The 54,743-nt window shown below is 43.6% G+C and overlaps 1 protein-coding gene across 5 annotated transcripts; it reads left to right on the top strand.

Annotated features, from left to right (window-relative positions):
• Positions 1–18,213: 18,213 nt before the first annotated feature.
• Positions 18,214–45,249, top strand: PARP11 (poly(ADP-ribose) polymerase family member 11). Of its 5 annotated transcripts, none has more exons than XR_013346916.1 (10): positions 18,214–18,321; positions 25,905–26,033; positions 26,132–26,252; positions 27,640–27,715; positions 28,047–28,119; positions 28,204–28,334; positions 35,585–35,736; positions 36,249–36,727; positions 37,570–37,675; positions 42,518–45,249. XR_013346916.1 is itself a non-coding variant. In XM_077825050.1 (8 exons), exons 1-8 carry the CDS (start codon positions 18,301–18,303, stop codon positions 36,560–36,562), a joined length of 1,017 nt encoding a protein of 338 aa, XP_077681176.1. In that variant the 5' UTR covers positions 18,214–18,300; the 3' UTR covers positions 36,563–45,249. The 5 variants fall into 5 exon arrangements, 1 of the variants encoding a protein (XP_077681176.1); XR_013346915.1 differs by having other exon boundaries at positions 42,515–45,249; XR_013346919.1 differs by adding an exon at positions 23,108–23,211 and having other exon boundaries at positions 18,226–18,321; positions 37,570–45,249.
• Positions 45,250–54,743: the final 9,494 nt, after the last annotated feature.

Here is a 54,743-nt window from a genome sequence, read left to right as displayed (position 1 = left end):
AATGTCCAAAGGCACATTCTACCACCATTGTGCACTTGCTCAGCCTATAGTTGAACTGCTCCTTACTACTATCCAGTCTGCCTGTGTATGGCTTCATGAGCCATGGGAGCAAGGGGTAGGCTGGGTCTCCAAGGATAACTCCTGGCATTTCACAAAAAGAAAAGAAGGATTTGTGGCACCTTAGAGACTAACAAATTTATATGAGCATAAGCTTTCGTGAGCTACAGCTCACTTCATCGGATGCATTCAGTGGAAAATACAGTGGGGAGATTTATATACACAGAGAACATGAAACAATGGGTGTTACCATACACACTGTAACGACAGTGATCAGATAAGGTGAGCTATTACCAGCAGGAGAGCGGGGGTTGGGGGGGGACTTTTATAGTGATAATCAAGGTGGGCCATTTCCAGCAGTTGACAAGAACGTCTGAGGAACAGCGGGGGGGGGAGGAGGAATAAACATGGGGAAATAGTTTTACTTTGTGTAATGACACATCCGCTCCCAGTCTATTCAAGCCTAAATCAATTGTATCCAGTTTTCAAATTAATTCTAATTCAGCAGTCTCTCATTGGAGTCTGTTTTTGAAGTTTTTTTGTTGAAAAATTGCCACTTTTAGGACTGTAATCGAGTGACCAGAGAGATTGAAGTGTTCTCCGACTGGTTTTTGAATGTTATAATTCTTGACATCTGATTTGTGTCCATTTATTCTTTTACGTAACAGTAATTTTCTGGTCTGGGAAGTGAGTCTTGCAGCTGCTCAAATAGCCCGGAGTTCCTAAAGATGCGAGTGTCATGCACCTTTCCCGGCCATCCCACGTTGATGTTGGTGAAACGTCCCATTGAGAAGTACCCCTTGCGGTTGATGTACTGGTTGGCAAGGTGGTCTGGTGCCAAGATAGGGATATGCGTTTCATCTATCACCCCACCACAGTTAGGGAAACCCATTGCAGCAAAGCCATCCACTATGACCTGCACATTTCCCAGAGTCACTACCCTTGATAGCAGAATGTCAGTGATTGCATTGGCTACTTGGATCACAGCAGTCCACACAGTAGATTTGCCCACTCCAAATTGATTCCTGACTGACCGGTAGCGGTCAGGCATTGCAAGCTTCCACAGGGCTATCGCCGCTCGCTTCTCAACTGTGAGGGCAGCTCTCATCTTGGTATTCCTGCGCTTCAGGGCGGGGGAAGGCAACTCACAGAGTTCCAGGAAACTGGCCTTATGCATGAGAAAGTTTCGCAGCCACTGGGAATCATCCCATACCTGCAAAACTATGTGGTCCCACCAGTCTGTGCTTGTTTGCCAGGCCCAGAATCGGTGTTCCACTGTATCAACCAGCCCCACGGCTGCCATGATGTCCCAATTGCCACATCCCATGCTTTCAGGAATGTCTCTGTCCATGTCCTCCTCACAATCGTCCTCATGTTGCTGTCTCTTAGTCAGGTTCTGCACATACTACAGTATAATGCGTGAGGTGTTTACAATGCTCGCAACAGCAGAAGTGAGCTGAGCAGGTTCCATGCTTGTCGTGCTATGGCGTCTGCATGGGTAACCCAGGTCAAAAGGCACTAAACAATTGTCTGCCGTTGCTTTCACAGAGGGAGGAGAGACTGATGACATGTACCCAAAATCACCCACGACAATGTTTTTGCCCCATCAGGCATTGGGAGCTTAACCCAGAATTCCAATGGGCAGTGGAGACTGTGGGAACTGTGGAATAGCTTCCCATAGTGCACCGCTCCATGAGTCGATGCTAGCCATGGTAGTGAGGATGCACTCCACTGACTTAATGCGCTTAGTGGGGACATACACAATCAACTGTATAAAATCCATTTCTAAAAATCGACTTCTATAAAATTGACCTAATTTCGTAGTATAGACATAGTAATTTTCAGCTCTTTGCAGGCTAGGCAGAAACACTGCCCCATCTCATGTGATTTAATCGCTCAGTGATTTTCAGCTCTTAGTAAGTAGGGCAAGAAACACAGTCCTACCACAACTGATTTCAGCTCTGACTGGGCATTCTAAAATAACAAAGCCAGTCCTAATGAAGCCTATTTAGCTCTTACTTTGAACAGTGCAGGGGAGGGGAGGAAGAAGGGGAGGGAGAGAGAAAGACAGGTTAAACCAGGTCAGGGTGGGGTGGGCGAGGGCAGATCCACATCTCCTGGCTGGAACACCTGTTCTCCCCTCCTTCACAGGGCTCTGGCATTTGAGCCACTGGCTTAACGAGGTCCTTTCAGCTGAGGCTGACCCCCTCATTTGGGACAGGTTAAGTACAGTTCTGCTCCCCTTTATTCACAATATTGCCAACATTGGTAACAGCATTTCACTACCTCTGCATTCAGTACTTTTGTGATTTGTAACCCAACACTAGCCAAAGTTGATCACTTTGAGCAGCACACTGCTCTATCTGCTGGATATCTAAACAGAGTAGGTGCGTTCATGTAAATACAGTTTGCTCTTGAGTCTCTCCCCCTCCCAGCTAGCTCTCAGGGAAGAATTCAGCAGACCCTGCGTACACAGCTCATGAGGGGCTGTGAGAGCCTTCATGTAACTTCACTGAGTATGCCTCTGCATGCTGATGACTGGGTGAACAGAGCCTGGTTGGGGTTTGCCGTTCACTGGCATAGCAGTATAGGAGACAGCCTAGGCAGGATAGTTAAAGGGGCACATGGGTTCCATAATCCCGATTGTACCCTGGGTGATGTCACAACTCCACCCTCTTCCCAGAGCTGGGAAGAGAACCCAGAGGGCCTGGTTCCTAGCCCTGCTTTTCTAACTGCCAGACCACACTCCCTTTCCAGAGCTGAGGATAGAACTCAGGAGTCTAGCCCCCCTGCCCTAACCCATTAGACCCACTCCCTTCCCTAAAGCTGGGGACAGAACACAAAAGTCCTAAAAATTTTCGTGATTTCCAAACTTTTCCTGATTCGCATCAGGATGACCCCAAACCCTGTCAAAGTTGGAACAGGAAGAAGGACAGAGGAACTCAGACACCGACCCCATCACCCCAGCATGACCCACAGCCAGTCACAACTGGGACTTCGTGCGGGATGTGGGAGTCACAGGGTCAAATCCCTGTTATCCTCGAGTCAGCCGGGGGACATGGCCGTGGGTTTTCCTCTTACTGGCTTTAGCCACAAATTCCATCCTGATCTGAGAATCAGGTGTCATCGAAAGTGTCACGTTCCCTGAGCAAATTCCCACCCACTCCAGTGCCCGGATCCCTGTGCCCGGAAACGGACAGAACTCACCTGTGGCCAGGAGACCGGACAGCAGGCAGAGGGGCAGGGGCACCCACATGGCGCCTGGGTGTTTGCTGCCATGAACAGAGCAGTGATGAAGGAGCCGGCTCTAGGTACAGCAGGCAGGTTGGCAAATACCTGCCCCAGGGGAGTCAGCTGGGGTTGTCCCATGACATCCTGGAGGGCCCGGAGATGGGAGATTTCACAGCCTAGAAAGCTGCAAAATCAGCCAAGAGGGACATTTCTACTCTCCAGTGCGTTCCTGCCTGCCTACACAGCTGGGTGTAGCGGATAGAGCAGGGGGCTGGGAGCCAGAACTCCTGTGTTCTCTCCACAGCTCTGGGAGAAGAAGGGAGGGACGGGGAGGAGGAGTCTAGTGGTTAGAGCAAGAGGTTGGGAGCCAGGCCTCCCGTGTTCTCTTCGCAGCTCTGGGAGAGGACGGGAGGAGGAGTCTACCGGTTAGAGCAGGGGGCTGGGAGCCAGGACTCCTGGGTTTTCTCCATGCAGCTGTGGCCACAGCTGGGAGTCTAGGTTTGCAGCAGACACACACCTGGGATGGCCCCCGGCATCACAGCCATCAATGTCACAACAGGCGACGTTCACCCACACGGTGATATTGCGCCAGAAGGTCAGCATGACAGGGCTGGGCTCACAGGTCTCGGGTGCCAGGCTCAACTTAGCCGTGTAGATGGAGGAGTTTGTCTCTGTGGGAGGGAAACAGAGAATTACCTCTTAGCTCCCCAGTGCTCCCCACAACTGCTCCATTCACCCCCTTTGTATCCATCCACCTCGCCCGCATCTAATCTCATCTCCCCCCCACCGATAGAATCCTCTTTTCTATCCTATCCAGTCCCCCCAGCCACCCACTGTAATTCCCCTTGCTCATTCCATCCCCCATCTATTACATTATCTTCCCAGATTGATTAGACCCAGCTCCAGGGGGGGAGTGAGGTCTAGTGGCTGGAGTAGGGGGGGCTGGGAACCAGGACTCCAGGGTTCTGTCTCTGCTTTCGGGAGGGCAATTGCATCTACACTTAATAGGGATCTTATTTCACTCACCCAGGTTGAACCCTGCCATCACGATGATTCAGGTCCCTCCTGAGTGGGCGCAGGGCTGCAGGGGTCCAGAGCACAATTCCTTTTTGGACTCACACACCTCTCATAACAGAGTGCTCCCTGGAAGCTGGAAAAATCCCTTCTCAATGCAAACCCTGGCTCCTCACCCATCCCCAGGTAGTGCCCATGGGATAAATACCACCAGGAACCAAGTGGCGGCGATGTGGAAATTCTTACCGCCAATGTCATCTCACTGAATGTGTGGGCAGGTAGATCTTGGAGAAATTCTATGTGCTTTTGCAGCTGTTCTGTCCAATTCTATTCAACTCAACGTATGGGGAAAGGCATCTTGCTAGCTGGTTGTTTGTATCTTCTTCAAAGCCATAGACAAGTCTGTTTGCTGCCTGTGTCTGTGGCTACAGTGACTGTTGAGCTGCAGAGTGGGCGATCCGGGGTATAACTAGTGTGTGCAAACAAACACCTCCAGCCGGCATGCGACGATATCCAGGCTGGGTGCAGTGAGCCCATGATCGTTAACTCTTTCCTGTTCAGACTTTGGGAGAATTTAAGTTCATTACGTTAAGACATTTTTTTTGAAAGAACTAAGGAAAGAACAAAAGAATTAATTGGTTCACTTTGGTGTTTTCAGAGGTTTCATCTGGAAACATTTAAACCACAGATAGCTGTCTCCCCACCCCTGCCCTGGCCTTAGATGGTAGAAAAGTAATATTATCCCCTTGTAATAAATAGGGAAACTGAGGCGCAAAAAGGACATGTGAGATTCAGAACCAAGAAGACAGCCAAGGAGTCCCAAGTTTCGGACTGCTAACCCACTCTAATTCACTAGACCTGCCCCCCACTCCTGCAGAGCCAGGGACAGAACCCAGGAGTCCTGGCTCCACCCCCTCCCCTCCAACCAGTAGACCCCACTCCCCTCCAGGGGAATATTTTGAAGCAGGATTAAAAGTGGAGGGGTAGGAAAAAGTGGAGCAGACACTCACCTTGGATGGCCCCAGGGTTGCAGCTGTTTGTGTAACAAGAGGTGATGTTTACGAGCATGGTGATATTGTGCAGGTAGGTCAGCGTGATGTTGCTGAGCTGTCAGCTCTCAGATGCCAGGCACGACTTAGCCATGTAGTAAAAGGAGTTTGTCTCAGTGGAAGAGAAATACAGAATCAGCTCTTAGCTCCTCAGTACACCCGAGCTGCTCCAACTGCTCCTCAATCTAATCTCATCTTCCACCCCTGATAGATTCCTCTCTTCTGTCTGATCCAGTCCCCCCGACCACCCACTGCAATTCCCCCAGCTCATCCCATCCCCCATCTCGGGCTAAACCAGTGGTTTTCAACCTTTTTTCATTTGCTGACCCTGTGAGGAAATGGGATTCGTTCAGAATATTTTGCATGAACATTCTGTGAGCCTCAGTTTCCCCTATGTGCTGGATGATCAACTGGGGGAGGGGAAAAGGTGTTTTCTTTGCAGAACAATCCAGAGAGCCAAGTGGGGCCTGGGCCCAGACAATTGCCTGGCGATTTGGTACCTCGCAGCTGCCGACCCTGGCCCAGTGCAGGAAACCAGCCAGTTTTGGCCAGCCAGAGGACAAAGACCTGAGAAGGAGGCCAAGTGACCCTGGTTGCCCAGGAAGAAAAACAAAGAACTGGGGAGGGGCCTGGCCAGCCGAAAGTCCCTCCTGAGTAAGTGGGGCGTGCCTAGATTCCTTTGGGTGTACGTCTCCCTCTGGTGTCCAACCAGGGGGACCAGCTGAGGGGCTCATGGTGAGACCTAGGGGTGCTGAAGGCTCCGAAGTTCAGTCCCAGGAGGCAGAGAAGCCAAGGGGCTCGCCCCAGAGAGAGAGTGTGACCTGAAGGGGATTGACACACTGAGGGGGTCCTCCCAGGGGCTGTGCCAGAGCTGGTGAAGAGCACCTGGACCTGGGGATGGGTGATGGACCCATAAACAATTCTGAAGGGAGGCGTGGACTACTTTGAAAATCTTAGACAGAGTTTGTGGACCCCTAGGGGTCTGCGGAGCACAGATTGAAACCCACTGGTCTAAACTAAGCAGCCCCGAACCCTAAGTCAGGGGGTGGGGGAGGAAAGGTTTACTAAGCAGTCCCAGCTCCAGGAGAGAAGTGGGATCTAGTGGGTCAGAGAAGGGGGTCTGGGAGCCAATGTTCCTCAGTTCTATCCCAGCTCTGGGAGGGAGGTCCAGAGGTTAGAATGGGAAGAGAGGGGATGGGGAGCCAGGACTCCTGGGTTCATACCCTGGCTCCGGGAGGAAAATGGCATCTACATTTGGTAGGAATCTTGTTTCACTCACCCAGGTTGAATGCAGCTGTGATTACGAGGCAGGTCCCTTCCGAGGGGGTGCAGGGCTGTACAAGGCTGGAGTACGATTCCTCTTTTGATTCACACACCTCGCATAGCAGAGCGCTCCCTCGTGGTTGGAAAAATCTCTTCTCAGTGCAAAACCCAGCTCCTCACGCCTCCCCAGGCAGTGGCAATAGGATAAATACCATCAAGAATGAAGAGGTGGTGCTGTGGTAGTTCTTACCGCCAATGCCATCTCACTGAGCATGTGGGCAGGTAGATCTTGGAGAAATTCCATGTGACTTTGTCCCAACTCTGACCAGTTCCATTCAACTCAACGTATGGGGAAAGGCATCTTGCTAGCTGGTTATTTGTATCTTCTTCTTCAAAGCCATAGACAAGTCTGTTTGCGACATGAGTGTCTGTGACTAGAGTATTCCAACACAATATCACCATGTGGGTGAACATCGCCTACTGTGACACTGATGGCTGCAACGCCGGGGCAATCCCAGGTGTGTGTCTGCTGCAAACCTAGACCCCCTACTCCAGCCACACCTGCATGGAGAGAACTCAGGAATCCTGGCTCCTAGTCCCTGCCCCCACTCTAACTATTAGACCCCATTCCCCTCCCAGAGCCAGTGGTAGAACCCAGGAGTCCTGGCTCCCAGCCCTCCCACTCTAACCACTAGACCCCACTCCCAGCGCTGGGATCGAGTCCAGCGTGTGGTGACTCCCCACGCTGGGTGACTGTGTGTGTCTGACTGTTCTCAGTGCCAACCGTGAGCCTCATTCCCAACGGCTGGCAGTGCCCATCATGCTACGTCGTGGGGGCAGATCGCTGTGAGGACATGGAGCCCTTACCCTGCACTGGCACCGAGGATCATTGTGTTGAGATCACGGGGACATTAACAATGGGTAATTCCACCAGATCTGGGAGGGGAGCACAGAGCCTCAAGCAGGTAGATACCCAGCCTCCTGGCTCCCAGCCCCACCCTCCTCTGACCCACTAGACCCTCCCTGAGCCAGGAGCAGAACCCAGGAATATTGGCCCCTAACCACTGGACCCCACTTCCCTCCCAGAGCAAGGAATAGAACCCAGAATTACTGGCTCTCAGCACCCCTCACTCTATTCACTAAACCCCATGCCCCTCCATTCTGGGGCATCAATAAAACCCAGGAACCGGGGGCCCAGTCCCTCTGCTTTAACCACTAGACTGCTTTAACCTCCCAGAGCTGCGTGCAGTCCTGCTGGGAGGGGAGTGTGTGACAAACATCATGGAGGTTGGGGGAGGATGTGGGAGCGCCCAATCACACCTCTCTCCCCCCCATTCAGGTGACATCACTGTGACGAAAGCTGCGGCTGGGAGCAGCTCCCCTGAAGCCAGCACCCTGAGAGTGGGAATAAAGAAGTATGCCCAGGGTGTGGTGGAAATGCTAACCCAGGCCAAGTGCTACCCAGCTCCTAAGGCCGGTAGAGTCATCAGGGAGCCCTGAACCATGGCCCAGCGTCCTCCCCTTCTCCTGCTCATATGGGCAGCAGTGAGCCTCCCCCTGGGGGCAACTGGCTGCTGCTTCTCTCTCTTTTTGGGGGGAGTGGGGGGTGGGGGGAGATTGCAGTTTCCTTTTGTTCATTGGCTGAATAAAACATGTGATGAGCCAAAGAGGTGGCCTCTGTTCTGTGCACAAGAGATACTGGCAGGAAGAGAACCCAGGAGTCCTGAAACCCAGCCCTCCATGCTCTAATCCACCTGATCCCACTCCTGTCCTAGAGCTGGGGATAGAACCCAGGAGTCTTGGCTCCCAGCCTCCCATGCTCTAACCCACTAAACCTCAACCCCCTCCCAGGGCTGCCTCTACCTCCTCCCCAAAGGCAAGGCCCAGGTGGCTGGGGAAAGGCACGGGCTGGCTCAGCTGCCTCTGGGGAAGGAGGGCTGTGGGCACTGGAGGCCGCAGCTTACCCAGCCATGCCGGCGGGCGGAAACATGCCAGAGGAGAGAAATGTGGTTCCGGATTAATTTCACAATGCTTAGGGCTGTGAAATCTCCCATTTCCATCATGGGCAGCCTCAGGTGACCTCTTCAGGGCAGGTATTTGCCAAAGTGCCTGACTTACTCACAGCCAGCTGCTTCATCGCTGCTCTGTTCATGGCAGCAAATGCCTGGGCACCATGTGGGCACCCCTGCCCTTCTGCCTGCTACCCGCTTGGCTGGCCACAGCTGAGTCCATCCATCCCTGGGCACAGGGAGCCAGGCCCTGGAGTTTAGGATTGACAGGCATCCGGTTTTCATCCAGAACATGTGGTCAAAAAGGGACCCTGGTGGCTCCAGTCAGTACTGCTGACCAGGCCATTAAAAGTCCAGTTGGCGGCACAGCGGGGCTAAGGCAGTCTCCCAACCTGCCCTGGCTCCGCTCAGCTCCCAGAAGCAGCCGGCATATCCAGCCCCTAGGTGCAAGGGCAATCAGGGAAGTGCCAGGTGCTGCCCCTTCCCCCAGCACTGCCGTGGGTGCAGCTGTGTGTGCGGCACCTGCAGACACAGAGCCACCTGACCACCCCTGTGCCTAGGAGCCAGGCATGCTGGCCACTTCTGGGAGTCGTGCGGAGTCAGGGCAGGCAGGGATCCTGCTTTACTCCACTGTGCCACCAACCGGGAGCTGCCTGAGGTAAGCACCAACAGGCTAGAGCCTGCACCCCAAACCCTAACTCCCTCCCAGACCTTGCACCCCAACCTGCACCCCAAACCCCTGCCCCAGGTCGGATCCTCCTCCCACACCCTAACTCCCCAGGGCCAGCAGGAAGCTGTGAGCCCCGGCCTGGTATCCTCCCCTTGTGCTGCTCGGTGCGGGAGGGAGGGCTGCAGTTCATCTCCTGTGGGCAGCCGCTGGGTGTTGCTTCTCTTTGGGGAGGGGAGTGTTGTGGTTTCCTTTTGTGCATTGCATGACTGAATAAAGCATGTAGTGGGGCAAAAAAACCAGCTTTTTTTATGTTCACAAGAGATTACTCCTGAGGTAATTCTGTGCCAAAAAATTAAAAACTCTGCACACAATATTTTAAAATGGCAAAATTCTGCTAATTTTGTCCATAAATAAATGTGGAGGCTCCAGTGTGGCAGTGGGGAGTACAGGTCACTGGCTGCATGGAGGTGGGAGATCACCCTGCAGCCCTCTTCCCCCCCAGGACAGGGATTCAGCGGTGAGGTTGCACCCGACCTGACACAGTACAAGGGCCGGGCCTGCCCCAGAAGCACCCCCAGAAAAACCAGATGTGGCAGGCAGGCTCAGCCCAGCAAGATCCAACTGTGAGGGGGCTCAATGTGGTGTGATCCAGGTGTGGGGTGAGAGGGTTCTCTGTGGGGCAATCTGGGTGTGGGCAGCTTAAAGGGAGGTCTGGGTGTGGGTGGGGAATCTGTAGGCACAGGGGCTCATTGAGGGGTTCTGGGTGCAGGGGCAATGGACTCTGCAGGGGGGTGCAGGTGAATGTGGTTAGGGCTCAGCAGGGAGTCTGAGTGTGGTGGTGTTGTACCAATAAAATAAAAACCAGCAGGATCTTATTAAAGGGAAAAAGGCAAAATACCACATTTATTGTGAATACAGAAAGAATCATAGTAAGCAGTTAGTTATAGTTATAACATTCCATTCAATCTCAAATTTATTCTCACATTCATTCATACAAACATACACACACACACACACACACACAGAGAAAGAAAACATTTTGGTGGAGAATTGCGAAAGGGGGAATATTGGTAAAAAAACCTCAGTTATTGTAAATATTGGTGTGCACACCGCCAGCTCTAGTGAGCTAGGCATTTCTATTAGGTTAAACCAGACCTGCTGGCCTCCGAGAAGGTAGCAGGGGACCTGCTGGCCTCCAAGAAGGTAGCAGGAAAAACAGATTAAACCAGACCTGCTGGCCTCCGAGAAGGTAGCAGGAAAAACAGATTAAACCAGACCTGCTGGCCTCCGAGAAGGTAGCAGAGGACCTGCTGGCCTCCGAGAAGGTAGCAGGGAAAACAGATTAAACTAGACCTGCTGGCCTCCGAGAAGGTAGCAGGGGACCTGCTGGCCTCCGAGAAGGTAGCAGGGAAAACAGATTAAACTAGACCTGCTGGCCTCCGGGAAGGTAGCAGGGGACCTGCTGGCCTCCGAGAAGGTAGCAGGGAAGAACAGGTTAACCGGACCTGCTGGCCTCCGAGAAGGTAGCAGGAAAGAACAGGTTAACCGGACCTGCTGGCCTCCGAGAAGGTAGCAGGGAGAAATAGGTTAACCAGACCTGCTGGCCTCCGAGAAGGTAGCAGGGAGAAATAGGTTAACCAGACCTGCTGGCCTCCGAGAAGGTAGCAGGGAGAAATAGGTTAACCAGACCTGCTGGCCTCCGAGAAGGTAGCAGGGAGAAATAGGTTAACTGGACCTGCTGGCCTCCGAGAAGGTAGCAGGGAGAAATAGGTTAACCGGACCTGCTGGCCTCCGAGAAGGTAGCAGGGAGAAATAGGTTAACTGGACCTGCTGGCCTCCGAGAAGGTAGCAGGGAGAAATAGGTTAACCGGACCTGCTGGCCTCCGAGAAGGTAGCAGGGAGAAATAGGTTAACTGGACCTGCTGGCCTCCGAGAAGGTAGCAGGGGACCTGCTGGCCTCCGGGAAGGTAGCAGGGGAAAAACGCATACATTAAGCTATGATTTCAGAATCTAGGCTGTGTCACTTGCTAAGTAATACCAGCAGTGACAAAGAGATTGAAATATCCATGTTAAGATGTTTAAAAGAAAACAGGGTAAGCCAGTACCAGAGGGAAGAATGGAGTCAGAAGGAACTCCAATCTCACCTTTTGTTAAAGAAATTACACCTTTTAAACAAATCCTTCAAAAATTTGGGCACAGTCCTTGGACTAAACAAGCCCTAGCTGATGTCTGCACTATTTCGGACCTAGAGGATAGATTGGCTCAGTATATCCTCATATACAAACCTTCTAGTGCTGCCAAAAGAGATGCAGCAGCAATTTGGTTGTTGTGGGAGGCATGTAAGGATTCTTCCCTCCGCTTGTCCTCATGTAAAGAGGAAAAGGCACAAACGGAAAAGGGAGCAGACAATTGGAAGGTGCTGGTTACAAATACCCAAAGCCAGCTGAAAATAGTGAAAGAGGCACTCCAGGAATACAAAAAGAGTGAAAAAGTTAACTCTGCACAGGCTGGAGGGAATTAAGCAGTTAAACGTGTATGTATCTGTCTGTGTGTGTGTAAATATGTAAAGTTCTAAGGACCAGTTAGTTTTGTTTTTGTTTTAAATAATGCCACTAAAAATCCATTTGACTCTTTAATTCAAAGTTGCAAAACTGACAGACCTTTTTGCTATACACAGGTAATTAGTGTTGTTTGGCTTTGGGATTTGGCATTTAACCCTTAAAAGGTAACTCAATGCTTTACAAAATTTAAAATGTTTTTAAGTTGTGGCTGCAGCAGGGCAGTCAAAATCAGGAGAATATAAAAAAAAAATTTTGGATTCTTTTTGTTTGTTTGTTTTTTGTTTGTTTGTTTGTTTTTGTAACAAAATAGCAGATGAGAGTTGTAGTAAAAAAAAAAAAATTTAAAAAAGACAGTGCCTCTCTGAAGCAACAGCAGTGGTGAGGTGCACAAAACAAAAAGAAGCAATGTTAGAAACACTGAGTAATCAGACTGTCACTTTTTGATAAAGGTACATGAAAACTCTGTAAGCAAAAAAAGAAATAGTGACACCTTATGTAAAAATGGATCTGGATAATGTTATAGAAGTTAAATTATGGAAGGAATGTGCATTTGCCCCAGAACATGTGCGGGGTATATTGTAGAAGGGCAAAAGAAATACAAACATACCATGCTACTTCATTAAAATGCTATTAGGGCTCTAAAGGGAGCCACAATAGGTTGGGTTTTCTTTTTCAGATTGCTGTGTGTTTTGGAAGCAGAAGTTAAAAGTAATCAAAACTCTGGTGAAAGTTGATTGTGTCCCTTTTAAGATAGAGTCTCTGAGCTGCTGATGGCTTTAAATCCAAAAGCAGGAAGTTTCTGTGAAAATGCAAATGACCTAAATGATAAAGGAAGGAAAGAACTAGCAGCACAAAGGAGCTGCAGATAAAGGACACACCTGGTCAGCAAACAAATTGTCTAAATAAAAGGCATGGGATAACAAGATAATTTTAATAAATTTAATGATAATAAGTATCCCTGTAACAACGTATAGTGTGTATGATTTTTGGAAAAATCCTTTAAGGTCGTATGGTAATGATGCTTCTCAGTTATTACCTGTAAATAAAACTTAAAGCTTAACACAGCAGGAAAAACATTATAAACTTGGTCTGCTGTATAAGAAGGAAAACTCAGGGATTTAATGACTAAACAGTGGGATAATTTCCCCATAACCCTTAAAAGATAAAAGCCATTGAAACCTGGCCTGCCTATAGAACAAAAACAGGAAAATATGGGGGCAATTTCTCTGTTTTGCCTGCAATCAGCAAGGGTATTTGTAAAAGAAAGATTTTAAGCAATAATCTGCCACCCCAAAAGGGGTAGAAACATGTTCTTTTTGTCTTTCAGAAAATCAGGAAAAGCTGATGCCAGCTGAAAAGCAACCCAATACCATGAATCTACTGTCACAATAGAAATTGTGTTCTGTGTTCTATGTTTTGTCTTGTGTTTTGTCTTGTTGCTAGCACTGTTGTGTGTTTAAAAAAAAAATACTGAAGACCTGCAGGAACTTAAAAATAAATTAAGCTTTCTGTCCCAGCTACAGGACAGCCTGATACAAAAACAAGTACATGCCAATGTAGACTTGGTCCAAATTGGTCTGGGTAACCTAAAAGGCCGATGGAATCTTTAGTAATGGCTTAATACTACCACATGGCTTATCCATAAGAAAAAAAAAATATTAGAAATAGGAAACTACACAGCCATAGCTATGGGATGCACTGAAATGCAGATACTTGCACTAGCTACTTTGGAACACAAAATGTTCTGGGTCATATTGGGAAATATTAAGGGTTTGATGCATTTGTTAAAAAAGAAAGAGATCATTGTTTGACACTTATCAATATGAATGGATGCAATATGTTTCCAGTATTGTAAACCCGACTTGTTAATGGGAGAAATTGTTGTCAAAATTGCACACCAACAGTCCCTGGAGGCAAAGGTATTGAAGGTTAACCCACTCCCAATATTACACATGGGATCCTTTTGGCTACCCTGGACCTTGAGCCAGTGGGCTGGGGAGGGAGGGAAGCTATTGGATACTAGAGGTTGTACCGAATGGACTCCTCAAAAGTGGATGTGCCTCACCTTGACTGTTGCCCCAGAACCTTGTAGTAAAGATACATCACTAGGATCATGTATGTGGCATGAATTGGAATCACAAACTCAAATTGCCTCACAGTACTTTCTCTTGAATAGGCTACATAGAAAGTGACACTGACGATTATAAATCTTAGTGTCAAAAGGGGGATTATGTTGGATCATATTAAAGAAGTTCTGTATTAAAATCACAAATGAGTTTGATTCCCCAGAGTTTAAATTCCAGGGTATTACTAATTAAGAGGTCTCTTGGTTTTTGGTACTGTTTCTCTCCCTCTATGTGTGAAACTTGCAAGCTGCTAATTGCGTTAGTACATTCTAAGACAGAGTCTATTCTCAAAGCAATTCACAGAGAGAGAGACTCAAAGCAATACTCTAACAACAGAAACAGCACCCAGAGACTCCCCACCCTTTTGTTGTATTAACAATTGTGATTAAAATAGAGATAGAGGATGTATGTGGATGGATGCTTGGTGTGGATAATAACTGAATGATCAGGGAGGTGCCAGCCTAAGAATCCAGTGTCCATCGGCTGAAGAAGGCGTCAAGTGGAAATAACCAGAGGACCCCCCGGAGGGCAGACTGGAATCCACCCAACAGCCTCAAGAATGGGAGAACCAAAGAACAAGATAACATCTTGGAGCCGTCAGGAATGTGCTATCTGCTGATTGATTCAGCAACAGCATGAAGCAGCAATTCCCATAGACTGGCATAGGAAGAAATTCCTATAAAAATAGACTCTAAAAAATGAGAACTTTGCGGGGGGGGGTCTGATTCTGCAAACCAACTTCCAGGAGCATCAGATGAGCATCTGACAAGGCCCTGCTCCCTCCTCATGTCCAGGCCACCTGGCCAGTGGCTTGGCATGAGCAACTCTAAGGCTGGTAACTATGATAACAACCTTGCAGAACCTGTGTGTGTGTGTGTGTGTGTATGTTTGTATGAATGAATGTGAGAATAAATTTGAGATTGAATGGAATGTTATAACTATAACTAACTGCTTACTATGATTCTTTCTGTATTCACAATAAATGTGGTATTTTGCCTTTTTCCCTTTAATAAGATCCTGCTGGTTTTTATTTTATTGGTACAACAGTGGGCTCAGCTGGGGGGTCTGGGTGCTGGGGGAGTGGGGCTTGGTGGGGTGACAGTCCAGGGGCAGCTGGTTGGGGCTCAGCAGGGTGGGGGTCCGGGTGGTTCATCAGGCTGCTCCAGGGTTATTTTAGCATATTCTGAAGTTCCACCCTTCTCTCTCATACCTCCCACCCCTCCCCCACCCACAGCAGCCCAGTTGAGACTAGTAGCTGAGCCTGGCACAGGCTAGGAGCCACCGGCCAGTGCATTCAAGCCCCCTCCACCCCGGAGTGATTTACCTCTCTGACAGTTGTTCTGGGCACCCGAAACGATGCCTCTGCACTGCTGGGGAGGGACGTGTGACCGCTTTTGTTGCTTCCCTTTGCTTTCCCATCAGAAAATCATTTTTCTATGGGGAAGCAAAGAAATCTTCAGAGAACATGAATTCTGCGCACATACAGTGGCGCAGAATACCCCCAGGAGTAACCAGTGCTAGATGCCATCTGCCCTTATCAGGAAGAAAAGCTGAGGCTAGTTATTGCTCCTCTGGAACAATGCATATGAGAAGCTCTCACAACAAAGCACAAGAGGAAAGAGCATTCTTATCATGCATTCTTCTTGTGTTGTCATTTTACTGTGATTCTTCAGAGAATAAAACTGAACTCTGTCTAGAAAAGAATGAGTGTAACATTTGCCACATGAATCAGTGGATAGTGACCTCTGTCATGCAATAGAGGTGATAAGCATTTGTAACACTAACGCTAATGCCAGGAAATAAAGACCAATCTCTTAACAATAGTCCTGTGTATCAAGTATTTTTTATATGGGGTCAGAAGAAAATAGAATCTTTGGCAAAAATGGACCTAATGAAGCCACTTGAATAGTTGAGACTGGCACAGAAACAGACAAGGAAGGTTGTAGTACTGTTTCCATATTTTCCTTGCAGAAATATCAGAGTGAAATTCCCCCAGACTGCTACAGGTAGCAGACATAGAGACACTGAAGATTTACAGTATTTTCCAGGTTTCAGAGTAGCAGCCGTGTTAGTCTGTATCCACAAAAAGAAAAGGAGTACTTGTGGCACCTTAGAGACTAACAAATTTATTTGAGCATAAGCTTTCGTAAGCTACAGCTCACTTCATCGGATGCATTCAGTATTTTCCAGTGAGAGGATGTAGGAATGCCAAACTGTTAGACAAAGTCATTCTACAATTTCAATACTGTGATCCATGCAAGAATGTCACTTGTGTTGAGAGAATTAATTATTTAATGTTTAAGTCCATTGAATGTGTAAAGTGCTTAGCATTATTATTCATGACAAAGACACTTCAGTCCTGACTTGTACTTTATTAGGGCAGTAATTACTGTGGTGATTCAGGTCCACACTGCCCTGCTTTTATCAGTGAGGAATGGGGAGCCGGGAGCCTCCAGGCAGTAGCCAGGCTCCCTGCGGGAAGCTGGCAGCCCAGGCCTTAGAGGCACTTTGTGTTAATATTTTGTGCCTTATTTGCCCTGTTACTATATGTATTGTATCTACTACCAAAGACAATTTTGTTCAGGAAAACTTGAGTAACATCCTTCATGTAGTAAATAACAAAAGTTTTGAGTCTTGAAGAAAACAACAGCTGCATCAGTTAGATCACTTTGAGCTTTGTTGAAACACACAGTTTAAGATCTACTACATAGAATATTAAAGGATAAGTGCTGCTTTGAAAAGTGATTCTAAAAAATGGTATAACACTGTTCCACATTCATTGTGTCTCAGTGACTCTAGGTCAAAGCTGCTGAATTTATAAGCACAGAGATGGATTGTCAAGCTGCTGTCCTTCCAAACTCATATGGGAAATGTGAGTCACGATGGGTTTTTCTTCCTGGCTCAAGCATCCCCAGCAATAAAGGTTCTGCAGTTAACACTTGTCAACAAGGCAGTTGTCAATGCATGAGGCAGAATGGAATCCAGCTCCTTCTTTCCAAGCTGTGGTGGCTCTACAGGGGAAACAAGAGTAAGAAGTAGCAAGATTTTATCTGGCCATGTCTATACTACCACTTATGTTGGCAAAATTTATGTCATTCAGGGGTGTTAAAAACCACACACCTGAGCGACATAAGGTATGCCGGCATAAGTGGTAGTGTGCACAGCACTGTGTCGGAAGGAGAGCTTCTCTCACCAACATAGCTACCACCTCTCGTTGGGGGTGGTTTAATTATGTTGACAGGAGATAGAGCAGCTGCATGAGAGATCTTACAGTGGTGCAGCTGCATCTGTACAGCTGTGCTGTTGTAAGCTGTCTAGTGTAGGCATAGCCTTAGTCAACCAATTCAGCAGATATGACTCCGAACACACACAGGGAGGAGATCTGCCAAGTAAGTGCCCATTGTCAGAGTCACTTTTCACCGTTTACCCACATGAACACTCTTGATCCATGAGGCAGTAGGTAAAGACGAAAAGCCTTCTTTTATGAGGCAACTCCATCCTGCAGATAAATGTTTTCCCATACTTGTGTGCTGAGACAATCCCAAGCAACTGCCCATTGGCACATCTCAAGCAAAGCAATCTAAGGGCTCCACTAGCACCAGAAATTTGTCAGATGAGACACACATAGGAACCCCTTCAGGCACCAGGCCCCGGGTGAGAGGGATGAGGGGGTTGTGGGGCAGAGGCGCCAGTGTGAGAGGGATGGGGGGGTCGAGGGGCAGGGGCAATGGGCCCCTGGGTGAAAGGGATGGGGAGGTCGAGGGGCAGGGGCGACAGGCCCCAGGGTGAGAGGGATGGGGGTAATGGGGCGGGGGCAATGTGCCCCTGGGTGAGAGGGATGAGGGGGTCAAGGGGTGGGGGCAACGAGTCCCTGGGTAAGAGGGACGGGGGGGTCATGAGGCGGGGGCGATGGGCCCCTCAGTGAGAGGGATCGGGGGGGTCTTGGGCGACGGGCCCCTGGGTGAGCAGGATGGGGGGGACGTGGGCAACGTGCCCCTGGGTGAGAGGGATGGGGGGTCGAGGGGCAGGGGCGACAGGCCCCTGGGTGAGCGGGATGGGGGAGCAGCGCAGGGGTCAGTCAGGTTCTTTGGTAGGCAGGTGGGAGAGGGGGGGTGGCCTTTCCCACAAAGCACCGCCCACCCCGCTCTGATTTGCATATGACCCCGCCCCTCCCTACTGTGACCCCGCCCCTCTCTCTCTCCTATCATCTGTGGCTGTAGCCCCGCCCCCGCTGCTGTTGACGTTTGCGGAAGGAAGCGCCCAGCTTGGGGCAGTGACGTCGGGCAGCGCGGGGCCCGGCCCCGGCCCGAGGCCGGCAGCATGTGGGGGGCAGCCGATGCGGTGAGTGCGACGCTTCCCGCCCGCCCCTCCCCCCGCTTCGTATAGCGCCCCCCCCCCTCCCTCCCTCCCCGGCCCGCCGCCGCCTCCTCCTCCTCCTCCTCCTCCTCCTCCGGAGCCGGTTCCCGGCCCAGCGACAGCAGCCGCCCCCCGCCGAGAAACGCCCCGGCCCCTGAACCGCTTCGGCTTCCGCCCCGCGCTGCGGCCGGAGTGTGGCCGCCCCGTATCCCGGCAGTGCGGGGCGGACCCGTGTCCGGCCGCGGGGCGGGGGCTGTTTGTGGGGGAGGTGTCTGGTTTTCCGCCTGAGGGGGAGGGGTTCTAATTTATGCAGGATTTATACCCCCCCGGCCCCCCAAGTCAGCGCTGCCGGGCCAGCCACGGGCGGGAAGTGACGCTCCCAGCAAGCCGGGGGAGCTGCAAGGGGGGACATGAGAGGGGCCGTAGTGGGTCAGCCCAGGGGTCCGTCTCGTCCAGCGTCCTGCCTTCCAGCAGTGGCCAGTGCCCGGTGCATCGCAGGGCAATTGTGGCGTGATCCATCCCTTGTCCTCCCCTCCCTGTTCTTTTCTGAACCTTGTTATGTATTTGGCCTTCACAGCATCCCCTGACAATGAGTTCCACAGGTTGTGCCTTGCGTGAAAAAATACTTCCGTTTGTTTGTTTTAAATCTGCAGTCTGTTAATTTCGTTGGGCGACCCCTCCTTCTTGTGTTCTGTGAAGGGTAAATCATGCTTCCTTATTTACTTTCTCCACACCACTCATGATTTTATAGATGTATCATATCCCTCCCCTTAGTTCAAACTGAACAGTCCCAGTCTTCTTAATCTCGCCACGCATGGAAGATGTTCCATACCTTTAATCATTTTTGATGTCCTTCTCTGTACCTTTTCCAATTCTAATATAGCTTTTTTGAGATGGGGTGACAAAAACTGCAGGCAGTAATCAAGATGTGGACATACCATGGAGTTATATAGTGGCATTATGATATTTCCTGTGTTATCTATCCCTTTCCTAATGATTCCCAATATTCTGTTCGCTTTTTTGACTGCTGCTAGGAATTGAGAGGATATTTTTGGATATCCTATCCACAGTGACTCCAAGATCTCTTTCTTGAGTGGTAATAGCTAATTTAGATCACATCATGTTGTATGTATGGTTCGGATTATATTTTCCAATGTCCATTACTTTGCATTTATCAACATTGAATTTAATCAGCCATATTATTTTTGCCCAGTCACCCAGTTTTGTAAGATCCCTTTGTAACTCTTTGAAGTCTGCTTTGGACTTAACTAGCCTGAGTAACTTAGTATCGTCTGCAAATTTTGCCACCTCACTGTTTACCCCCTTTCCCAGATCAATTATGAATATGTTGAACAGCACTGGTCCCACTACATGTCCCCAGAGGATGCCACTATTTACCCCTCTCCATTCTGAAAACTGACCATTAATTCCCACCCTTTGTTTCCTGTCTTTTAACCAGTTACTGATCCTTGAGAGGACCTTCCCTCTTATCCCATGACTGCTTGTTGAAGAGCCTTTGGTGAGGGAGTTTGTCAAAGGCTTTCTAAAAGTCCAAGTACACTATATCCACTGAATCACCCCTTAAAGAATTCTAATTAGATTGGCGAGGCATGATTTCTCTTTACAAAAGCCGTGTTGACTCTTCTGTAACAAATTGCGTTCATCTGTGTGTCTGATCATTTTGTTCTTTGCTATAGTTTCAACCAGTTTGCCCGGTACTGAAGTCGGGCTTACCAGCCTGTAATTTCCAGGATTGCCTCTGGAGCCTTTTTAAAAATTGGTGTCACATAGCTATTCTCCAGTCATCTGGTACAGAAGCTGATGTCAGTGATAGATTGCATACCACAGTCCTGCTATTTCATATTTGAGGTCCTTAGGAACTCTTGGGTGAATACCATCTAGTCCTGGTGACTTCTTATTGTTTAATTTATTTGCTCCAAAACTTCCCCTATTGACACCTCATTCTGGGACAGTTCCTTGGATTTGTTACCCAAAAAGAATGGCTCAGGTGTGGGGATCTCCTTCACATCCTCTGCAGTGACGACCAATACAAAGAATTCATTGTGTCTCCGTGATGGCTTTATCCTTGAGTGTCCCATTAGCATCTCTTTCTTCCAGCGTCCCCCCGATTGTTTGGCAGACTTCCTACTTCTGGTGTACTTAAACATTTTTTTCCTGTTAGTTTTTGAGTCTTTTGCTTGTTTTATTTATTTATTAGTCTTTTCCTAGGGTTTTTTTTATATCTTCTCACTTTAGCTCACATGCCTTATGCATCCCCAGTGCACTGACCAAAAAAACCCACCTCAATTCAAAATTGCTTTTATAGATCTTTTGAGAAACCCTCCCTCATACTACGCTCTCTCATTCTTCCTTCAAAAAAGGATCCTTCCCATGTAACCCATTCCCAAAGGAAAGGTCAGAGTGTTGCTGTTATTATTATGTATTTGTATTGTGATAGCTGCCAGGAGCCCCAGACATGGACCCCATTGTGCTTGGTGTTATGCAAACAAAGAACAAAAGACAGTCCCTATCCCATGATGACCGGAGACAACAGCTGGACTATTGATTTGGTAATTTAACTGATTTTGGAAGGAAAGGTTTCGCAAAGAGGCAGATCTAGGTGGTTAAGCTCGGTTAGTCTGAATTCCTCTTGGAGCTCTTTCTATGACTATCAGATGAGTGCTATATTTCTGCAATTCGTCTTGTGAGCTGCATTGTCCCAGAGGCGTGCAGCTGTCTTGGTGGGGCATGGATGGCGATGTGATCACAATTGTAGCTGGTTCCTAGTCCACTAATGGCCTTTAAGACCAGTGTCAAGGCCTTGAACCGACACTGGAAATGTGCTGGGAGGACAGTGGTGATGTACGTACAGTTGTCCATCCCAGTGAGGAGGTGGGCAGCTACATTATAAAGAACTTGGGGAAGGCATTCTTTTCATGTTAGCTCCCAGATAAAGTGGATTACAGTAATGCAGACTGTAAGTAACAAATACCTATCATTGTGACCAAATCTTTATCAGAGACTAAGGAGCGAACTGAAGGAGAAGACTTGCCTTTACCACCAATGTTACTTGATGATTTAGCATCCGTGCTGAATCCTACAGGACCCTGAGACTTCATAACATGTTGACAAATGAGGGGGCTGTGGAGATGCCCTCTGTGGATATGTCTACATTGCAATATGTCCTACATTGCAGGATTAGTGGGACTCGAGTCATCTTACCTGTGTTAGGGAACCTTAGGCTTGAGTGTCTACATTGTAATTTAACCCTAGGTTAAGAATTTTCTGACCCATGTTAGAACCTAGGTGCTCTGGCATCCACACTGCAGTGCACAGACCTGAGTCAAAGTAACCATATCCCACAATCCCTAGTGCCACACAACTAAAATGTGGCTACTCTAGCCGTAGGACTGAGGTGCGCTGTGGGAATACATTACTGCCTGCCCTGTATATTACCAAGAAGCAGCTCGCTTTGCAAAAGTCTTGATCAGTTCACTCTCCATTGTAAACTAAGGAGGCTCTCTGATAGTGTGCTTGCAGATCAGTGATCAGTACAGAATGGATTAACACTGACCTGAACTGCTGCAGTTTGAAATGGGGGTGTGGCTTTCATTTTCAATAGAGTGGATTGGAGATTGTTGGGATAGAGAGGACGAAGGAAGTTGTCCCATGGAATAGTGGAATACTTTTGGATGACTCCCAGGACCTGAGTTGAGCAGGGCTGCATCTATACTGCAAAGCGGTAGGTCTTGGACCCTGGCTCCCAGCTTGATTCAAACTTGTACCCTGGGTCCTGCCTTGATTTGAGGTTGAAGCCTCCAGCCCTGCAGGGTCCTGGGACCATGGGTCTGAGCCCTGGATTAACACAACTATAGTGTAGACAAGGAGGGGGGTTAGCCTTGAGCCCAGGCTCAAGCACAAGCTTATATTGTAATGTAGACTTACTCTGTGAAACAGGATGATAGCGAGTTCCTCAGGATATTTCCCTTTCAACCAGTATTTCTTGATTTTGCTCTGATTTAATCTAAGTAGGCTATACTTCATCTTGCAAGCACTGTGGCATCCTGGTTGTATCTTAGAAAATGAGATACACAACTGGAATTCATTGGTGTACTGTTTGTAGCTGAACCCATGTCCATCCACCTCTCCAGAGGCTTCACGTATGTATTGAAGAGGAGAGGGGGAAAAGTGGATTCATCAAAGGGCTCTCTAAGTGAGGGTCCTCAAGGACAGGTTGGAACCATTGCTGCCTACTTCAGGGTATATACGCAGGTTAGGAGCACTTTATGGTCAACTGTGTTGAAAGCTGTGGAGTCTTTGAGTTGTAGCCTTCATTCATTGCAATGCAATAGTCTGGGGTTTTTTAAACCACCACTAAGGATTTTATCTCTGTGCTGTGACCTCAGAGTTGATTGTGAGGCATCCACGATCTTAACCATGGTCATGTGATTTTGGAGTTCGGTTGTCACTAGTATTTAAATATTTTTGCACAGAAACAGGACATTAGGAATGTCCTCTGAATTGAGTATGTACTTTTCAAACGATAGATGGGCTATTGCATTTTTCCGGGAGGATGGCATGTTCTCTTCTCTGAAGGATGCATGCATTATACATTTTACAGTTACTTTTCACTTGCTTTCGCAAGCCAAGGAGGGGTATATATCATGTTTGCATGCAGTGGGTTAAATGTTTGTAAGGGCTTCCAAGCATGTCATTGTGTGTGAAGGATTCTATTAGGGGAGTGTGTGACAGTTAATGTTGTGTGGTTCAGTTCCAGATTTTCAGCCTTCGCAAGTCCTCTCGTCAATGATTTCTGCAAAGTAGGATGAATGCTCTGCCAGTGGTTGGTGCTTGATTACAATGTTTGGATTAATGGTAAAACAGATTCTTTCAATCTTATTCTACATCATCAAATTAAGTTGTCAATACGTGTGACTGTTTGTTCTTTTTTTCTGCTATCAACACTTTTAAAGTCTTTTACTGACATCTCTCTGTAACTACATTTAATGATTAGAATGACACTTCTGTTATAGTGGAGATAAAGCGCTGATTCTGTTGCAGTGAAAGAAATTAGGTCTGTATGTTCTTGTCCTCAGATTCCCTAACAGATGTTGTAAGTACTGTTGTTTGGAAACTTACAAATTTTACTGGCATATCTAACTGACTAAGGTGTCTTCTGAATGGGTTTACAAATATAACAAAAAAGTTCAAATATGTACAAAAATGCTAACTGTAAATATACCTAAATTCAAGAGTACTGAATTAGTTTTCTTTCAACTTATCTAATGACATCTGTGGTACAAACCAGTCCAAATTTGACATGTCTAGCCTCATCCATTTTAGAGTTATCGAAGCACAACATTTCTGATTGATCTGTATGGAGAAAATGTGTTCTGTTCTCCCCCTCCTCCTTCCTTAATCCTCTTTCTCCCCCTCCCCCCAATTAATAAAAAAAAATAGCTTGTGTTGTGTTTGCTTCATCCTCCCTCCTTCAGGTCCCCCCCCATATATATTTTTAAAAATAGTTTAACAGATTAGGTTCAACTGAATGAGGTTGTTAAAATGAAAGCTGGAATTCAACCTTAGCTTCAGACAAGACCAAGGAAATGCTGATAAAAACAGCTGGAACAATAATCAGATGATTACATGTCCCTCAAGTGGGAATGTGTTCACTGTTTGTCATAATGTGTTCACAGTCTGAGGGCGTTGATAGAACCCCATATGCTTTTCGGTGCCCAAGTAGCAGCAGTGACCAGAAGCAGTACTTCTTTCTGTGTGCTTGGCTAGAAGGTTGTGACCTTTTCTTTGGACTCTGCTGCTGCTATCTGTGCCTCAAGATTAGATTACTTTATCCAGCCTCTTGGTGGGACTAAATTTTGGAGACTATTCAAAATCTTCACCTTGCTTGTTGGTGTGGATTGATTTAAATCAACAAGACGGAAACCTCAATTTTAATCTTGATTTGTATTTATACTTTTTAGTTATCTTCCTGAAGAAAGGTTGATTCGCACTGGTTGGTAACTACTGCCACTAGATACAGCCTTTACACTAAATGTGGTACTGTTTTTTGCTAACTAGAAGGATACACTGTATCTATACACATTTACTTAAGCAAGTTATACAGCTTAATTTACATTTATTCAGATTAATTTTTATATTTATATTATGTTAGAAAATGGTGAATGATACATTTCTTATTTACTAGTTAATTTACTTTTAATTTGCGTCAAGCTCTGTTTGAATGGAAATTGAGTCAATTAAAATGCACAAAAACCAGCATTTTAAAATTATTTATGAGTTAAATAAAACTACCTTAATGTGCTGTATAGATAAGGGAAAAAAAAGTTTTATCAAAGCATGTTTTGCATCTAAAACTAAACAAAGGCAGTATTATCTGTAGTTGGTTGTTTCTGGTCACCATGTCCTTTAGGGTTTTGTAAGTAGTAGATCTCATCCTCTCACACTTAACTTTTATTCACAAAGTGGGAGAAAAGAGCAAAGCTTTCCTAATTTGTCAACTACCATTGGCTCCTTAACTGTGAATGAACTAGTCATTGAAGTGAATTAGTTGAATAAACTGAAAGTAAGAAAATATTTTCTCTGTACCTGCGGAGGAGGCTACTGCTGTTAAAAGCTGATTTAGCATTTCAACAAACGCTGGTTCCAGGTGCTTAGCCAGTGAGTTCTGCTAGTTCAGTAGTATGACATTCTTTGAAACTTGGCAGCTAATGTACTACTTAATATATTTTAATTTAATTTAAATTATTATAGTCGATTTTAGTAAGTTTAAACTTTATGCCTTAACATAGGTTGTCATAATTGCAGATTTAAATAGGTTTATTTTTTAAAAAAATCTGTGTTTCACTTAAATCAAAATATAGATTTAAGTCTTAAAATGAGATTTTATTTATGTATTTATTTTTAATCCTGGGTATTTATTCATCCAGTTGCTTCTTCAGCAGTGTTTCTTAAAGGGAATATATTACACCTGTGCTGTATGGTTTGAATTGGATTCTGTCTGTTACCCAGTGAAATTTAAGAGTTTGGTTTTAATCAAAAGGCTCTAAATGGTTTGGGTCCTAATTTCTGAAGAAACTTTCCCTCTCCTTGTCTGGTAGTATAGCAGGTGAGATCTGTGGAGGTACTTGAGCTAGCAATACCCAGGTATAATTGGAATGGGGTTGCTGGTAGGGCCTTCAACTCCGGAAATCACTCACTATCTCTCCTTGGTTGGACTCAGCCTGAGTCTGTTGACCTTGAGGGCTTTCTGAAGGCCTGTATGTTTTTTTCAGGCATTTGAGAAAGGCCTGAATGGGAAGGGTTTAAGCCAGTTTATGGGGTACTATTTATTAAACTAGACCGATGGAAGAGTGAGGAAGTCTCTAAGGGAGCCTGATCTCCAGGGTGTTGTACCTGCCTTTCTTGCCCCATATAGTAGCTTTTTAGCTTTTTTTCCAAATAAGAGTTGTATATTAATTTTTAAAAAATCAAGACAAACTAGTGTTTCTGAAATAAGACTTTTATAAATAATGGATTTTCACAGAAGATATTTTTTGTGATTATTTCAGGAAATGCTTCAAAGAGCATCAGAAGAATTTTCTCCAAAGATGGAGATTCCTGAGGAGGAGATGGATACAACTGATACCCAATGGGGCTGGTTTTACTTGGCTGAATGTGGCAAATGGCATATGTTTCAGGTATCTAAACATGGGATTATGTTATCTATGATAACTTCCACACTGTCAAATGTACTGTATTTAAACTTTTAAAATGTCCTTTCTGGTTTGTTTTGAAGACTGATTCAAACACTCAGTGTTCAGTTAGCAGTGAAGACATTGAAAGGAGCTTCAAAATGAATCCAGAAGGCTCTGTTTCTTTTACTACTGCAAAATTTAACTACAAGTTAGACTTTTCAGGTATGTCTTTCTCTAACAATAAAGTATTTATATATTTGTAGGTTTCTCATGACAAGAGTTGACCAGTACTTTTTACGTGCTCTTGGCCTTAACTAGCTCTTGTATTGTAGTGCAAAAAAGCACAATTGGGAAGGCCTTCTTTATATGAACGTACATTTGACATTTTATGGAGACAGTCATGTGGTTCGGGCTTCTAGCTTTGTTACTCTAAGTAGCATACCCTATTCAGTAATGCTGGTGTTTGCCCTGTCTCCTCTCACTTGAAATATAAGTCGTGCTGTACCGTAAACTCGGAGAAATGGAAACATTAAAAGTTTGTTTTCTTCTAAATATTCAAGCGGCAAGTGTTGCAGAAAACCGATTTTCTGTCTTCACACAAACTATATAAGTAATGTTGATAAAGTGACAATATAATTCAGCTGGCAGATACTTCAACAAGCCAACTCTGATACGTTCATCAGAGCATCAGATATCATTTTCTAGAAAATGACTTTATGTAAAGATCTTGTATATTCATATTGTATGGACTCTTTATCACAGGTTACTAATGGTTTCCAGTGTACTTACCGTGTAGTTAATTTTTAAATACATTTTACTTATGTAGAAAGTTGCGATGTAATAGCTTCTCATTCTGGATATTTCAAATATTGTACGTATAGTTTCATCTGTATTTTCATATTAAACTGACCAAAGACCTGTCATGCTCAGGTGATGTGGGTGTTCTGTTTTGTGGATAGCAGTCTTTGTATATCTTAGCCTACAGTTGTAGGGTAATACAGTGGTGGACTGTATGAAAACATGTACATTCATGCAGAATTTTGTATTTTGTTAAATACTTTTTGTAATAGCTTCTTTAGTTTACTTTTAAAAACAGATTTTGTAAACTATATTTAAATCTTGAATCTTTGCTTAAAAATGCTAAAGGCAGCTGTTAAGCATAACATAATTTTCACCATACCGTTAATATAGTATCACTTTTATATTTAAATGTGGTACAAAGATGTTAGCTTCTGCACTGCATTAAAATTAGCATTTAGATGCAGAAGTCTAGAGTGTAATCCTGGCCTTATTAAAATCAATGTGAGTTTTGCCATTGGCTTAAATGTGCCAGGATTTCATCACTAGTGAATATGCACTGTCTGTCTTAAGTACTTATTTAGTACGAATTCCCATGGTATGTGGGAGCTCTGCTAATGTTTTGTGCATTCTAGTATTAGTAATGTTGGAAAATAATATTTTGGAATGCTTCTCTCAACGCTTGAGACAATAATTCCTATTCAGCAACTCTAAAAACATCATTTTCTGGGTGATGTGCTATATCCAAACGCTTTACATTTCTGTAGATTGACTGTTTCTGGTACTCACTTAATTTTCATTTTATATACAGTGATGAAACAAACCAATCTGACTACTGGAAAACAGCGTCCAATAAAGCGAGCTCCCTTTTCTATCAGTGCTTTCAGGTAAAAACTAAAGGTGATTCATCATTGGTTTAATTCATCATTGCTCTAGTAAGATGAACTAGAAACATTTTAAAATTTCTTCATTATTTTTTATCCCCCCTCAAATTAAATCTGGGGACACAGATTGGAGCGGGAAAGCAAAGGAGGAGGAAATCTCTCCTTGCTCATTAAAAATAACTATCCACAGTTTGAATCCCCGTTCAGGACCCAAGCGCTGTGTCAAATTATAGATTAGTAAAAAATTCTGTACAGCGTAGGAATCCTATTGGGGAAAGAGAAAAGCTTCAACTCTTGGGTGTGATTGTTTTAACTTGTATTTTTGTGTTTGAAGTTATATCTGTGAAAATGAGGCTATCCCAATGCCTTCACACTGGGAGAATGTAAATACAGAGGAACCGTATCAGGTAAGAGCTATTATGACATGGAACATACATATGATGAAAGAACAATGGACTTCAGTGAAACTATACTAACCTCTCTTTTTCCAGCTTATTCCTTTGCAAAAACAAACAAATGAATATAATGAAGTTTCTAGTCTGTTTGGGAAAACAATGGATAGCAACCGAATTAAAAGAATTCAGAGAATTCAAAATCTAGACTTGTGGGAGTTTTTTTGCAGGTGAGATTATTTCTAAAACAAACATTGTACTAGATCTGCTAATAGAATAAATCTCTTTTAAAGTCATGCAGCAGAAATAGTTAAAATGCATCTAATTATAAAACTGTTGGAATACTTATTGTGTCTGCACCCTTTCTTCATCTGCTCTCTTTTTCCTTTTTCCTAATTGGTCCTGCTCGTGTGTTTATAGTCATATATCAGCATTCCTATTAAAGATCCTGATATTTTTATGGATTTGGAATTTAATGATACTTCTGTAACAACCATAAGTTAAAGATCACAAACTGCTTAAAACTTGAAAAGCAATGAGAAAATTGAAAAGCACTGTTGCAATAAAATTTTCATTTGGGCTGACATTTGATATGCAATTTCTAAGGTTCAAATTTTAAACTAAAGAAAAAATCTTTTTTTAAAAAAGGCATGCAAAGCAATCTGTTTCAGATCTAATTTTTATTTTGGTCACTAAAGTCAGCAGGTATGACTCAACACGCACATGAAGCAGATTTGTGGGGTAAGAAGGTACCATTTTTACAAAATCCCTTTTCAGATTAGAACTGCACTTTAAATTGATTAAGCAGTGTGTTAATTTCCTGATTTAACAGTTGTGAAAAATACACTGTCTTTGATGTAGAGGGAAAAGCATAACCGCACAAATTGTAGATTGGCATTCACAGCCTTTGCCATTTACTGTTATATTCTAGGAATGTTAAGACTACATCTGGTTTTTCTAAAGGTGGGTTCAAATGCCTTCGAAGAAGTTCACGTCCAAATCTGAATTTAACTTTGCAGCCATTTTTCAATTATTTAAAAAAAAAAAAAAAGATTTTGAAAGGCTTTATCAAAAGTTGAATTTGTCTGAAACAGGGAAACAGTTTATCTGCAGTTGTTAGTCTCTTGGAGAAATTTACATTGAAAAATGTTTCTAATTTTGAATGGTTGTATGAATGGTTTGATGTGAATTCCTCTTTGGTTATTAAAGGAGTTGAATAGCTGAATGTCCCTAGCCCATGTTGCTAGAAAGATAATTTTTCTTCATGGACAATAAGGTACCAAACCTTACCACAGTTTCATGATCATTTTTAATATATCAAATCTTTGAACAGTAAATAGTCATCCAACTGGTAAAGAATGTGTGGCAACATCTGCAAGCTCCCTCATCAACATATGGAAAGGAAGAGCACAAGCACAGCTACCTTGTCATGAAGGATGACATTAGGTTCTCTTCTAATCCTCTCTATGTGAGCTCGCTGGTAGGGGTGACTACAGTCATTGTTCTCAGAAAGTATATGTGGTGGACCCCAAGATTTTGTTATGATGGAGTGAACGTGTCACAACAGACTCCTTGTAAAATGAGCCTTCATAGGGTTGTATTCGTTGCGTGTCTAGTGACTCAAAACAAGTACTCCCGATTTGTCAAGTTTCTCACCTTACCATTTTCTCTTTATGAATTTTAGTGTAGGGTGAAGTCTCTCTGTTGGATCCAGCTTGGTGCAGCAAATCCAAGTTTAGTCTGTCAGTATTGCAGAAGCCATTGCTGGCTTGAACGTTCCTGCTTTCTTTCCCGCTAGATATTGTATGGGGCAGGGTGAGTTAGGAGTTCTTGAGTTTTGTTCCCACGTCTTCTCTGATCAGTCTTTTATTTAATATTTGCACTTCACAAACATCATGTATCACACGGTTGCCCTTGTCAAAATATACTTTTCTAGAAAAGGAACTTATAAAAAGTCAACATGAAGATATATTGGACCATTTTGACAATAAAATCAATAAGTAAACAATGAAAAAATATTAAGGTGCTACATGGGCTTAAAAGGTGCTATGCTGTAGATGAAATTGTATGGTATATTGTATTTAAAAAATACCTTGTGATCATGTAATTGCACGCTTCTAGTGAATATTTGCAGAGAGAGGTGTCTTAAGATTGCATATTGAGTCTTAATTTTCTCATTTCCTGGCTTTTGAGTGATTAATTTTTGCAACTTTAGCCTTCTCTTAATGTATTGGTATGGAATGTATTTAAGTATATAAATACAGATACAATTAAAAATTTTATTTGCTTTGATTGGTGCTTTTGTACCAATCTTGCTACTTTGAAACTTGTATATCTAAGTGTCGCTGTTGTAACAATGTATTGCGTTAAAGTGGATTTCTATAGAGGTATCCCTGAAGCTTTTCAATTTGAGGCATACTTCTGTGAATAAGAATATCAGGAAATGATACTAGATCCCCATTGACTTCAGAGTTCGCAATGCAGATTTGTTTTCTCTTCGATTTTCTACCTTTTGCTGAAAAGGGGAATTGATGGGCAGCAGGGACCACTGCACAATAAAGTGTGTGCTTTAAAAACTCCAAAGATATGGAGTTCCCACTACACTGTTTTTGGAAACATGAACTCAGGAATGGGAATCTGTTGTTGCGTGCAGTATGATTTTTACAGTATTGCAATATTACTATGTGTTAGTTGCAAAGTAATATACAGTATTAAAATTTTGTGTTCAGTGGAGTAGAAAGACAGAGGGGAATCATCTCAGTCCAGAAACTGCTTGCCCTTATTTTTCCATTTGGGGAAAACCTAAAGATTTGTCTCAAAGGCTCAGCTGCTTTCTGGGGTGAAATAATGTGTGTCTGACACAGTCATTTGGAGCAGGCGAACCTCATCACTAAGGCTATGATTTTGTCATGGATATTTTTAGTAAAAGTCATGGGCAATAAACAAAAGGTCATGGAAACCATGACCTGTCCCTGACTTTTACTAAAATCATCCCTGACAAAATGGGGAGGGAGGAGGGTACAGCACCCTGTTACCCACCACCTCCCTGCAGCAGCTGGGAGCTGCAGGGATTCCATTGCCCAGTGGCTGGGAGGGGTTCCCCGCTGCCCGAGTGGCAGGGGAGCTGGGGGCGGGGGAGCGCAACCCTGCAGCTGCTGAGCAGCTCTGGGGTCCTCTGCTGCCATGGCTGCATCTGGGAGCTGCTCGGGGGGGCGGGGGTGAGGGCAGCTGAGCAGCTGCGGGAGGGCCCCCCAGTCAGGGGTAGCCAGTGGCGGCGACAGCAGCCAGTCAATTGCAGGTTTCCCGCAGCTGCAGGAGGGTCCCCCACCATCTGCGGAGGCTGGCCTGCTGCGGGGTCCCCAATGTCACGGAGGTTAACTGGAAGTCATGGATTCTGTGTCTTCTGCAACCTCAGTGACATAATGTTAGCCTTATTCATCACTGCGATTACCCAGTGATGTCTGTAATGGAAAGAGAAGAAACTCTGGCATTTCAAATTCCTTGTGGCATCCCAATGCGCAGTGGCCATCTTGTGTGGGAAGAGTTATCTTGGAGAATGAGTGATGTTCTTTCTAGTGTTTGAGTTTGGGGTTATGAAGGTTCACATTCCATAGAGGTTGAGCAAGTAGAAGGTATTGTTGTGGAATTAAGGTTGCTGCCACTTCTTAAATGTTCCTTTTTTAATAGGAATGCAAACGACTGGTCTCCTATCTACCTAAGGGGACTGGCTCTACAATAAGAACCTGCTCTTATTATAAATATAAGGGTACGGACTGCACTTCTATTTTTAAAAAATGTATTAGTTTGTGATTGCTGGTGGGAAACGTGACTTGAGGACATGGGTATCTTTTGAGTCATTAGAAGCCCACTAAGCACATGCTCTTGGACGGGTTAATTCAACCAAAAAACTGGCTGTGGGACTCGATGGCATCACCTCCCTGGTCTTGCTGCACATACGGTGTCATTTGAGAACAAGAATTACAACTTATTTTCTTTTTCCTTTTTCAAGGTATATTGTTTCACTGAGGAGATAAGTTTAATCTGAACCTCATGTTCTTGAGAGGATATAATTGGGTAGTTATATATTTTGGCCTGCATAATATTATCCTCTTCATCACAACTCCTGTTTTGTTGTTGGCTATTAACTTTATATTTGTGGAGACTATTGATTAAAAACTTGTTGAGCACTACTATCCAAAACCTTTTTAGAGCATAGACTATTTACTGTGTAGATTGCAGTAGCTCCATTCTGCCCTTTCCTGAGAGTGGGTAGAGTGATTGATCATTTTAAAATTTTGTGCAATTTGAAATAAACGAATAAAATATGTCTTTCAGGTCATATGCTGCAAGGTTCTGTTCTGTCATTCGTCGGGTAAATGTACTTGTAAATCCATTGCGGTGATACCGTGGGTTGGGATGTAGTGTCATCAACACGCTGATGAAGCTCAGTTCTGTATCTGTTTTATGAGACCCAATTCATATGATTGACTGGCTTTTCCAGTGCCCACTGAGAGTGGGTCTTAAATGAAAGTTAAGCAAACTGAAACTCAATCCAGAGAAGACCGTGGGTAATGCAGATAGATTGGGAGAATTAGGGGAGGGGACATCTGTCCCTTAAGTGACGGTGTTTGCTTGACCACCTGTCAGTCGTATTTTTAAAACAGGCACTCTGGCTCTGATGGCATGGTTTGGCCTGTAGCCGGCATGCTAAAAAAAACAACTCAGAAATCCTTTTTTGAAGCTATACTATGTACTGAAAACTTCCTACCTAAGTGAATTACTTTGGGTTTTGTATGTCTGAGTGGCAGTAATTCTTATTATGAATTAATGACTCTCAAACGTCTTGAAAGCATTGTTTGAATACTCCGATACAAAGCACTTGAAACAACAAGTGCTTTATTTTTAAAAGCCCGTCTGACAACCTGCATTTTGGTCTTGAATGCTTTGCCATCTATACATTAAATCCCAAAAAGAAGTTCAGTTAATTGCTAAGCTACTGTCCTGCTAAATACCACATCACTATAGTAGTTTCTTCTTCCCCTAAGCTTTTGAAATGGCTGGCCACCTTTTTCCTCTTTTTGCTCATTTAATGCCTGATCTATACCATGAAGGATCTAGCTGTTAGTTCTTCTGCACAGAACTCCTTTTGACATGAAGAATCAGTCTAAGGGCTTGTCTACACTACAAAATTAGGTTGACTTAAGTTAATTGACCTACAGCAATTAAATTGCTCTTGGTGTCCGCCCTACCCTCCTGCCGGTGGCGCACATCCTCAGCAGGAGCGTTTGCATTGACTGAAGAGGGGCACTGACAGCCGCCCGGGGCTCACAGCTGGAATCCCTTCTCCCCTTTCCCCTTGCCCTGTGGGTGACAGTGAGATGTGAGCCCAGGGCAGCACTCAGTTTCACAGAAGGGAGCCTACCAGCAGTGAAATTGATATTGTCAGTTTCACTGCTGCTGCTAAAAAAAACAGGAGTACTTGTGGCACCTTAGAGACTAACAAATTTATTAGAGCATAAACTTTCGTGGGCTACAGCCCACTTCATCAGATGCATAGAAGGGAACATATAGTAAGAAGATATATAGATACATATACAGAGAAGGTGTATGTTGTTTCACATTTCATCTCAGGCTCTGGGAGGCTCCATCTGTAGTGTAGATCAGGCTTAAGAAACAAATTATTGTATGGAGTGATCTAATAGTTTAGAATTATTGGCCTAAATTAGTTTGGGTGTTTAAGTACAATAAGTGCTACTAGTCTCCCTCTTCCATTCTCATTCATTTGTATTGTATATGAAAAATTACTTGAAAAAACATCTTTTTACATGGTCAAATCCAAGGTATACATTTTAATATAGTTTTCAAAATTGTATTTTAGATACAGTATTTTAATGTTTAATGTAAACTTTCATAAATTGTAACTTGCCTCTAGACCTGTGTAACTGTTTAATTTTTAAAGTAAAGTAGCTTGTTACTGAGTATTAAAATGCAACTTAAAAAAATAGGCTACATATAGTCCTCAACATTCAGAAAGCAACACACTGATCCAAGTAATCTTGATCTTTGCCTTTTTCTTTCAATGGGACATTGTCAGTGTGAAATCTAGTCAATTAAAAAAAGTCAAAAGAAGTTTTGGGTGCTACTAGAGCTGTCAAACGATTGAAAGAAATAGTTGCAATTAGTCACAGTTTGAAATCGCACGGTTAAACAATAATAGAATGCCAGTTGAAATTTATTATAAATATTTTTGGATGTTTTTCTACATTTTCAAATATATTGATTTCAATTACAACAGAGAATACCAAGTGTACAGTGCTCACTTTATATTATTATTATTATTACAGATATTTACACTGTAAAAAAATAAACCCAAAGAAACAGTATTTTTCAATTCACCTCATACAAGTTCTGTAGGGCAATCTTTTTATCATGAAAGTGCAACTTACAAATGTAGATTTTATTTATTTATTTTTACATAACTTCACTCAAAAACAAAGCAATGTAAAACTTTAGAGCTTACAAGTCGAAGCATGAAGGGGCATACGTATGTTTACGTATCTGACACGTATGCCGGCTGCAACAGTGCACGTTCTCACTTTCAGTGACATTGTAAATAAGAAGCAGCAAGTATTGTCACCTTTAACTGTAAACAAACTTGTTTGTCTTAGCGAGTGGCTGAACAAGACCTAGGACTGAGTGGACTTGTATGAGGTAAATTGAAAAACAGTGTTTCTTTTGTTTTGTTTTTTATAGTGCAAATATTTGTAATAAAAAATAATAGAGAGTGAGCACTGCACACTTTGTTTTCTGTTGTAATTGAAATCAATATATTTGAAAATGTAGAAACATATCAAAAATATTTATAATAAATTTAAATGAGTATTCTATTGTTTAACGGTGCAATTAAAACTACAATTAATCGTGACTTTTTTTTAAATCTAGCTAATTTGTTTTGCATTAATCGCATGAATTAACTGTGATTGACAGCTCTAGATGCTATGTATTCCTTTTGAGTCACACTGGCAATTTTTGTAGTTTTACAACCTTATTTTCCTAATGTTTTGGGGGTTTTTTTAAAGCTTTTCCTTCCTGTTACTGTGTGAAAGACAAGTAGGGAAACTGATTCTGCTGAAAGTACTCTCAAATGAACGAAGTGGAAACGATTGATTTTTTTTTTTCTTGAATTATTCATTTATAGTAAATGTTAGGCTTTCCTTACAAGAATGATATGTCCAAGACTTTAGAAAGAAGTGTGTTTTATGTGGGGGTGGTTTTTTTTTTTTTTCGTTTTTTTTAAAAAAAGCTGACTGCTTCCTTTTAACGCCACCTTAGATAGTAGAACTTTGAGATGTATTTAAGGAGCAGAATCAAATTTGGTCATTTCTCTCAAATTCAGCTGTTGCAGTATCATTTCCCCTCTGTTTTTGTGCAATTCCAGTTTGATTACAGACGCTTTGTAATGCTATGGCTTTTTTTGTAGGAAGAAAGCTCAACTAAAGAAGAGAAGAGGTGTCCCTACCATTAATGAACACATGTTATTTCATGGTACCAGCAATGAATTTGTAGAAGCAATATGCATTCATAACTTTGACTGGAGAATAAATGGCATGCATGCTGCAGTGTATGGAAAAGGTAAGCAATAATGGCTTCTTTAATACCACTTCATGTAATTTTGTGAGTAATACGCTTCGTTCTCTTTTCACTCTCTAAACATACAATTATGTGTCCCACAAATGCATTTACCATACTGGTGGTCTGTGGAGAATTGTTTAATCTGGTTTTCTTCTTCCTGCTAAATGTGATAAAAAGACACTTAAAATATATTAAGTAAGCAATTCCTATAGTTGCCATAGTTGGATGTTATGCAGTGGGGTGGGGGAAAATGATGGTCCAATGGCAGAAGGGTAAGTGGTTTGTGGGGCAATATCCCTACTAAAATGTGGTTCACACTGAAAAAGCTTGAAAAGCACAGCACTATATAATTCTTACAAATTTTGTTGGATTGATTATGAATAAAACTGAGAGATAGGGCCTGATTCAGATCTTACACCATTTTGATGTAAGAAGGGATCAGAATCAGGCCCTTTAGATTTCATAATGAGACTGTTGTCATCAGCTATAATTTTTGCTGTTTGTTTTTTAAGGGACCTATTTTGCAAGAGATGCATCGTACTCCAGTCGTTTCTGCAAAGACGATATGAAGCATGGAGACACTTTTCAAATCCATGGTGTCAATCTGCAACATCATGTGTTCAGAACATATAAAGTTATGTTTCTTGCTCGTGTTTTAACTGGAGACTATATCATTGGAGATTCCAAATACATGAGGCCTCCTTCAAAAGATGGGAGCTTTGTGAACTTATTCGACAGCTGCGTGGATAGTACTTGGAATCCAAAGATCTTTGTTGTCTTTGATACCAACCAAATCTACCCTGAATATTTAATAGAGTTCTGCTAAGTTTTGCAAGGAGCCAAACTGAATATTAGGTTGGTTGTGATGGACGGTCAGTATGTCTTTGCGAAGGAAATATAACTTACAAATCTTTTAAATACATGGTGGTGAACAGAGATGGAGATGTGAAGGAAAATCTGGCTTACATCTGTAAAATCCTTTTGGCTTAAGGTTGGTTGTCCATCTGTTGGTCCTGTAAATAAACATTGATGCTTTTCACATTTAGGGTTTATAACCAATTTTAATATGGCTTAGTTGAGCCTTAATTAAATTGGACATTTAATGTCTTCAAAGAATTCTTACTGCTATACATTTTAAAAAATAATACATATGTATTTATCCATGTGTAAAATATATATTTATGCATATGATACAGTATGTGTATAGGTGAATAATCTTTTATAAAGATTTTATTTATCATTTTACAAAATGCAGGGGGCTTAATAGTTATTGGTATATTGCAGTATGTATTACTTGTAGATTGGAGTTTAAATCTACAGAACAATCCGTCTAGGGAAGGCAAAGGTCTGGAATCAAACTGAACCAGCTGCTAGGACTAAATCTAGGTATCTGATACTGCTTCAAGCAACCTTGCAATAATGCTGCACAACCTATAAGTTGAAGTCTGGTTGTGACAGAATAATATACCTGACAACAGTTGTGGTCAGTAATTAGGTAGGTATTTAGCCCTAGAGTCCTGTGCTAGGATCTCTTATGTGATCTATATAGTTGTTGTTTAATAGTAAAAGGTGTGTTTTGTTCCCCCTCCCCGTATCTTGTAGTAATCTCTAGCTTGTCTGGAATTTTAAGATGCACTCAGTGTTGACATGACTCTACTTCCATTGAAGTTGATGGTAATACTCTATTGAATTCAATGGAAACAAGAATTAAACCAAAATGGAGGGCCTCTAAAAATTCCATCCCTTAATTTTTCCCTATGTTTCATGAATGGTTTTAGTAATACTGGCATGTGCTGATTTTATGTAAACCAAGTTTTCTTTCCATTTGCGTAGATGCAGAGTATGGACTGTTTTTGCCAGGTAGAATCTCACTGGGGAGGAGAAGAGGGACCAGAAGAAAGATCAGAGAGACCAAAACTCCTGAAGAAGGGGGACTAAGGTGTTAAATGAGTGAAAACACATTGGCCCTCCCTCATGAGACTGCCTCTTTGGATCCCTGCTATTGGATTCTTGCCCTGTCACACAGACCTTAGATATACTCAAAGTTGTGTTAGCTTTCTGGCATGGGAGGGAGCATACTTCTGCATATGCACAGCCTGGCACTATGACCCATCTAATAGACATGCATCCCCTCCTCCCTAAGTCCTTTATCTGTGTCTGTTCATGGACTCTTGCAGTCACACCATATGCTGGTTATTTGTGTTCTTTGAAATTTCTTGGAAACTTTTCCTCCACTTATCTTCTTCAGCTGTTCAGGGCAGGGACTGTGTCTTCCTTTGTGCTTGTACAGTGCCTAGTACAATGGGCCTCCTGAATGGCATCTCTGGGTGTTGTTGCAATAATAACCAATGACTGATGCTATAGAACAGTAAACCTTCACCAATCACAAGCCTTGGAATAGACATGTGCATGCATACACATTGAGCTAGGGGTGTATGTCCCCTGCTTATGTACACATATTTGAGCTGGCATGAGTATAAATAGCAGTGTAGCTGTGGTAGCATGGGTAGCAGCAGTGGAGGAATGGCTAAGCCATGCCAGTGTGAGTGTGTGTACACAAGCAAAGGGATCACCCCTATCTTGTAGTAATCCCTCCCCACTTCTCATCAGAGATTTACTAGCAAATGCAGTAGGGTGTCCACAGCCTAAGTCCTCTTTATTTTTATAAAATATTCTACAATACATGTACTTGGACATTATGAAATTATAAGAAGTCAAAATAAAAAAAGTTGTACCCTTTTGTTTGTTCACTCGCTAATTTCCAAAATCCAGTCATTATTTTCCTCAAGTCTTAACCAGACTGTTGTGGCTAAAAGTAACCAACACATCTGGTTTTTAAAAGGTGTTTGATTGGCATACATATAATATCTTCAGAAGATCAATATGATTTATGTTTGTCCTGCTTGTGTGTACTTATGCCTGTATAGCTTGTCCACTCTGTGCCTTATTTTCTATTTAGACTCAAGGGAATTGAGTGGAAAAACCTTAATCTCACCAGTCCAGAGTGCCATTGAAGGTGGTTTCAGCTTTTCATCCAGTGCCCACTCTATCAGCTTTCCTGGTACAATCTTCTTCATCTGTATTGATAAATCTTGATACTGAGGCTGTTTACACCATGTAGACAGATACTATGCAACATCTCAAGCTTTAGAAAAGTTGAATGGTAGTTCTTAGTTCTAAATCAGATAAATTACAATAAGGAAGTCAGTGTATTTGTCATTTGATAGAATTTCTCAGTGGCTATAGTTATTTCAATCTTGTGGTTTTTCATAGTGTCCTTCAGATCCAGACTTACCATGTCCAGTTCCAGCCATCAGTGTTCAGAGGTGACACAGTATAAATTTCTAGATATCTCCTCTGGCAAGGCACTCTTGTACCTAGACTCTTTCCTTAACAACCAACATTATGGCATTGAGGCAACTGGTTCAGCATGTCACCTTTCCTGGTTGTCACATGCCTGCCTGAGTGGGTGTTTGGTGTTGGGAAAATATTCACCCTTTCCATTTGTCAGGCTTCCTTCTCAGCTTCTGTCTCTTTTGGGTTCTTCCCCTCACTTATAAGAGGTGAAGAAAAGATCAACGACAATGGATAACTCCTTGCATCTAACCTCTATCGAGGATGGTGGGGCTTGCTGCCAGATGAAATAAAAATGGCAACTGTGCTCATAACATTCAGAGCTATGATGTAAACCCACCACCTCTTTTCCTAAGCTTTTGCGAAACACCAACCTTGCTCATGGCAATACTCCCACTCTTTCAAATTTAGCAGTAATGACATTAAAAAAAAAAAAACACACCTACTCAGCTTACCCCTTTCTGGCAAAATAAAGAGGGGGACTAAAGGGAGAGAAAGATCATGGTTGTTCTTATTCTTGGGAGGCACTCAGCTACTATGGAGAAAGGAACCAGTAATAGAACCCAGATGGATAAAGAAAGGAGATTACAGTGTCAGTTGGTCTAGAGAGAAAAACAAACGACGGTATTCAGTCTCTCTCTAGCGGGGACACCACCATTTGATGATTCTCCACCATTTGCCTTTCCAATATCTTGTATTATAACTAGATATTCAATTTTTGATTTATCAGGAGAGATCATACAAGCTGTTGAATATCTCAGTTGCAGAGCAAGGCAGAGAAGCTCTTATAAGTGATGGTTTGAAGGACTCAGCCAGAGATTTTATGGCCTTTTTGGATATTCTTGCCCCAAATATCTGACTTTATCATGGTCCATTCCATCTTGCTGCTGGCTTTCTTCTCCAGACATCAGACCCTCCTGTAGCAGCCATTTTGCGGGAAAGTGCTGTTTGCTCCATTACCTAGATAGATCTCAGTCCTTCTAAAAGGCACCAATATTGTGTGTGGGAGAAAAATCCTCCCTTGGACCTATCTCATTCCAGAGGTGGACTGTACAAATTGTCTTTTGTTTTCAGACTTGTTGCTTGCAAGCAGGCATTCTGGTAAACAGTAGCCTTAAAGCTCATTTTGTAGGTGCTGTGGCAGCTTCTACAGCTTTCCAGAATGTGTCTGGGTGAGTCATTTACTGAGTGCTTATTGGAACTAGATATTTTAAATCCAGGACAGATTCCATTTTGGGGAAAGCAGTCTTGCAGTCCCTTTTTAACAGGTATCAGTAAACCACATGCCAGGAGGTGGGCTGAAGTGGTCTTAATCAGGCTCCATGAATGGAGTTTATTCACAAGGAATAAAATTGTTGCCAGTACCTGATGGAGGTCTTCATGTAATTGGCCATCTGCGTACCTCTCTTAATATGCATGTGGCCAAGATTGGATTCTTTTAGGGAGTGGTGTCCATTGGGGCTGCAACTGCATCCTAGATGGCCTCGTGTCACGCCACCTGAGGGCACAAAGGGTGAAGCGAACCCAAGTCTCCCTCAGTCCCTTTTTACCACCCATGGCAGTGAGAGGGAACCCTGCAGTATCCACCAGCTTCTCTGAGACTCTGTTACTAGTGATTCGTTAATACAGTTGTTAGGTAGTTAACTCTTAGTTTGCCCTCTGGCTTATAAATTTTTTTTTTTTTTTGCCTTTTTTAAGCCTTATATGTCCTCCTCTCCTCCCGCTGGTTCTCTGGGCCTTGAGTTGTTATTGGCAACACTAAAGGTCCAGGATTAAAGACCTGCTCCCCCTGTGATAAGTCTGTGCCACTCAAGGATGTGCATTCAAAGTGCCATTTCTGTTTAGGCAAAAGACATATCTCTGACCAATGATCCATCTTCTCTTCTTTTTCTAAGTGGACTCAGAAGACTAGGGATGCCTGCCTAAAGGAGATTTTTTTTTTTTCTGGAGTTCTCTATGAAAGCCTCCTCAGATAAGGGGATAAGACTCAGTCCTCCGGCCACTCCTCCTCAGTTTGTGCCCCAGTGAGCTGCGATTCCACCCCAAGCTCCAGGGCTGAGATGGCTGAAACCCCCGGGGTGTACTTCTTCAGGAAGGGGTAGGGAGGATACCAGGTGAGACATAGGTCTCCTTCTTTGAGGAGCCTCAGAACAGAGATGCAAGTTAATGTATTAGACTCATCTCAAGCTCTTCAGCTGGTGGGGCTAAGATAGGTCTCTGTGGCACCTTGATACTGTCTATAAAGAATGCCTGTGGCACCAGTTAAATCAGCTCACTCCCTTTCCTCTGGCAGTGACTCTTCAGCAATCTTTGTACCAAACACCTTGGTACCCAGCCCCTTGGTACTGTCCCTTTCAGTGGCTTTGCCCTATTTGACACCAAGTGCCCTTCTGTGAGCCTGGCACCAGAGTCCCCCGGCCAGCTCATATGTCAGTAGTACGAGCTAGGCCTTCAGTCACTGAAATCACAGTACCACGTACAGCTGTTGAGACATCTGTGCCATCTACTTCCCCTATACAGGTAGAAAGGGTGCAGAAATGCTGTAGTACACCAAGAAGGGTAGCTGCAGCCCTGAAGGAGGTGTTTTGCTTTTCATCTTCTCCATTGGGACATAGTAAAGATACATCTGTTCATCCCTTCCAGAGGCACCACACTGGAAGTCAGGGAGGGGTTCCAGGGCTGCTCTTTGAGCAGCAAAATAAGAATTAAGTTCTTGGCATCCTGAGTTTTCTTAGGTTCCAGCAGAGAGTAAATTCCACTCACTTCACGTGATATGTATAGGACTTGTCTACTCTTCATCTAAAAGACGAAGTAAAAAGGCCTGCATTTTTAAGTATAGGCTGCAGCAGTGGTCAGATGGTTCAGCAAATGTTAGTTGAACAACGAGATTCAAAATGCCAGATGGTCTTGCTGGCTAATACACGTCTTAAATGCAGGAGGTGATGGTGAGGAGCGCCTTGTATCTCTATCAGCAATACTCTCACCAGATGAACAACTCTTTTGGACTAATTTTGTATTAAATTTTTCATTTTAAAAAGATTACAGATTTTAAACAAGTCAAACAAGCCAGAATAAATAGAGGATGACGTGTGGCTCTGTATAGAGAACTGGATTTGAACTGGGAGACAGGTCTTTGTTCCAGTACCTCCCACTGATGTGATGTGGAACCTTGGACACATCACTTCACTTCTGTGTCTGTTTCCCTCCACCTTTTGTGTCTCTTGTCTGTTAGTTTATAAGCTCTTTGGTCAATACTTATTAACCAGCAAGAGTGACTTTTAAAAAGCTTCGTCATGTAATGTGGCTACCTTACATTTTTATAAATGCAAAACAAAAATTATCAGTGTTGTATTAATACTTAGCCCTTAGAAGATCTAAAGTGCTGTCTGCATGTCAACATAATTACTTTTTTTTTTTCTTTAAGTAGTGGCTCCAGATTGAGTTTTGACATAGAAGAAAGTTTAGTGAAAGAAACGTGACCCAAAGCAACAAATGTGGGGAAAGGACTGAGGGGAAGATGCAGTGGAGAAGAAAAACTGAAGAAACAAAGCTTTGAATGGTGGATGTGAAAGTAAACTAAAGATAGTGGTGGGGCGTGTAAAGGAAAAAAAAGTGTCTCCAAACCCACCTTCTGTGCAGGCTTCCTGAATGCTCAGCTCCTACCCAGTAAGCTCTGCTGAAGATGGAGCACTGCACTGCGAGCCAGGAAGCCTGATGTGACCCCTCTGTGTCATGTAAAGGGCTCAGAGTAGTGTAAAGAGACTCTAAAAGCCTTTGATCTGATCAGGGGAGTTTTCTCCCAGGGCAGGAACTGAGGAAGACAGTGCTAGACCTCCTTGCAAGCCCTAATGTAAGAGGTGTGTTGTGTAGCTTCTGGGCAGCACCGGTGTCCCTAGGCAGCTAGGGTTAGGCTGCCATAACTTAGAGCGCGTACGCGCACACACAGTGTCTGAACGCCATCTTATCCCCACTCACCCTAGGGTGTGAGTTCTGTGCTGGGCAACATACCTATGACAAAATTCCAATACCCATTTTATCACCTTGTCATAATTGACCAATCAGCACTGCTGAGAAGTTCTGCTTTTATGTTCAGGAAGTCAGAGCAATTATGATGATATTGTTCCAGATGTTTCTGCTTTCAGATGGGCCAGTTCTGCTTACCTGTGAATGACACTGGAGGAAATATTGTTTGGAGTTTAAACATTTAGCTTCTGTGGTTGTACGGTGCAATGGGCTAGATTGGTCCTTAGGCACTCATGTAATAAACATAATTAATAACAGACCCCGCTATAATGAACTTCCTCAGTCTGTTTCAAAAAAGTCTCTATCCAACAAGTTTGTAAGATTGTCTGTTTCCCTCTGACCTGTAAGCCCTTTAACAAATACACTGCATTGTAGAGAAAATCTCCCTGAAATACCTTATCGTACTTCTCATTATAAAGGTCTCAAACTACTTTACAGACATTGCCTGACAACCTTACTAAAGGTCCTATGAGGTAGGCGAGTACTGGAGCAGTGGTTCTCAAACTATTGTACTGGTGACCCCTTTCATACAGCAAGCCTCTGTGTGTGACCCCCCTCCCATAAATTAAAAACACTTTTTTACATATTTAACATCATTATAAATGCTGGAGGCAAAGCAGGGTTTAGGGTGGAGGCTGACAGCTCGTGACCCCCCTATCTAATAACGTCGTGACCCCTGAGGGGTCCCAACCCCCAGTTTGAGGACCCCTGTACTAGAGAGAGAGAACCTTTGACTATCTCTGCAATGCTGCCGTTTCTGGACTAGAATACAGCACTTATATAACTCTGCATAGCAGTACTTTACAGCAGACTGACTGGATGTAGGCAAAAATAATGTTTTCAGTACAAACTTCAGGGGGAATATAGACAGGCGATACGTAATTCCGTGAATTGAATTTTGTCCAAGACACCTTTTTTCTTACAAAAAGTTTTCCAAGATCCTTAATTACAATATATTGGCAAGACCTCAGGTTTATGTCTTATCGAAAGGACAGCAGTACATAGTGCGTTAAAATGAAGTTGGGGTTCAGTGCAGGCAGGGCCATCCCTAGCAATTCTGGGGCCCTACGCAGCCCGGGCAGGTCTCTGCCAGGGGAGCGAGCCCCAGGCCTCCCAGGGGGCAGGGCTGGCTTGGGGGGCAGGAGGGAACCACCCCCCAGCATTCACCAGGGGGAACCACCGCCTAGCACTTCCCGCCATCGATGAGTGCAGGTCCAGCCCTGCTGCAGAGCTCAGGGGAGTGGGGGGGCAGGAAGAGGTGGGGAAGGAACAGGGCGCAGGCCCTAGGGAAGAGCAGGGGCTGGAGCAGCACGCAGCTGCACAGGGCACCTGGTGCCCTACACAGCTGCATACTTTGCATATGAGTAAGGACGGCCCTGAGTATAGGCTTTGAGGGAAGAGCACCACTTCGTGAATGACTGATACTGCCTCCTGTAGCTAGGTTTTCCTAGAATCCATTCTATCCAAATGCTAATCCAGTTTAGTTTGAAAACTCTGAAGGGGTATAGTTGCACGGTGAGATGTGAATAAGAAAATGTACATAAACTTTTCCAGCTCCCAGTGGGAGTCTTTTCATTAACTTGAGAGGGAGTCTGATTGGGCCCGAAGAGATGGGTATCAGAGCAGCATGGGAGAAATGAGTAACAAACTAGGCGACACACAAAGGGAACATTCGGCTTTTTTTAGCATTAAGAGGGGGAATAAATAAACCACAGTAGATCAGATGGTTAATGTCATTTTGCTTTGAAAAACTCACGTGGGAGCAAGCAGTGTTTTCGAGCACCCAGAAGCGTAAATGCGTGTTGAACAGCTTTGGGGCACTGAGCATTAGACGGTGGGAGACAAAAGGCCATAGTTTCAGGAGGGGACTCAAGATAAAGCACACTCTAAAGGTCTTGATTTTTAAGCTGTTGATTTGCACAAACTTACACTGTATGTTAATCCATGTTCTTTATGATTCTGAAAAGACGTGCCAGTTTATGCAGTAGTCCTAATTAACTGCACAATCTTGTGCCAGTTTTAACTAATTAGAGTACAAGGTTCTTTTTAAAAACAACACTTTCTAATCCAAATCAGTGTATTGAATCTTTTTCATGATTATTTATTTTTTGTACATTAAAGACTGATTGATTTTAAGAGTGTTTCTGGTATTATTTAATAGTTTCAGTGCAGCCTAGTTAAACATAGATACCCCAAAATCTCCCAAATCACAGGTTGGTTTGTTTTTTTAAACCCTTATCAAGGCAAAGTTACAATAAAATATGAACATACTGCATTGTACATTACTTATTCAGGATCAAGTTAATATTCAAAGAACCTGGCTAAAGATTCTGCCTTGCTGGCTAGGGAGTCCTCCTAAGTATGCTAAAAACAGTGATCAAATTTCTAAATGACTATCTTTTTGGCACTTCTCTTGTGTATACACTTGGTGTGAAAGGTTTTCCATTTCAAGGATAGTCCATATTTTACTATACCATAATTCCATGGAAGTCACATTTTTTCCAATAGGCTATATAAAGTGCAGCTGCTAACAATAAAAAAAAAAATTAATTTGTCTTGTTTAAAATTAGGGCTGTCAATTAATTGCAGTTAATTTGCGATTAACTCAAAAAAATTAATCACAATTAATCGCAGTTTTCATTGCACTGTTAAACAATAGAATACCAATTGAAATTTATTAAATGTTTTGGATGTTTTTCTACATTTTCATATATATTGTATTCTGTGTTGTAATTGAAATCAAAATGTATATTATTTTTATTACAAATATTTGCTCTATAAAATGATAAAAAAATAGTATTTTTCAATTCCCTACATACAAGTACTGTAGTGCAATCTCTTTGTTGTGAAAGCGCAACTCACAAATTCATATTTTTTTGTTACATAACCACTCAAAACCCAAAACAATGTAAAACTTTAGAGCCTTTAATCCACTCAGTCCTACTTCTTGTTCAGCCAATCGCTAAAACAAATAAGTTTCTTTACATTTACAGGAGATAATGCTGCCCGCTTCTTATTTACAGTGTCACCAGAAAGTGAAAAAAGGCATTTGCATGGCACTTTTATAGCCGGCATTGCAAGGTATTGACATGCTAGATATGCTAATCATTTGTATGGCCCTTCATGCTTCGGCCACCATACTGGAGGACATGCATCCATGCTGATGATGCTAAAAAAATGGGTTAATTAAATTTGTGACTGAACTGCATGGGGGAGAATTGTATGTCCCCTTCTCTGTTTTACCCGCATTCTGCCATATATTTCATGTTATAGCAGCTTCAGATGATGACCCAGCAGATGTTCATTTTAAGAACACTTTCACTGCAGATTTGACAAAATGCAAAGAAGGTACCAATGTGAGATTTCTAAAGATAGCAACAGCACGCAACCCAAGGTTTAAGAATCTGAAGTGCCTTCCAAAATCTTAGAGGAATGAGGTGTGGAGCATGCTTTCAGAAGTCTTAAAAGGGCGATGTGGAAATTACAGAACCCGAACCACCAAAATAGAAAATCAGTCTTCTGCTGGTGACATCTGACTCAGATAATGAAAATGAACATGCATTGGTCCGCACTGCTTTGGATTGTTATCCAGCAGAACCCATCATCAGCACGGACGCATGTCCTCTGGGATGGTGGTTGAAGCATAAAGGGACATATGACTCTTTAGTGCAGCTGGCATGTAAATATCTTGCAACGCCAGCTACAACAGGGCCATGCGAACACCTGTTCTCACTTTCAGGTGACATTGTAAACCAGAAGCGGGAGCGTTATCTCCTGCAAATGTAAACAAATTTGTTTGTCTTAGCGATTGTCTGAACAAGAAGTAGAACTGAGAGGACTTGTAGACTGTAAAGTTTTACATTGTTTTATTTTTGAATGCAGTTATTTTTTGTACATAATTCTACACTAGTAAGTTCAACTTTCATGATAAAGAGATTGCACTACAGTACTTGTATGAGGTGAATTGAAAAATACTATTTATTTTGTTTACAAATATATTTGTAATAAAAATAAAGTGAGCACTGTACACTTTGTATTCTATGTTGTAATTGAAATCAATATATTGGAAAATATAGAAAACAGCCAAAATACTTAAACAAATGGTATTCTATTATTGTTTAACAGTGCAATTAATCGCGATTAATTTTTTTAATCGCTTGACAGTCCTTTTTAAAATGTAGATCCTTTACTGGAGCATTAAGTAAGCTGGTGAGGGGATCTCTAGGAAGGTGGTAAGATTAATCTCTTTAATAATTTTCTTCCAAACAGTCTAATGCTTGGACACAACCACCACATGTGCAAGTATGTTCCCCTCTCCCTGCAACCCCTCCAACAGAGGGACTCCCTTGTAGCAAAAATACGATAGCTTTTAACGAGTCAAATGCCATCTGTACAGCAACTTATAAAAGTTTTCTTCATGAGCTATACAAATTGAAGCTGTATATCTCTTTCCCCATGTATAGACCCACTCAGTCAGATCAACTTCTTTGTTCAAATCCCTCTCCCATCTTTTCATCTGGGTTGTTTTCTCATCAACAGCTTTTTCAATCAAAATTGTACATATCTTAGAAATTAAACCACTTGTTCCAGCTTGCTCCTCTATCAACTTCTCAAATGTGGTTAAAGGTGTTTGGTCCCCAGAGTGTAACCACTTTACTGCAGGGTGCCTGCCCCCTTTTCCTTCCATTTTTGCCAGTATCTATTAAGATGTTAAGAAAACTGCAGTTGTTCTATGTAATTGATGAAATGTACTTAAACACTAGGTGGCATGATCTCACTGGAGAATATCTTGTTTGTACAAAACACTGAAAACTATGGGCCAAATTCTCAGGTGAGGCTAGAGGGAATCAAATTTGATTTAATGTACACATTGCAGGGACTGAAAGGACCAAGTGTGTTGTACTTGCTTAGGCTACTTCAGTAACTTACGCTCGTCCTCATATATCACCTCCAGATTTGGCCCTTTAAGTTCTGGTGCACCACTCGTGATCATATCCTATAGATCTTTCTAAATCCTAGTGCTCCTACCATTTTCAGTAGCATTGAAACATCTGACCCCATTTTCAGAAGTTCTGAGCACTCCCAGCTCTAGTTAGTTGACGGGAACTGATAGCACTCGCTATTTCTGAAAACCAGCCCTAGCTTGTTTAACTTCTGAGTAATCTAAAGCAAAACTGCAAATGGATATGATAGGAATATTATTCACCTGAACGTGAGCAACAATAGGGTGTTCTCTGCTCTGTTTATATATAAACATTATGACACATTCAGGAACTTGACCTGTTCTTCTTGTACTGCGTGCACTGAGTTTAATCAAAATCACGTAGAAGATGTTGGCCAAGATTTTAAAAAGTAGCTAGTGATTTTGGGTGCCTCAACTTTGGTGTGTCCAACCTGAGCAATCCTAAAGGGGCCTGATTTTCAGAAGGTGGGCACTCAGCACTAGTCACTTTTGGAAAATCTTGGCCAGTGTAAGTATTTGCCAGTCCTGATAACGTCTGTTACCTACCCAACAAATAGAAATGAATTATGGGAGGGTTTTGACTTTGGACGGGGATGATGAATGAAAATTGATCCCGAAACCGATTGTTCATATTACATGTTGGAAAGCATAAGGGGACACTGTCATTCTAGAATGCCATATATTGAATTCTTTCAATGTTACTAATAACACTGACCCTGCAAGTCCCTCTGTAACAACTGGCAGAGGGCACACCATTTTGTAACTCACATCAGGCCTGACATACTTATTGCCCCAACACACTGTTGTCAGGATAGTCATTTAAAAGGTGTCATATCATTTGAAAACTAAACACCACACTGGTCATTACTGCCACTGTGAAATGTATGTAACAATACTGTTATGTGAAATTATGGCTACTCTCTGTTTACAGATCCCAAACAATGTCAGACAAAAGAGGTGAAACAGGTTTTTTCTTAGACAAGGAATGTGTATTTACTTGTCTGACCAGTATGCAAGTATATTTTTATATAAGGTAAACAAGGAGCCATCAAGCTAACAGGCAGGCCAGACCACTGAACAGTTGTGATGGGGGACAGAATCTGCACCCCCAGAAGCCTTCCTGGTCCTTGAGACAGAAACAATGAACTTTGGGGAAACAAGCAAAAAACCATTTGGGTTATCTATCTGGGAGAACAAAGAAGCCAGTGCTTTGTCTTTATGAAAGATGGTTCTCCTGCTAAAGTAGTCAGAGAATGCTGACAACTTGGTGTAAAAAATTGTATTAGGCAAAGCTACATCTTGCTAGAATTAAGTTTTAGACACTAGAAAGTGTTTGTTTTGTTTGTACCCTTTCATATTTCTTTCACTCTTGTGTGAAACCACTGGAATCAATGTTCTTATTCCTAGTTTTACTACAAACTATTTGAGTGCTCTTTATGAAGGTGGAGTGTATAGCCCCAGTTTAGTTAACAAGCTGTGGTGTGTTCCGGCTCTTTGGAGGCAGCAGACATGATGTTACTGCTGTGTGTGTCCAGTAGGAGGGACTGGATGCAGCAGGGGAGATAGTTTTGGGGAGACTTGGGACCAGAAGAGATGTTGGGGTCACTCTACAAGGAGTGACTGGACTGGTGGAAGCCAGGGTGAGGCCATTGTGCTGTGAGCAGGCTGCTGGTGTCAGGGCTCTGATCCAAAGCTGCGCAGCATCGAAGCACCCAAGGTTACAGGGCAGGTGGTGACAGACCCCTCCTCCCCAAAGTGTCACAAATATCTTTGACTATTAACCCATAGGACTGAGCGTCCTTGTCCTCTGGAATTCCACTGAGGATAAGGAGGTATTCTCAGTACCTTTCTGTCCCTCCCTTTGCACCTGTGCGCTGTGTGTTCTCCAGCTTACTTCTAGCTGTACTGTCAGATATCCAGACCTTCCCGAGGCCTCCCTGTTATGGACATGTAAAGAGTCCCTTCTGACTGGGCCTCAACCCTTAGTCTTCCAGAAGCCTGGTTCTTTGGCTACATGTAACCTTCCCCTACTGCTTCAGGCTTGTCTAAACAGCTAGGTTAGTGTGCCATAAGCGAGGGTGTGAATTTATAGTGCACTAGCTTCTCTGCACCAGCTCCCCCCGTGGACGCTCTTACTGCCCACAAACACTGGAAACTTTGAAGTGCGAGTGTGGCCACGCGCAAGTGCTGGGAGAGAGCTCTCCCAGCGCTCCTGGTACTCCACCTCCACGAGGGGATTAGCTCCGAGCGCCAGGAGCCTGTCTACACTAGTGCTTTAAAGCGCTCTGACTTGCTGCGCTCAGGGGGGTGATTTTTCACCCCCCTGAGGCAGCAAGTTAGAGCGCTATAAAATGTAAGTGTAGCCAAGCCCTAAGTGTGTCCTCTGGTGGCGTAGCTTAATGCACTGCTGGTGCACACTAAGCTGTTGCACACAAAGGCACTCTTAAGGTATGTCTACACTTCGAAAAAAAAAAAGAGTGGCAGCAAGTTTCAGAGCCTGGGTCAACTGACTTGGGCTCACGGGGGCATGCGCTATCGGGCCAAAAATAGCAGTGTTAAGCACTGCTGCTCTGAAACCTGGTGAGGAGGGTGGGTCTCCGAGCCTGAGCTCCAGCCCAAGCAGGAAGCTCTAATGCTGCTATTATTAGCCACCTAGCACAAGCCCAAGTCAGTTGACCCAGGCCCTGAGACTTGCGGCTGCTTTTTTGCTATGTGGACATACCGGTTTGCACGGTCAGTGTGTCTACATGAGCAGTTAGTGTACATAAACTACTGTGGGCTTTTCCCCATGTAAAAAACCCCTTCCAAGGACAACATTTTCAGGGAGGTAGCACACGATTCCCATCGAATTTCACTAGGATCTGAACATCTCGCTCTCTCAGGATCTTTTAAAAATCCCCTAGCCCAACAATCCAATGACAGGATTGTAATAGATGCAAGGGAATATCTAAATCCAAGCATGTCAAGGTTCCTCCCCCACTCTGAACTCTAGGGTACAGATGTGGGGACCTGCATGAAAAACCTCCTAAGCTTATCTTTACCAGCTTAGGTCAAACTTCCCCAAGGTACAAAATATTCCACCTGTTGTCCTTGGACTGGCCGCTACCACCACCAAACTAATACTGGTTACTGGGGAAGAGCTGTTTGGACGCGTCCTTCCCCCCAAAATACTTCCCAAAACCTTGCACCCCACTTCCTGGACAAGGTTTGGTAAAAAGCCTCACCAATTTGCCTAGGTGACTACAGACCCAGACCCTTGGATCTTAAGAACAATGAACAATCCTCCCAACACTTGCACCCCCCCTTTCCTGGGAAATGTTGGATAAAAAGCCTCACCAATTTGCATAGGTGACCACAGACCCAAATCCTTGGATCTGAGAACAATGAAAAAGCATTCAGTTTTCTTACAAGAAGACTTTTAATAAAAATAGAAGTAAACAGAAATAAAGAAATCCCCCCTGTAAAATCAGGATGATAGATATCTTACAGGGTAATTAGATTCAAAAACATAGAGAACCCCTCTAGGCAAAACCTTAAGTTACAAAAAAGATACACAGACAGAAATAGTTATTCTATTCAGCACAATTCTTTTCTCAGCCATTTAAAGAGATCATAATCTAACACATACCTAGCTAGATTACTTACTAAAAGTTCTCAGACTCCATTCCTGGTCTATCCCCGACAAAGAAGACGACTACAGACAGACAGACCCTTTGTTTCTCTCCCTCCTCCCAGCTTTTGAAAGTATCTTGTCTCCTCATTGGTCATTTTGGTCAGGTGCCAGCGAGGTTACCTTTAGCTTCTTAACCTTTATAGGTGAAAGGAGCTTTCCCCTGGCCAGGAGGGATTTCAAAAGGGTTTACCCTTCCCTTTAAATTATTGCAAAGCAAAACAAAGCCAAAAATCATAGACAAATCTGCAAAAAAAACCCAACCCTCTATTAACATTTAAACTTTGGCTTTACAAAATCTAACTACTGCACCAGGTGGCAACTTTCCTTGTTTGCAACTTTCCTTGTTTGAGAGTAACAGCCGTGTTAGTCTGTATTCGCAAAAAGAAAAGGAGTACTTGTGGCACCTTAGAGACTAACCAGTTTATTTGAGCATGAGCTTTCGTGAGCTACAGCTCACTTCATGCTCAAATAAACTGGTTAGTCTCTAAGGTGCCACAAGTACTCCTTTTCTTTTTCCTTGTTTGCTAATGCACTTGGAACAATATGGTTCAACTGATAATTTTTCCTTTGCTTTTAAAATAAATGTAAATGTTTTCTTTAGGCATTATACTGAAACAGTTCATAGCTGGTGGCTCTTAGATATGGAATTACCCTTAGTGAATGCAGGTAAGCCTTGGCAACTGCCTTTGCCCCATACATGTACATTGTAGGTTATTACTCCTTCTGGAAACTGTTGAACAATTCTGAACTGTTATAGGAGAGTGAGGGAGAGAGCAATGGCAAAAATCAGCAGGGTAGTTATGTTAATGGTCACTAGACTAGGACTTAGGTGACCTGGGTTTAATTCCTAGCTCTTCCATGACTTTGCTGGGTGCCCTGGGTCAAGTCATGTCTCCCTGTGCTTTGGTTTCCTCACCTGTAAAATGAGAATAATGCTACTGGCATACTGATATCTCAAAGATGAAAAGTGCTAAGTTTCTATTATCAGATATTTTGTTATTTGCTGTGAAAGTCATTCATTGTTGTAAGTAAGGGCATAATGAATGACAAAGAGGTGATTAACTGAAACAGTAATAAGAAGCCTAATGCTAAAAATACTTCTCTGACTTCCCTGTGTTAACTATTAAGACAGATCTCTATTAATAGCCAACTCAAAATTGATAGGCTCTTATGCTTCCTTAATAAGGTCATAATTAAAATTAAAATATTAAAACCACATTTTGGGGCATAATTTGTTCTAGGTAGAGATGGAGGAAATGAGGTGAGGCCAAGCCACACTATTGCAATCAGGATTGCAAACACAACCTTTAGAGCTGTGATGTTCTAGAGAACTGGTTCTCAACCAGGGGTACACGTACCCCTGGGGGTTCGTGGAAGTCTTCCAGGGGTTACATCAAGTCATCTAGATATTTGCCTCATTTTACAACAGGTGACATAAAAAGCACTAGCAAAGTCTGCACAAACTAAAATTTCATACAGACAATGACTTGTTTACACTGTTCTATGTACTATACACTGAAATGTAAAAGCAATATTTATATTCCAATTGATTTATTTTATCATTATGTGGTAAAAATGAGAAAGTGAGCAATTTTTCAGTAATAGTGTGCAGTGACACATTTGTATTTTTATGTCTGATTTTGTAAACAAGTAGTTTTTAAGTGAGGTGAAACTTGTGGGTACCCAAAACAAATCAGACTCCTGAAAGGGGTACAGTAGTCTGGAAAAGTTAAGAGCCACTGTACTAGTGGGTGCTCTTGTGCTCTGTTAAAATGTTGCTATCGAATTGAGGAGAAGGCTTCAGGATAATTTATCTGCCTGTGACGGAGGAGTTTGCCTCCTGTCTGAATACATCACACCCACCAGATTACTTTTCACGTGGGTTCCTACAAATACTTCTCAGGAGCCAATCTTTTGCCTTTGGAATGAACCACTGCATTGAATGAAAATGGCATTTTGTTTCTCTCCCCTCAAATATTGCAATGGATGAGAATCACCTGCAAAAATATTCCTTACAAAGTCTTCATCCCTCCTGTCTCCAGTTCCAGGCACACTCCTAGGGCATTGGGACGAACATAGTTTTCAGCATAGTTTTCATAAACAATTGCAGGAAACATTTGTTTTCCCAGTTGTGTTGCCTCCCTATGTGGTTATTTTTATGCAAACAAAACCATTTTCTCAGTCACACCCCCAGCTCTCTATAACCTTATGCATCACTGAGTACATTGCAGGCTATGTTGAGGAAGTTTTGCAGGAGTCCCTTATTATATTTTCTTTATAGCTCTTCCCTCTGTTTCAGGTTGGGGAGGGACTAGGCAGAGCGGGGCAAACTATGGCCCACGGGCCACATCCAGCATGCGGGACCGTCCTGCCCGGCCCTTGAGCTCCCGGCTGGGGAAGCTAGCCCCCGGCCCCTCCGCTGCTGTCCCTCCTCCCCCACAGCCACTCCACCGTGCAGGGAGCACAGCTTGCGTCCGCCCACCTCCCACACTTTCCAATAACCCAGTCCTGCCGCTCTGAGCGGCATGGTAAGGTGGCGGGGAGCAGAGGAGGCTAGATAAGGGGCAGGAGGTCCCAGGGGGTGGTCAGGGGACAGGGAGCAGGGGGGGTTGGGTAGGGGGTGGGGTCCCAGGGGAGCGGTTAGGGGCGGGGGGGTCCTGGGAGGGGGCGGTCAGGGGATGGGGAACAGGGGTCCCCAGGGGGCAGTTAGGGGCAGGGGGTCCCGAGAGGAGGCGGTCAGGGGTCAAGGAGCGGGGGGGTTGGATGGGTCGGGAGTTCTGAGTGGGGAAGTCAGGGGGCAGGAAGTGGGAGGGGGTGGATGGGGCAGGGGCCAGGCTGTTTGGGGAGGCACAGTTTTGCACCCCAATGTGGCCCTTGGGCCAAAAAGTTTGCCCACCCATGGACTACGGCATGATCCAAACCCACTGGAGTAAATGCAAAGACACCTATTGCATTCAAGGAGCTTTGGATCAGGTGCTTAATAAAGAGAGGGGG

The sequence above is a fragment of the Eretmochelys imbricata genome, chromosome 1 (assembly GCF_965152235.1).
Source record: "Eretmochelys imbricata isolate rEreImb1 chromosome 1, rEreImb1.hap1, whole genome shotgun sequence".
Classification (NCBI taxonomy): Eukaryota; Metazoa; Chordata; order Testudines; family Cheloniidae; genus Eretmochelys; species Eretmochelys imbricata.
The sequence above is the reverse complement of the archived record's forward strand: the minus strand, read 5'-3'. Positions and strand labels throughout refer to the sequence as shown.

Bases quoted from the DNA above. Each gene is read 5' to 3' on its own strand.
- PARP11 (XM_077825050.1), top strand. From the start codon at position 18,301: ATGTGGGGGGCAGCCGATGCG. The intron at 28,335-35,584 runs GTGAGATTATTT...CTTTTTTTGTAG, and splicing joins TTGTGGGAGTTTTTTTGCAG to GAAGAAAGCTCAACTAAAGA. The intron at 35,737-36,248 runs GTAAGCAATAAT...TTGTTTTTTAAG, and splicing joins TGCTGCAGTGTATGGAAAAG to GGACCTATTTTGCAAGAGAT.